The 72,089-nt window shown below is 37.1% G+C and overlaps 2 protein-coding genes and 1 long non-coding RNA gene across 5 annotated transcripts; all 3 read right to left on the minus strand.

The window, feature by feature from the left end:
* Positions 1–9,794: 9,794 nt before the first annotated feature.
* LOC125499056 (uncharacterized) lies at positions 9,795–13,961 on the minus strand. 3 transcript variants are annotated; one of them, XR_008970012.1, is made up of 4 exons: positions 12,987–13,942; positions 12,526–12,637; positions 10,678–10,737; positions 9,795–10,128 (listed from the first exon to the last, which is right to left on the minus strand). It is a non-coding gene; the product is annotated as an uncharacterized LOC125499056 (long non-coding RNA). The 3 variants fall into 3 exon arrangements; XR_008970014.1 differs by having other exon boundaries at positions 9,795–10,169; positions 12,526–13,961; XR_008970013.1 differs by having other exon boundaries at positions 12,526–13,946.
* An 18,133-nt stretch (positions 13,962–32,094) lies between these two features.
* LOC104896624 (pentatricopeptide repeat-containing protein At1g71060, mitochondrial) lies at positions 32,095–34,092 on the minus strand. Its single transcript, XM_010683389.4, has one exon. The coding sequence runs from the start codon at positions 34,044–34,046 to the stop codon at positions 32,418–32,420; it is 1,629 nt and encodes a 542-aa protein (XP_010681691.2). The 5' UTR covers positions 34,047–34,092; the 3' UTR covers positions 32,095–32,417.
* Positions 34,093–49,077: 14,985 nt separating this feature from the next.
* Positions 49,078–50,333, minus strand: LOC104896623 (xyloglucan endotransglucosylase/hydrolase 2). Its single transcript, XM_010683388.3, has 3 exons — positions 49,945–50,333; positions 49,580–49,779; positions 49,078–49,489 (listed from the first exon to the last, which is right to left on the minus strand). Exons 1-3 carry the CDS (start codon positions 50,245–50,247, stop codon positions 49,135–49,137), a joined length of 858 nt encoding a protein of 285 aa, XP_010681690.2. The 5' UTR covers positions 50,248–50,333; the 3' UTR covers positions 49,078–49,134.
* Positions 50,334–72,089: the final 21,756 nt, after the last annotated feature.

Below are 72,089 nucleotides of genomic sequence, written 5' to 3' on the forward strand. Positions count from 1 at the left end.
AAATTCCATTGCAGCAGACAAATTCATTCGGCCCGTGACAAATTCCATTGCAACCGACTTCGCAATTCGCAATTTCTACCTAGCAAACCATTTTGGGAGAACTCAACTACTACAATCGCCTTTGTTACCAACAATTTACAGGTAATTCTTAATTTTCAAGTCCTTGTTTATCCCTAATACATAAAGAAATTAATTTTGGTGGCTTTATTGTTCAAATTTTGTTAGTTGAATCAATTTTTCTTGTTTCTTGGATTGGTAATTTAAAATTAAATTATTTAATAAATATATTGATTTTTTGAACTTGCGAAATCTGTATATATAAAAAATGTCGCATACAGATTTCTAGACTTCTGAAAGAGCAGAGTGGGGAGCAAATTCAAATTTAGGTGCTAGTGATGTTCTACTGTATAATTGATTTTTTTATATGACGCTATATTTATTTGGTACTGGAGAAATCACCAGTGTAAACTTGTTTGTTATTTTTGGGAGAGATTTGGGCTGGATTTTACCATCTCTGTCATACAATTAAAGGGATTAGATGGCAGAAAGTTGTAGAGAGGAGTGATAATCTGAGAAGGAGGGGAGAGGAGAGAGAAATTAGATATCATTAAATTACAAATTTGTTTTGTGTGCTGTTATATCACTTGTATTGATGTTCTCTAAAACTTGGATTAGAACATAAATATATTTTTTGACATCTGCGGAAGCTTCAAGGTCCAATGTATGTCTGTAACAAACTATCTCTTGTCTCTTTTGCAGTTATTTTCAAGGTTTATGACTCAGATGGTAATGGAAAGGTGACTTTCAATGACATCTTAGAAGTGCTAGAGGACATGACTGGTTCATTTATGTCCAAGGAGCAAAGAGAGGTATTAACAGTTTTACCAAATACCACTTGATTCGATGTTTACATTTATATAGCGAGATCATTTGGCAACTAATTCAAAGACTCTTGTTTTAATTTTTCCATTATGGTTAAAATATGTAGATAATTGAAGGAACTCCTTTATGCTTAATTCTGTATTAGTTGCTTCTTTCATTTCAAAATGACCACTGTAGTCAAAAGACGCATCCTAAGAATAGTTAAATTAATAAAAGTCATTAATGATTGCCATTTGTTGAGCTGGATAATAAATGCACCTATGGTATTGGGTATTAAATTGGGTATTAAGGGAATTAAACCAGTACAACCCAGGACAAATAGTGCTTGTATCTTTGCATCTAATGATGGCAAAAATATCAATCAACTCTTTTTTGCACCATATAATGAGAAGTAAGTGTTGTGTTTAGTCTATATGAATTATTATTTGAGTACAAAAGTTATGGTGTTATTTAAATTTATAATGATTTTGTTTTCTTCATCTTAGCTTATTCAATTATATAGTAAACATTGGATGTTAGTTGTTATTAGTCCTTGGAACAGATGGGTGTATTGGTTAGATCCAGCAGGAGTAGAAAATGAAGTTCGACCATTTGCTAAAAAGATCATCAATGAGTAAGTCTTGAATGACTATTTAATATTTTATTATTAATATACTATTTTATTATTTGCCTAAACTTGTTATGAACACATAGGGGAATTATCAAATTTAGCACATACCATCGAAAAGATATCAAGAAGATCAAAAAGAATCCCAAAATTAGATGGAATCAAATAGAGGTATCTTACTTTCATTTCATTATTTTGATAACACAAAAATATTTTTCATTGTCTATATTACAGTATTTGTGATTTCTTGTGTATAGTGCCCTTGTCAACCGCTTGGTACTCTAGACTGTGGATATTATGTGTGTCGCTACATGCTTGAGACGGTACAGTTGAGACGACTAGTTATTCCTGATAAGGTACTTGAACATTAGTTATAGTTTGGTTTTTTTAATTTCTATATGATTACGAATCTTTTAGACTGTAGATTTGTATCTATATTATATTAGAGATATGAAGAGCAGTTTGTATAAATTGGTTGAAAATACTTGATTATGATTTTATATTATATTATTTTCTTATTGTAATGGGTTTACCCCTAATGTTTTAGTTTTTAGAAAATACCAAGAGAATTTTCTTATAAACTCTAATACATGTTGCTCAACCTTACATGAATCTTAATCTCTAGAAGAAGAGGATGAGAAAGTATGGGCTAAAAAGTGAGGATGTGAAACATGAAGTTCATGATCCACTAGAAGAAATAAAATTAGGGGATGATGAAAATCCACGTTATAGTTACATAAGTAAGCTTCTCAATAACCAAGAAAAACATGAAATGATAGAAGATCTAAAAGAATTTAAGGATTGTAGCTGATCTCTTAATAGATACAACATCAAGATATGAATACATATCTTCTATGCAAGATCCACCAGTCAAGGATTGCACAAGAAGAGTTTGATAAAACAACCTTTAGATGTCCAATATCATTAGGCTTGTTTGAATACGTGGCCATGCCATTTGGTTTAAAAAACGCTGGCGCTACATACCAACGAGTAATGGATGCAATCTTTAAAGATATTATTGGTAAGATCACGGAAATCTATGTGGATGACATACTCATAGAATCAAATGACTTTTTAAGACATAAAGGCATTTGGTTAAGTAATTTACTAGAATGAGAGAATATCACCTAACTTAGGATTTCTCAGCCATAAAAATTGAATGGAGATTGACCAAAACAAGGCAAAAGCAGTATTGGAAGCTAAGCCACCTTCTAATAAGAAGGAAATACAAAGACTCTTTAGACATGTCAAAGAAAATCATTCTCAATCTGGATATCCACGTCATATACTCTTGCGAAGCTATCAAGCCCCAAGTATTTGAGGTGGTTTTTGTATTTAGGGAGGAGGTTAGAAACGAATATTCGTACCAAGTCTTTTTCTGCAGGGCTTGATATAATATGGGCTGATTTCTCTTTCCACCTATTCAGATAAGTGGTAAAACCTTCATTTTCACCTTGTTTAACAACCTCGAGTTCTCTAAGGAAGGTTTGCATTTATGTGTTCGATATTTTTTCATGAAAGCAATATAGTGATGCTTTCCCAAGTTTCGGTTTGCTTGGGGTATAGGGAATACAACCAATTTTGGCATATTGGGTTAAACGGCATCGGGAATACCATTAGATAAAGTTCAGGGTCAACTGATTTGATGATCATGGTTGCACGGAAGTTCCTTAAATGATACTTTGGATTATCAGTTGGTTTAAATTTAGGGATGCCAGTCGTAGAGAACTCTTTAGGAAGACTCCCTTTTAGTTTGGTGTTATCAATGGGATCAAAATACGAATTTGCATTGGTTACCCTATGAATAACACTTTCCATTTTCTTGTTGAATCCAGGAGATTCACCAGACTCGACCTTCTCCAGCCTTATAGCTATTTCTTCCATCATAATAGATAGCTTGGCTAAAGCTCAAGCCATTTCAGCGAATTATTGCTCGTCATTCGATGGGCTGCCCATTTTAATGTCGCATGATTTCTACATAGATCATCAAAGGAGATTTAGAGATAGAATGATGATGGAGAGAGAGAAATGGAATGAAATAATGTATGTTTGTTTAAAAGTTGAGCTCCTAGAAACAAATCTGAATATCCTACACGCATGATGATTTTTTTTTGTCTTTTGGATGCGCCTAGACCTGTTATATGTATGCATGCCTCAATCTATGTGTTCGAACCTGTTAAGGCTGCCTACATATCCCAAAAGAGGGAATCAAATCGCTTGTAGTTTAGGACTACTAAATGCGGAATGCATGAGATGAAATGGAGAACATGGATGCAATGAGACTCCTAAATGTCCAATAACTCTAGTTATGCATGAAGTATATGAACGATGGACTATGTAATGTAGAGGGACTCCTGTATGAATGCAATCCTAATTGAGATGAAACTCTAATGACTTCAGAATCCTAGACTTGATAGATTTCTAATGATGTTAGAACTCTAGATTTGATGGACTTTCAAGAACGCTAGATTCCTAAGGTGCATGAAACTCTAGTGGAGCTAGACTCCTAAAGTGAATGAAACTCTAGTCGACCTAGACTACTAAAATGGATAGAATTCTAATAGATTTAGACTCCTAAGATTGACATATTTTTAATGATTTTAGGCTGCTTTTATGCATGATTTGTAAAGGATTTAGACTCCTAGGATGGATAAAATCCTAATGGTTTTAGATTCCTATTATGCATGGACTTTCTACGGACTATAGGCTTTTAAGATGGCAATAATTCTAACGACCCTAGACTTCTTAGATGGGTGAACCTAGACAAGATTTAGACTCCTCACATGGATAGAGTTAGATGAGGTGAATATCTCTAAATGGAGTGAAATTGGATGAACCTAGACATATGGGTCATATAAACTTCCAATATAGTTAGAATTCCTAAATGGACGAGACATTTACAGCAAGATGAACACTAAAAGGATTCTTAAATGATGTGCATATAATTGATGGGTAATATACATGAAAAGATATGATATAGGATGATAGAAGAATTTTTGAAAAAAAAGATGTGTGATAGGAAGAAAGATGGGATGACCTTTTGAGAAAGGACAGGAGAATAATTTTCGAAAAGTGACACGGATGAATTTTTATAAAAGATGGATATGAGATATAGTTTGGTAAAAAGAAAAATGTGCGTGAGGACCAAGGAAACTACAAAAAGTTAGTGACGAAGTAAACAGGACGTTTGTGTCTGACGTAGACACAATGCGCTTTACGCAATGCTTCATGCTACATGCAATGCTTCGTGCTACACGCAGTATCCACGCCAAGCGCAGATTAAGGGAAGACACGATGTTTTTTTTATCTCGTCACGGTAATTAGTTCGATAGGTTGCCTCGAAACATTGATAATATTGAACAATTAAGGGAACACACACGCAAATATGCACAAGTAAGATAATAGTATGCACAGTTCTGAACTTAAAAGTTCATTTCTATGTTTCAACAATTGGTAGGATTTAGGTTAAGGCTGAAAAGGGTCCATGACAAAGAGATTGGTCCCACGTTTCGTACCCCTACTTAAAGAGGTGGCCACGTGTAAGATGCACTCCAGTCTCAAGTCAGGACCAAGAGAACAATGCAATGGTTGGATAGATTTTCTGATGACTAAGATCCAACACTATCTTTCAGCAAGCTTTTTGGAAGGACAAAGCACAAACGCCCCAGGGTGACCTCACACATAGAACATGTGCTAATGAGGCAAGCTAGATTGTCCTTATGGTGGCTTTACAATTGACATGCATATGCAACCAATATATTATTCAAAGGCGTAAATGAAGAATGAATCATATTTTTCAAGTTTCACCCACTCATTTTAAAAAAAATTATTTTTTTAAAAAAATCCTTCACAGTAGAGTCGCCAAATTATAGGCGTGGATTTTTCAATTCATTTAATGCCTACACGCGGTGTGAGCGCATTTATTTGACCACCTTATTGTTAAGGTTTTATGAAAGATATGTTTTTCAAAGAAGTCGCCAACAATTCTTTATAGGAATAATCATAAACCTAAATGGCTATTGGATATTGGGAAACCGTAGGAAAAATTAGGGACTTATCCAATATAGATTTTCCCGTTATGATTCCATAGATGGTCAGGAACCAAAAATGGACTGCCCATTTTAATGTCGCTTGATTTTTACATAGATCATCAAAGCATATTGGAAGATAGAAAGATGATGGAGAGAGAGAAATGGAATGAAAGAATGTATATTTGTTTAAAAGTTTAGCTCTTAGGAACAAATCTGAATAACCTACATGCATGCTGATTTTTTTTGGATGCGCGTAGACCTAATGTATGTATGCATGAATTTCTGGATGCAACCGAACCTAAAGCATGTATGCATGACTCAATCTATGCATTTGAACATTAAGGAGCCTACATATCTCATAAGAGAGAGTCTGGTCGCTTGTAGTTCAGGACTATTAAATGTGGAATGCATGATATGAAATGGAGAGCATGGATGCAATGAGACTCCTTAATGTTCAATTACTCTAGTTATGCATGAAGTGTATGAACCATGGACTATGCAATGCAGAGGGACTCTTGTATGAATGCAATCTTAATTCAGATGAAACTCTAATGACTTAAGAATCCTAGACTTGATAGTCTTCTAGTGACGTTAGAACTTTAGATTTGACGGACTTTCAAGGATGCTAGATTTCTAATGTGCATGAAACTCTAGTGGTGACCTAGACTCGTAAATTAAATGCTAATGGATGGAATTCTAATCGATTCAGACTCCTAAGATTGAAAGAATTATAATGGTTTTAGACTCCTATTATGCATGAATTCTAAAGGATTTTAGACTCATAGGATGGAAAAATCCTGATGATTTTAGACTCCTATTATGTATGGACTTTCTATTGACTATAAACTTTTAAGATGGCAAGAATTCTAATGACTCTCAACTTCTTAGATGGGTGAACCTAGACAGAATTAAGACTCCTAACATGGATAGAGTTAGATGAGGTGAATATCTCTAAATGGAGTGAAATAGGATGAACCTAGACATATAGGTCAGATAAACTTCTAATAAAGTTAGAATTCCTAAATGGATGACACTTTTAAAGCAAGATGAACACTAAAGGAATCCTAAATTATGTGCACCATAAAGGATGGATAATACACATAAAAAGGTATCATATAGGATGATGGATGAATTTTTGAAAAAAAAAAGAAAGATGTGTGATAGGAAAAAAGATGGAATGAAATTTTGAGAAAGGATAGGAGAATAATTTTCGAAAAGGGATAAGGATGAATTTTCAAAAATGATGGAAGATCATTTATTTTTTAAAAAAGATGGATAGGATATATAGTTTCGTAAAGGGACATATGTGCATGAGGATTTAGGAATCTACAAGAAGTTAGTGAAGCAGCAAACACGACGCTTGCGTTTGACGCAGACACAACACGCTTCACGCAATGATTCGCGCTACACATAGTGTCCGCGCCAAGCGTCGATTATGCGAAGACACGATTTTTTAGTTATCTCCAATTCACGAAGGCCAATGGATAACTGAGTATTGTATATGTATTATTTGTGGAACTCTTCTCTAAGATAGTCCCAGTCATTCAGCTTGCTCTTATTTATTGAGCTGAACCACTTGGATGGATGTGCATCCAAGGTCAAGGAAAATACATAAGCAAATAGGTCCTTGCTCGTGCCCTTAAGACTCATAGAAATTGAGAAAGCTCTCAAATGATCATATGGTCTTCCACCACCTTGAATTTAGGGAGGTCACCCAATGCAACCTTTTTAGGGAGCTTTTCCCTCAGTTCAGAATCAATGATGTCATGGCCATAGCCTGGCTCTCGAGTGCAGGAATTAACTTGATGAATTGCTCTAGCTTTTCAAACCTCAGATCCGTCTCAGACTTAATAGGAGGTGGTGGTGGAGTGTCGCACTGTTCTTCTTCTTCAGTGAGTTTTTCTCTCATTGCCTTGATCTATTTCTCTTATTCCATAAGACGAGAGTTCATCAATTGAAGTTGAGCCAGAATGGCACTGAGATGTTCATTAGTGCCCCCCGTTTTCAGATGATGATTTAGAAGAGTAGAAGGATTCATCAGAAAAAGTTAGGATGCACTTTACGAGTCCGAGAGTAGGTCAAACTTGTTACCTCTCGGTTGGATATTCCCAAGTTATAATCTCACGACCTATTTTGAACAGAAATCGGATGGACCTCGTAAATTTCAAGAAACATTGTTTTCCAAATGAGAAATGGAGGTGAGAAATGGGAATAAGAAATAGAAATGGAAATTGAAATGGAAATGATTAGAGATGTGTATGATTTTGGACTAGTATATTCTTGACTATGATGAAGATATGAGCCTAACTAAATGCACATGCAAACATGGACTGGATTGGACTATGCAAGTAAACTGAGTGATTGGACTTTGCTGAGTATTATAATTTGCACTTACAATAAGCAGAGTAGACTCAAAACATGGTAGACTTTAAAGGTGTTTAGACATAGGGGATGAATTTTATAATCCAAAGACTGGCTAGGGTTTACATATGATGCAAACTCGGCCTAGAGAAATTTTATAGTCCTAATATTGACTTTTACAGTCCGAAGACTAACAATGGTTTACATATAATGCAAACTAGACCTGGGGAAATTTCATAGTCCTAAGACTGACTTTTGTAATTCGAAAATTGACGAGGGTTTAAATATAATGCAAACTAGACCGAGGGAAATTTTAGAGTCCTAAGACTGACTTTTATAGTCTGAAAACTGATTAGAGTTTAAATATAATGCAAACTGGACCTATGAAAATTTTATAGTCCTAAAATTGACTTTTATAGTCTTAAGACTGAGTTTTATAGTCCGAATACGGACTAGGTTTTACATATAATGCAAACTACACCTAGGGAGATTTTATAGTCCTAAGTCTGATTTTTATAGTACGAAGACTGACTAGGGTTTAAATAAAATGCCAACTAAACATAGGGAAAATGTATAGTCCTAAAACTGACTTTTATAGTTCAAAGATTGACTAGACTAGGGTTTACATATAATGCAAACTAGACCTGGGAATTAATTGCGCCTAAATGGACCTAAGATTTAAATTGGACTATACTTAGATTCGAATAGACTTGGACTAGACTTCACATAAAGATGCAAATGGATCTAGATTTTGATATGAACTAGACTTATATGGCATAAGATCGCCTCTAATGCTAGTGAAATGTATGGATTCAATAGACGGGCCTATGATGAATGAAAAATGGACTCTAATGCTTATGGGGGTAGAATGAATGCAAATGGATTGGATTGATTTGTTTGGATTGTATGAAGGCGTTTGGACTAGGCTTAGAATTTTCAAAATTCATTTTTTTTTCAAAAGAACCCCTTATTTTTATCTTGTGTTAGGAGATGATGGATTATAAATATTTTCGTAAATGTCTGATATGATGATCTTTAGTAAATGCTTTTGAAAGAGAGTAGAATAGAAGAGGTGTAGGATTGATTTTAAAATATGGATGGTTTTGGAATTGGTTGAATATCATTGGGTAGAATTGATATATGTAAGATTAGATGGACAGCGGGGAAAAGGTAGACATATATGCAGGACTATTCTTACTATACAATGCAGTTTTTAGGACAAACTCGACCTTGTACGAAAAGACTGATATTTGTTTTTGGAATTAAGTGAGACCCCTAAAATGACCATGTTTTTCGCGAATACAGGGGACCAAACATAGGATTGACCACCACGACGACCAAATTAAAGAAAAGCATGTGATGCATCGACTGCGTGCCGCACAACATTGTTGCACACAGAGTATCGTCGTGCGTCTGGCGCGAGAGTGGTGCGCTAGGCGCAACTTAATGCGCTTGGCGCACTACTCCCTCGACCTATTAGGCTATGTTTTGTCCAACTGCCGAACTTTTGTTTGTTTCTAGACGCGATTTTTAGGTACGGTGCATATTAATGACAAGATAGGCAAAAATTGTAATCACAGGAAAATGTCATATATTATCAATGCAAAGTTCCAACAAAGTCCAGTTTTATATTTAAAATTGTTGTCAGGTTTAGGTTCAGTCTGAAAATTTTCGTAGAAAAAAACCTCAAATGCTCCGATTTTTTAGGCTACAAATGCTCCGTATTTGACGCGTAGCAGACGTCGTCCGAGCATTTGAGACTTCTACAAATGCTCCGATTTTATCTTAAAAACCGGAGCATTTATGTTGCAAATGCTCTGTTTTTAAGATAAAACCGGAGCATTTGAGCCCCTAAAAATTTTTTTTTAATTTTTTTTTTGGCTTTTTTTTTATCCTAAATTGATGGACAATCATTTACATGTAGATAAAAGTTTCATTTCTAATATTTTTGTTCATAAATACAAGATATAGTACAAATAAATAACAATTAAAATTAAGGTAAACTAATATATCCATATGAACATATTCCTTAAATGTTATAAGGACATCAGATTTTCTGGAATCCCATGCACCAAAACTTAATTTACGCCCTACCATTGGCTCTTCAAATGACCCCTCCTCTCCAAACCATTTATTAGACGAATATCCGAGAGATCAACCAAGGTTGCTTGTGTCTATTTGCTGATGCAAGACATTTTTCAAGGAACTTGTATTGCTCACTACCTGCCCTCCAGTCATGCTCTGTATCTGCAATACAGAAATGGAACATTCCATAATCTATTGAGTACCTGAACATTAAATCTTATGAGTTTTCTCAAGTTTAAATTTGTTATTAAGAGCTGTACAGAACTTTAAGCATTATAACGCAATTTTGCCTACCAAAACTTAGCTCGATTTTTGGCAGGAACATAAAATGTTGTTTCAGCAGGGACACCGCATTCACCACCAGAATCATTATTTGCATAAAAAGATCCAGAATCTGGTACGTCACGCTCATGATTACCACTGAACGTACGATTTGGTCATCAAGGTGAGTAGAACATACACCTTAGATATACGATTAAAGTCTTCTAAATTAAGGTTCCGTTTCGAAAATTTCATGTCAGAGCGCTCAAAAGAGAGGAAAATCAAGCTATTATCAATAACAAAACTTGGGTAGAACTGTAACTTGGACAACTCAACACAAGAAACCGAAGTTTAAGAAGCCTGGACGCAAACCAAGCAACTAAGAACGCATGCAAACCAAGCAACTAAAGACCACATCCATACCAAAAGAAAATAAAGGAGGATACACACCTTCTTACTCGTTTCCTAAAGCTCTCTAGCAAGGATGCATTTATCAAGTATCAGATAAACCTATACAACAATTTAAAGATAGAAATAAGAAAGTCGAAAAACGCAAGAAAAAACCATAACGCTAAAAAAAATAGGTAAACACACAACACTGGCTGCATCAGACTAAAGATCTGGGTCATTAAAATACAACATCAATGATGGTTTTGGTCTCCTTGTCAACAGAATTGTGTCAATTTATTAGGAAGAGCTTATGCAAGTTGCAAAACCATATATTTTCAAGAAAGAAGGAAATGTTACTTCAATTGGACATAAAGAAGGCAACAATATTCTGGCAGACGAAAGTGGCAAAGTGAGACAGTTGTTTTAGTGGAACAAGCACTGTAACTTCCTCGTTCTAGTACATTTAATGTGCATTCTCAACAGTTAAAACAGATTCATGAAAATTCTTCACTAGAAAGATCACCTGAAATCCATAATTCCAATATATATATTCCTTTTCCACATTAACCTTGCATCATATAAATACGACAGAATGCCGCCTGTAGCAAACTGATTAGAAACTTCCAAATGGACACCTTCACATACACACCTTTTAAGATAGCTGATTATTCTCAACAGTACATTACACTAATTTACCAAAAATGAAGCCTATATTTTAGTTCTCATTAACAAAGGAGCTTAAAATATATTGATAAGTTGCATGATTTGTTCTGAGTAGTGGTGGCAAAAAGGCTTTTAAATTTTCCTCAGGGTAGTGCACAGAGTAGTAACCAGAAGTAACTCTCAAAGCAATACTGCCAAAATTCAAATAAACACAGGTTTTTCTAAACCTTGTGGTAAAAAAAGTCCACTCATCAATATGCTTATCAACCCTAACAATTCTCAATAACATAGTTTTGAGTGAATTTACAAATAAAAATAATCTCTTTGCAGATAAGCAAGCAAGATACTAACAGAAAAAAATTGCCCTTGTAGCATTGATGGAATGCAGCTGGTAGATACAGAAAACGCCAGACTTTTTTTTTTCTTTTGATGTTTAGCCCATCATCACATCACCAATGTATAAATAATCTTAAGGTGCACTAAGGCATAGTGGTCCTAGTGCACCTGGGCGCACCTTGGTGCGCTTCACTGAACTAAGGAATTTTTTTTATTAAAATTGATGAAAAATTTGTGCAACTCTTTCAAATTGCATCACCTAGCACAAAAAAGCGCTTGCCCCAGTCTCCATGCGCCTCACCTAATAATGTTTTTATAGCCACAAATGTGATAGACTTTCATAAAAGCCAATCTTATTGTCACTAGTTCACTTCCTTGCACTAAGCCAATCAAGAACCCCAGCCAAAACCATACACAAGGCACGAGACACAAGTATGGAGCATGAATAAGAGAAATACTCATTATGTTATATCTAAATAATCTTAATATTACAAATACCAGCCACCACTATGAATGGCTGAAAGCCTAGTTATAGGCAATTATTTGTCACATAACAGGCTAAGGGCCATAACCAGTTGTTTACTCAGATCAAAAGATGTCTACAAAAGCTTAATATAGACTATGTCTCACATGTGGTGCACTCGAAGTAAACTTTCTGCAAATACTGAGATAATATTTTTGGTATAAATAAAACCATCCAGAATGATGATTCACAATGCATAAAATTCATCATAATAACAATTTAGATATCCCTTATTCGAGCAATATCTATAGTTATGGAAGTACAACACCAAACGGTGTCATAAGAAAATACACATAGATGTGACGGCCACTCTCTTGAGACATAAAAAAATTCTCCATTGACAAAAAAGAGAACCACAAAGAAAGATATGATGTAGAAATACTAACCCACAATGACAGTCTCTACCACAGGAAGAACTAGATCCTGGAGATTGACCGCATGAGCAAAAGATGCCATCATCCTCATGGCGCCTCGTTGGCTTCTTAGTGACATATATGTCTAGTTTTTTCAAGATAAACAAAAGGAAAATAAAGGATGCAATGCTTGCAAAACAAAAAGAAGATATGTGGATTGCAAAGAAAAACAGCGGCTGAATAGAAGTAAAATTGGACAAACATAAATTATTTATAGTCATTCTTCAAATCTAGACAACTACGGCCCAGCAAACTATAATTATCTTTTGCAAAGATTGCTTAGAAACATATATAAAAGTCTAAAAAGGTAGACGATAACTGCAGTACATATCCCTTCTAGAAGTATAAGAATCGGATTACAAGATCTTCTACATATTTTCACTTATGCACAATCATGGATAAAAAAATGCATGAATAAATCATTTGATGGATACTGCGTTTTATAAAAATATATGGAGCAGACTGCCATTTATTTGACCAATCTGGAAGTTCAAACTCTACAGGATTTCCCAACTGCTTTGCCAACTTGTTGAACACATCCCCAATCCCAATTTGCTCTGCAGACTGGTAGAATAAAGGCAGCAGAAGTAAAAATGACAAACAATAAGGAGTAGAGCTATAGGGAAAAAGAGTAGATCAGTAACAACTAAAGTTTGTAGCTAATTAGTTTTGAAACCAAACAAAAAAATATCAAGCTAACTATGGCTCCAGCTAAAAAAAACTTCATAAAAACAAAAGGAAGAATTAGATTAGTACAGAAAGAGAGGACAAGTTTAACACCATATACTTGTATGTTTATATGGACATTTCTCAGGATACTTGATCCACTTTGCTATGTGGAAAATGCCCTACTATCCCTAAGTCATCAAACTCCACTTACGCCACTAATCCTAAAGAATACATCAATACAATGATGCTCCCGGCTCAAAATGAGCTACTCGGAATTCACTAGAATAACATTAAGTCATCGAGATTGCAAATGAACCAACTTGAGATGCAATGACAAGAGTCAGAAGCTCATCAAAAATAAGCCCGGAGATTCTTAGAAATCAAAATATGGAAATAAATTAATAGAACATTTTTGTGGGGACACGAAATGGAATAGGTTTCTAATTCCTTCAGAATATAGTGTCACATATGAGGACTTGTCTTCTCATAATGACTTTGAATCAGAAGATGAAAGACTGAGTTTAAATTATCTTAAAAGTGTGACATAGGAGACAGAGAAGGATTTTCTTGTATGCCATCACAATTGATTACAAGTTTAGCTTCTCCTGAACACGATGCATGTGTGGGAGAACACATAAGTGGAACCTAGGTCATAACTGGGCCATCTATTCCATGCAGACGGGTGCCCAACATAGAGGTAAGAGTATCCAGTTCTCTTTCCACATAAGTAAAAAGATATCAAGTAGGAAGAGAGCACTTACTCCTATATACTTCAAAAGCAAATAGGATATTTTAAGAGCTGAAAAAGGGCATCAAGAATGAAAAGACAAGACTCGAAAAGGTTCCTAAATAGGCATAGATATCCCCCCCCCCCACCCTGGTTCTCTTTTACTGTGAAATTTTTTTATTTATTTTTCTTTTCATTTCTGTTACGTAGTATGAAACTAGTAATTTAATGCAACAACTCTCAACTTCAGGTTCTTAATTTGGAGACTCGTGCAACAATGATTGGACTCGAATCCCGATACTGAGCTCCGATTAGCCACCTGCCAAAAAGGGACCACCCTGGAGGTTTGGGTGGTATTCCCCCTCCGATGCTTAAGTCAGATATCAGGGATATGAAGGAACTTTTAGAGAGAGAAAGTAGAGAGAGAGAGAGAATTTATGGCAGAATAACAATACTATGCTCTGAAAAACATACCTTTCCCCTGATTTCAAGGACTATTTATACTGTTTGAAATGACTGATGTACCTTGATGTCACCCTAATTTGAGAGCATTTGATTGGCTAAGCAATAACATGGTGACACGTGGCAGGTATTGATTGGTCATCACACCTCACCTTTATGCAGGAGTATAAGATGCTTTAGCTGGGCGTAAGTATAGGTTTGGGCCATAAGTGTGGTTTTCGTACATCTTTTTCCTCAGAAAAGTGTACTTTAGCCCACATAATTTCCTGACCCATGTACTTTACCTTCATAAGCTTGCGCCACATGTAAGGCTAGGATGAAGCCACGTGTCATCTTGGTAGCCCTTAATTTTTAGGCTACAACATTTGCCCCTTAAAAGAGGAAGTTACCATTTAGGCGCCACATTTTACTGAGCTTTTTTAGGGAGAGAAATTTCTCCTGTCCAAGATCTTGTATACTGCTACTCTGTTCGTCCGAAGTTTTGATTCGTCCTTGACATTTGTCTGAACTTTCTCTACAGGTATTTCCGCATTTATTTCCTTTGTATTTTCACGCATATTTTCAGAAAATGGATTCGTCCTCTTCATCGAACAATCCCGGCCGCTCAGGGGTTGGTACTAACCCTAGAATAGAGGGCTTGTCTTCCTCGACATCTTCTAGAGTTGGACCTATCTCGGCCGGACATGCATTCTTTTTCTTTAGTCATGGACGACAAAGTCAGATGACCCAGTCTTTACCTATGCAGGGTAATCTGGCACGCGTCAAGCAAACAGATCGTATCAGATGAGGAGTTAACCTGTCGGCCTCCAGCTCAGAAATGGAGGAATCTACTAGACGGATTCCCGCTGATGGAGAGCGAGAAGTCCAAAGCGCTCGTCCTGCCAACCCAAATCCTTCTCCTGAACTCGTCCACGAGGAATCCGATGTTCGGGGCTCTCCAGACCCCAGCCCGTCCAAGCCAAGGACGGCCTCAGATGAGTCGAACGAAGCTGAAACCTCTTCTAACCCGGCTAGCGACTCAGACGAGCCGTCCAAAACCTTCCTCCGAAATAAGGCGTCGTCTTAGCCCCTTATCTGACCCTAGATACATCCTAGCCGAAAGAGGCTGGCTAGGCTAAGTAGGTCCTCACCTTGAACATCTTTCTTCTACCATACCCATGTCGGGGTATCGGTTTGCTCTTCCTGGCCGGGAGGACACTATACTTAGTGCTCCTGTTGGCCATTTCGCTGTTTATCGGCTGGCTTTAGATGCCGGGCTGGGATTTCCATTGCACCCCTTCATCAGCCGCCTCCTTTATTACTGTAACATAGGACTTAACCAACTTGCCCCAAATTCATGGCAAAACATTTTAACCTTCATAGCCGTCTGCGAATTTAAGGGCGTTGATCCGTCCATGGCTGCCTTTTTCCAAATACATTATGTTTCCAAGGTTCCCAAAACTGTAGATGGGGCCTGGTTTAGTGTTTGTAATCGTCAAGGCTTCATGACGTCTTGGGACAAGACGTCCAAGATGCATGCCTGGAAAGCTAAGTTCCTGTTCGTCCAAGCACCTAACGAGGTGGTGGCCAGACGGTACCGCTATACTAGCCAGGCTGCTACCAATTATGGACGAACATCGTCCTTCCTGGAGCTGGAAAACAGCTCAGCTGAGCAGTTGGTGGAATACTTCAGAATCTCGGAGTATTCCATCAACGACGTCTCCTTCAAGGGTTCGTCCAATTGGATCCCTTTCAAGGAGACGTTTTACAATGACGATTTCCTGGTCGCAGCCGGCTTGCGGCGGGCCGAGGATAGAGGTATACCTTGTAATAATTTTTAAGTAAATGCCCTCGTCCTATATTCATGTTTTTAACCATGTCTCTTTTTTTTATGCAGACTCGGCCAAGGCGAAACTCAGAAGATCTTGGAAAGGAGATATGAGTTCGTCCAGATTCACAGACTCCCTCTAGAAGGAGTTCAGCAAGACTGGTGCTGAAAAAGGACAGACACTCTAGTATAAACTTTTTTTTTTTTGCCGGACGAGTCTCTTCTTTGAGGAGCAAAACGTCCTGGATTGACCCTGGATGAGTTCCCTCTCTATGAGGCATAACGTCCAAGGTTGATTTCGGACGGCTTTAGCCTTTAATGGACAGAACGTCCTGAATGAAACTTCTGGACGAGCTCCTTCTTCGAAGGACAGAACGTCCAGAATTTACTTCTGGACGAGCTCCTTCTTGGAATGACAGAACGTCCAGAATTTTTTGCCGGACTCCTTCTTTGAAGGACATAACGTCCTGATTTTTCTTCTGGACGAGCTTCCTCTTTGCGGAGCAAAACGTCCAGGGCCAGTCTTGGATGTCTTCCTTTCTCTTCTGATTTTTTATTTTCGTCTTATATTTTTTCTAACATTTTCAGAAAATTCCCCAACGTCCAAGGCGTTGGCGGAGAAGGCGGCCTCCAAGAAAAGACCGGCCACAACTGGTGAGGCACCACCACCCAAAAAATTCAAAGGCTTCACGACCAAGAAGAAGAAGCCCTCCCGGCCGGCACCTAAGGTGGTGATTTTTATCCCAGCTGAGGATGAGTCTCCGGCTACAGAGGAGAGGGCCATGATTCCTTATGCCGGCCCTTTTGACCAGACTGCTCCTCTTCAATCTGAGCAACCAGAGGCAGTTGCTCAACTGGACGGGTCTGAAGCTAAGTCTGCTCAGCCGGAAGCGGCCTTAGACGGATCGGCATATACTGGGACAGTCGCCAAGCTGGTAGGCCAGATGCTGGAGGCATATAGGACGACCTCCCGTTCTTCTGGTGAGTCTTATTACTCAAACGCAGTTAGAACCTGACGGTTGGCGGGCGGGCAATGAGTCCCTCCAACCGTCAGACTGTCGTTATACCCGTCCGAAATACTGACGAGTCACCTCTTTCAGATAAGGGAAAGGGAGTTGCTGAGGAAGCTCCAGCCGGCTCTCCCACTCTTTCGGACGATGAGTCATCGGCTGCTTTTTCGAGGATGACATCGGTCGACCGTGAGAAGCTCAAGCAGGAGCTTTTCAAATGATTCCCTGAACCTTACATCAAGGGTTTGATGGGAGCCTAATCAGGACATGTTGGCTACAAGTCTCAACTGGCTGTAGAGGTAAATTTTTCTTTTTCTTGGACGTTTAAATTCTATACTTAGATATATTTTTTCAATTTTGCAACCGTCCTAACACTTTTCGTCTTCCCTTTGACAGCTCTTTGCTCGCAGCTTTATTACTGAAGACTGGGCAAGGCAGCTGAGGAAAGAGAACAAAAAACTCGTCACTGACGTTACCAAATCTGCCAACCATGCCCAGTATTCCATAGCCGAGCAGGAGCTACTGCATCAGCAGTCGAAGGTGGCCTGGGAAAAGCGGTCAGGCGAGATGGAATCCCAAATCAAAAATTATCTCCTCCGGCTGACCAGTTTCTTGGACGAGAAGGAGGCTCTCTAGGATGAGAGGAATCTAGCCTTGCTGGCAGCAGCGGAACTCAAAAGAGAGAACCGCTATCTCCGAGGGAAGAACCATGTGCTAAAGATGGAGCTTTCGGCTACCGATGAGGTGGCCAAGGAGGCTATGACCGAAGTGATTGAAGCTTCGAAAACCTGGGTCGTGCAGGCCTTTGAAATGCTGGCCAAAGAGGACGACATCCCTAGGTACGTTCGCCGGCTAGAATTTCAAGAGAGCCTGCACAAGGCTAACATTAAAGGGGAGGAACCCCCCGTCTTCCAGGAGTCTTCAGAAGATGAGAGGAAGACGAAGTTGAAGCCCAAGACGAAGAGAACAACACTCCTCCAGACGCTTAACTTTCCCATTCTCCATCTTGGCCGCATGCCTCTTGTACTTGTAGTTTTTTTTTCAATTTCTTACTTTTGTAATTTTTAGATTAGTTTGTAATATTTTCTTTTATCTATAAAAGAGTTATCTTTTTCCATATCCAATGCTTTGTACTTATAAGCAATGGACGTCTTGTTTTTGGTCAAACATTTATGCCTAAGTACGAAAGCAACTCGTCTTAACACATTTAATCTGATCCAATGTCTCTCATTGGCCGAATAGTTCAAAACATATTTCAAGACGTTTATCTGATCAATGGCTCTTATTGCCGAAATTTCAGACGTTTATCGACGCCTAGTTTAATACTTAAGTTTTAAAATGTTAAGTTAATAACTGGTTCGGCCTGAATTTTGGCTATCCTTCGTTTTGACAAAGACTTAGTTATTTGTAATAAATTAGGTCCCTATATTCCCCCCCCCCCTTCTTGGACGAAGAGATCTTAGCGACCTTTCTTTGTTTCAAGAAGGAAAAAGACCATAATTTGCTCGATAACTTGGACGTTTTATGAAGGTTCTTGTAACCCGTCCATCTTCGTTAAATTGTGAAATAACTTGTTCCTTTACTAAGGTTGTCATTTCTAAGTATGGCTTTTGGACGAAAAGTAGGATACCTTTACTAAGGCGTCCTAATTCCAGCCGAACTTGTTTAGAAGATGTTTAACTCTTTAAGTAAACAAACCACTGGCCGATTCATGTACTTATCCTTAAGGATGATAACATGTTGGCCGACTCCTAATAGAAGGTGTTTTTACTTGCTGCTCTGTTTTATTAGTCAGCTTTGGACGATGGTATGTATTTTTAACTTAAACAAATAAATCAAACAGAGAGACAACCATAGGAGGGAAATAGAACTGTATTATATGAATTTTGCTTGACGGATAGTCAAGGTACATGTATACATTTCTGCTTTTTTCATTGCAAGCACTAAGAAAAGATTACACTTTCAAGATATCTTAAACAAAGTATTTTTTTTCAAAGTATCAGAATTCCACGTCCTAGGAATGGAACGACCGTCCATGTCTTCCAGACGAAAGGTGCCATTCTGAACTACTTCGACAATTTTGTAGGGTCCCTCCAGTTAGGAGTGAGCTTTCCTAGCTCCTTAGCTCGGCCTACTGCTTGCATCTTCCTCAGGACGAGATCCCCCTGCTTCAGTGGCCGCCTTGCTACTCTTTTGTTAAATTCTCTAGCCATTCTTAACTTATAGAGTTGCATCCGTAGCAGCATTGCCCCTGATTTCAGGAACTAGATCCAAGGCCGTCCGAAGAGCAGCCCAATTGGCGTCTTCTGAGTACATCATCACTCGCAGAGTTGGTTCCTCAACCTCAATGGGAGAACGACCTCTGATCCATAGACGAGCATGAATGGAGTTTCCCCCGTTAAGTTTTTGGCCGTTGTTCTTATGGACCACAAGACCAATTGTAACTCTTCAACCCATAATCCCCTTTCATTATCTAGCTTCTTTTTGATTCCGGCCGACAAGATCTTATTAAAAGCTTCGACCTGCCCATTAGCCTATGGATGAGCTACTGCAGCAAAGTGAGCCTTGATTCCTTGATCGGCCAGCCATTGACGAAGCTTGGGTGTTTCAAATTGCGGTCCGTATCAAAGACAATGGACTGGGGCATACCAAACCTTGTGATGAGATTCTTCCAGATGAACCCTTTGACGTCGTTGGGGGTAATGCCTCTCAGTGGTTCTCAGCCTCCACCCATTTGGTGAAGTAGTCAACGGCTACTATTACAAACTTTTTATGGCCGGCGGCTATAGGAAGGGACCAGTATATCCATTCCCCATTTGCAAAGGGAAGAGGAAATAGGACAGGAGTTAAGTAATTGGACGGCTTCTGATAGACGTTGCCATGCCTTTGACAACTATCACATTTCTTTGCGTAAAGCAAGGCATCCTCCTTTAAAGTCGGCAAAAGTAACCAGTCCTTAAGCGCTTTTTCTCCTAACGCCCTCCCTCCAATGTGGGACACATGCGCCTCATACAGCTCTTTCAGAAACCTCCAACCCGTTCTTCCTACTGATCACTTGAGAAGTGGCCGGTTGAAGGATTTTTGTACAGAGTTTCATTCATTACTCGAACCATTTGTCCTAGCCTTCATACTTAGCTTCTAGGGGATCAAGGGGCAACCGGCCTGTCTTCTTATATTCAATAATAGGGCTCATCCATTCATCTTCTCGGCTAAGAAACAAGACTTCCTTGGCATCAATGCTCTTGGCCGCCTTGACCTCCCAGAACACGGTTCTAGGCACATCTCCCTCAGTTGAACTGGCTAGCTTGGAGAGGGCATCAGCTTGATGGTTTTCAGATCTTGGCACTTGATCTAGGACGAATCGTTTCAAAGACTTAACCTCCTCTTTTATCAGGGTCATATACTTACTCATAGACGCCTCCTTGCATTCAAAGTCTCCGTTTACTTGGCTGACCACCAGCAGGGAATCAGTTTTTACTTCAATTCCAGAGCTCCTCGCTTGCACATTCTGATGCCGGCTAAGAGGCTTCATACTCTGCTTCATTGTTTGAAGCCTGGAATTGGAACTTCATAGCATACTCAAACTTGTCCCCTTCTGGTGACTGAAAGATGATCCCGGCTCCACATCCATTAGTAGTGGATGATCCGTCTACCATTAGGGTCCAATGCCTCTTTCTCTCTGTAGGGTCCTGGACGTTCTCTACTGTAGGCCGGGTGAGCTCCACAATAAAGTCCGCCAAAGCTAGCCCCTTAATTTCTTTTCTGGGCTCGAACGTCAGATGAAACATATTGAGCTCTATGGCCCACTTCAACTTTCGTCCGGATGCGTCCATCTTATGCAACACTTGCCTTAACGGCTGATCAGTATAGACTAGAATACTGTGAGCAAGGAAATAGGGTCTCAACTTTCGGCTGACCATTAGCAGCGTCAGGCCGAACTTCTCTATTGATGAATACCTGCCTTCTGCGTCCTTTAGCACATGGCTAACAAAATAAACGGGTATTTGTACTAAGTCTCTCTTAGCTAGGAGAACAACACTTACCACGAATAGGGACACGACCAGGTTATAAACATACAACTTTTCCCCTTTGGCTGGGCTGATAAGCCTAGGTAACTGCCGAAGATGGTCTTTAACCTGCTGAAGTGCTTTCTCAGCTTCCTCTGTCCATTCAAACTTTGCATTCTTTTTTATGGTCGCAAAGAAGTGACGACACTTGTCGCCTGATTTTGATAAAAACCGTCCAAGAGCGGCCAGACATCCCGTCAAACGCTGGACCTCTTTGATCTTGGATGGAGAGGTCATATTCAGAATTGCTTGAATTTTGTCAGGGTTGGCCTCAATCCCTTGTTGATCGACCAAAAACCCTAGAAACTTCCCGGCCACCACGCCGAACACGCATTTCTGCGGATTAAGTTTTAACTTGTACTTTCTCAAGGTGATGAAGGTTTCTCTTAAATCTTCCAAGTGATCCTTTTCCTCTCGGCTTTTGACGATCATATCGTCAATATAAGCCTCCATATTTTTCCCTAGCTGTGGCTGAAAGACAGTATTGATGAGCCTCTGAAATGTGGCCGGCGCATTCCTCCGGCCGAAGGGCATCCGAAGCCAGCCATATAGCCCTTTTTCAGTAATGAAAGAGGTTTTATCCTGATCATCCGGCCACATAGGAATTTGGTTAAAGCCTGAGTAGGTGTCCATGAAATTAAGCAGTGCATGCCCTGCTGTGGAGTCAACCAGCCGATCAATCTTGGGCAGCGGGAAGCTGTCCTTGGGACAAGCCTTGTTCAAATCTGTGTAATCAACACACATCCTCCAAGTACCATTCGGCTTGGGAACCATACATATTGGCCACCCAATCCGGGTAATAGGTTTCGCGGATGAATTTGGATTGGAGCAGCTTCCGAACCTCCTTATCAACTGCTTGGTTTCTGGCCGGCCCCATATGCCTTTTCTTTTGCCGGACTGGCTTTTGCCCCGGCTCAATGTTCAACTTATGCATTGCCACTTTGGGATCTATTCCCGGCATTTCTTCCATATAAGCAAAAACATCTTCAAACTCTCGCAGCAACGCAACCAAGGCGTCCTTGGTTTCAGAACCTAGGACGAACCCAATCTTCAATGTCCTCTCCGGACGTTCTGGATTTAAGCAGATTTCCACTGGGCTCTCTACTGGCTCTGGACGCTCTAGTCCCAAGCTCATGATAGCCATAACTTCATCGATGGATATCTTCTCTTCTTATAGCTAAGCATTCCTTTTCTTGCTAGGTAAGAGCATGGACGGCTTGCCCTCTTGGAGGGGCTTTGCCTGTGCCTTCTCTACCTCATGCTTCAACTCACTTATATGGCTTTTCAGTTTCTCGGCCAGCTCATCTTCCATGGCCTTTGGCCGTTCTGATCTCTCCTTCCATGATGATTTTTAAAGTAGTAAGATAGCATTCTCTTCGCTGCTGGTCTCATACAACGACCCAATTTTTCCACTATCACACTCAAATTTATGAGCATCAGATGAGTCACAATGCAGCTTTGATATGATTTAAGGTAGGTCGTCCGAGGATGACATTGTATGCTGTCAGATCTCGTACTACCAGGAACTTCATGAAGAGTGTTCTTGCAGCTTCTTTGTCTCCAACTCTGACTGGTAGGGTAAGAGTCCCCATAGGATGAATTACCCCTCCGCCGAAACCAATGATAGGATGACTAACAGGAACCAAATCATTTTCATCAAACTTTAATCTTGAAAGACAATAATCTGCGTTGATGATGTCGGTAGAACTTCCAGTATCAATCAGGATCCGTCTTACCCTGAGATTAGCAATCTTCATCTCCACCACCAGCGGGTCGTCATGAGGTGCTCTTATTTTTCCTGGATCCTGCTAACTGACCACTATCTTGGGGAAAGGATCAGCCTCAGCCTGATTGGTGAGCATGACCTGGCTGAGTTCCCTCAGATAATTTTTATGGCCGCGAGTTGTAGGATCTCCGGCTGCGAATCCCCCTGAAATTACCATTACCACGTCTTCATCAGTACTTTCGTCATCTTTCCTTCTTCCCTGACGATTATCTTTTTTCTGGAATTTCCTTCTTGACGGGAGTAGATAAGAGTTCATTTTCCCTTTCGGGCCAAATCCTCCAATGCTCTCTTGAGATGCTTGCACTCATTCGTCTCACGACCACAGTCTTTGTGGAAATGACAGTACTTACTTTTTGTCCTATTTCTGTAGGGCGTTTTCATCTCTGCCGGCGCTTTCAATTCATGTTGATCTTTGATTTCCATGAGAATGGAATACTGATCTTTGTTGAAATCTATGGGCCCAACTGAGGCTGCCGGCTCAGATCTCTTGCTCCTCTTGGACGAGGTGGTCATTGTAGTCATCGCCCAAGTTTCAGCTTTCTTGGGGAGACTCTTTTTTGGCTGGATTGCCTCTTAAGTTTTCTTCGCCTCTGGCTGTTTGGCTTCTGCACAGACTTTCGTGGCATGGATGAATGCTTCGGCTTCCTTCAGAGCCTCTGTTAAAGTTGTTATCTTCTTCTTCACTAAATCAAACTTAAAGCTGCCAGGTCTTAGACCTCGGATGAAGGCGTCAAACGCCACTCCAGCATTCAGATCCTAGATCTGCAATGCTTCCAAATTGAACCGCTTCACACAACTCCTTAAGGCTTCTTTAGGCCCTTGAACCACCTTTCTTAAATGCATACTTGTCTTCTGCTCTTGATGGTTGCCACAAAATGGTTGGTGAACAAGATACTAAGCTCAGTGAAATTATTCACCGATTTAGGAGGTAAATTGTTGAACCACTTCTGCGCCACTCCCTTCAATGTGGCCGGAAAGTTCTTACACCATGTAGCGTCATCAACACCCTGGACGTACATCTAGTGTTTGTAGGCTGACAAATGATCGTCTGGATCTGTGGTACCATCAAAAGGCTTGATCGTCGGGAGCATAACCTTTGGGAAAGGAGGAGACTCCATGATTCTGACCGAAAAGGGAGTCGGCCAATTAATCTGGAGTGCCCCCGCATGTCCCTCAGTGGGTATGTGCTCCCGGCGGTACTCCTTCAATACTGGGTTTGAAGAGGTATTGGCGACGGCCTGATGCCTGTACAACATAGGTTGCACCACTGTTTTTTCTTACCTTGGCTGAATAGCCGAAGGTCCATGACCTCTTCCTGCTGTCTTAGATGGAACTCTCAAAGAAGGATCCTTCATGTAAGGAGTAGAACCTGAGGCTGAACGCTGAAACGCAGCAGCCTTCTTGGCCTCCAGATACTCCTTAGCATCTGTCTCCATTATGTGACCAGTGGGGGGGAATGTTGTCCCCTGGACAGACTACCAGCTTCCAGTCCATCTTCCTCCTTGGCTCGCTGACAGCTGGCTGCTTTCCCTTAGAAGGTGGCCTAGAGAACTCTGGTCGTGGTGGCCGGCTGGTCCTTGGACGACCTTCTTGAGACTTTCCCTTGAGCGACTCAGCAGCCTCTCTTACTGGGCTTATCTGAAAGAACAGCATGTTGTTCTTAATTTATACTGTTTGAAATGACTGATGTACCTTGATGTCACCAGCATCTGATTGGCTAAGCAATTACATGGTGACACGTGGCAGGTATTGATTGGTCATCACACCTCACCTTTATGAAGGAGTATAAGATGCTTTAGCTGGGCCTAAGTACAGGTTTGGGCCATAAGAGTGGTTTTAGTACATTTTTTTCCTCAGAAAAGTGTACTTTAGCCCACATAATTTCCTGACCCATGTACTTTACCTTCATAAGCTTGCGCCACATGTAATGCTAAGATGAAGCCACATGTCATCTTGGTAGCCCTTGATTTTTAGGCTACAACAATTTCTATTTTAATCGCTAAAAGATTATGTCCGGCAATACTAGGTTATCATTGTCATATTTGAATCTCTAAGAGACCCTTAATTGGATTCTAACATGATGCAAATTCATCTGATCTGCATAGACAATGAACTCTGTCCAATGAAAATATATACCTAAAAGCACCTATAATGTTCAATAAGTACTCATACAATAACTAAACAAACATAATATGCCCGTTCAAAGCGGGAAAAAAAATAATATTTCTGGTTTTCTTTCTTTTTGGTGGATAATCCGTTTACTAATAGTCAATTGCACAAAAAAAAGAGATAGAGAGAGACAAAATGAAATAAATTCAGCCCTAGATTTGTTCAACACTTCTGTATATTAAAATTCTGATTTTTCGCACATTACAATAAATCAAGGCATTCAAACCTTGTTGATTGATGTAGATTTAGCTGAAACAATATAAAAAAGACCACAACAATTTCATATTTTTTTGCTTCAATTTCAGAAGCAAATAAAAAACCTAAAGTTGGATTAGAAGACAACCTTAATTCCAAATCAAGCCCTAAAACAGCAAATGGAAGAGGGGTGAAACTAGAGGACTTGAGAGTACAGTGGATAGGAACAAAAAAAACTCTAAAAGTTCAGGAAAATAGAAGGAAAACAAATTAATTAATTTAATCTTGGAAGAACTTTGCTGTTTATTATCCATCAACATAAAAAAAATACAAGCAATCAAGAAATTCGTGCAGAAAGAAGCAAAAATCGAAAAGCCCTAATTCGATTTCTAGGGTTCGAGTTTTCGAACCAAATTAACCAGAAATCGGAAAAAAAAAATTCGAGCCACTTACTTGTTTTAGTGAAGAATGGGGAAAAATCTGATTGCAAGAATAATTTATTCAAAGCTCTTGCAGCAAAAGAACAAGACCACTAAAATCAGAAAAAAGAAAGATAGCAAGACTTGCATAAAACAACATCAGCTCCATATTTAAAGCAAAAATAATGAAGTAATTAAAAGGAGAAAAAAATTCAAAACTTCAGCAAATGAAATGAACTAGAGAGTGAGAAAACGCGGCGACAGAACTGAAAACCTTAACTCGCAAACAAATAAAATGTTAGCTTTGGTGATGCGTTTTATTGGCGATGGTGTTGGTGGCCGGTGGCCGTTGGCGTTGGTGGCCGGTGGCCGTTGGCGTTGGTGGCTGGTGCCCGTTGGCGTTGGTGTGCAAAGAGAAGGCAAGAGGGAGAGAGAGAGAAACCCTAATTTATTTTCCTAGGCTTGTTCTTCGTGAGAGGAGAGAGAGAGGGGGAATGTGAGGCTGAGAAAATATGAGAGATAGGGGTTGGGCAGGTTATGTGCAAAAGCGATTTGACAAAAGACACTTCACAAATGCTCGGGTTGACTAACCGGAGCACTAATTCACAAATGCTCGGGTTGATTAGTCAACCAGAGCATTTGCCATTAAATGCTATGGTTGACTAATTAACCCGTAAAAAAATTCACAAATGCTCGGGTTGATTAGTCAACCAGAGCATTTGATAAGTAGCAAAAGTAGTTTTTTCCACTAGTACGTAGCACAAGGAGATGAAACTGACAACTTTGGTGAAGAAAATGTCACTAACATTACAGAAGCAGAGTTTTCCAACCTATTGAAGCTTATTTCTGCTCAGCAAACAGAAGCTCCTCCCATTGATGCAAATATGGCAGGTGTGCGCCTTATCACCTGTGCTACATCCAAATGGATAATTGACAATGGGGCAATTGATCACATTTGTACATATCTGGCTTTGTTTAGTTCATATAAGAAGTTTACAAAGCTGCCTAATACTATTAACATAATAGATGGGAAGCAAGTAGTTGTTGACCACATTGGCACCGTTGATTTTCGCAATGGTATTACATTAGAAAATGTATTACAGGTACCAGTATTGAAGTTTAATTGAGTTGCTAGATGAGCATCCTACTGACCATCAATGTCAACTTGACAACTCAGCTGATTCAGCTCTACTTGCTGAGTCTACAGATGCCATGTTGTGGCACCTCAGGTTAGGGCATCTTCCCTTTAATAAATTGCACCTTATCAATCCTAGTATCATCAATCATGTCGTCTATGACACTACATGTCAAATTTTCCCTAAAGCTAAAAAAACAAGGTTGTCTTTCCATGCTAGTTCTACTGTCACAACTAGTTGTTTTAAGTTAGTCCATGTAGATATTTGGGGTCCTTATAAAACTAAGACTCATGATGGATATACTTGGTTTCTTACTATTGTTGATGGTTTCTTAAGAAACACATGGACTTTATTGATGAAGAATAAAAGTAATGCAGATGGCATTCTTAAAATCATTTCTAAAATGGTGCAAACACAATATAACACTTGTGTTGAATGTTTTAGAACACATAATGCCAAGGAATTTTGTAAAGGAGATATATTGGATTTGTTTCATTCAAATGGTATTAAACATTAAAAGACATGTGCAGATAGCCCTCAACAGAATGCAGTAGTAGAAAGAAAACACTGGCACTTATTGGAAACAACTAGAGCATTGCGTTTCCAAAATAGAGTGCCATTGAGATTTCGGGGTGAGTGTTTGATGTTTGCTACACACCTTATCAATAAGATGCCTTTGAATTTTATAGGTTTTCACTCTCCGTATGAAAAGTTAAATGGGAATAAATCTAATCTTGGACACTTAAAGAGTTTTGGCTGCTTATGTTCCATTTCTACTCTAAAGGCATATAGAACCAAATTTGATTCAAGAGCACAATTTTGTGTACTTCTTTGCTATTCCCCTGGTCAGAAAACATACAAGGTTCTCTGTCAATACTGGTAAAATTATTATCACAAGAGATATCATCTTTCATGAACATCATCTTCCTTTCCCCTATTCTACTTCTTTACCTAAACCATCTTCTCCCATGCATGTATCTACTTGTCAATACACCATTTAACATGGAATGTGATTTTCACATTCCAGAGCCACTTAGTTTTCCTAGTGACTCTTCCACTACTCCTACTCCCTCTTCACCTTCTTTGTCTTCACCTCCTAGTCTCACAAACACATCTTCTAGCTCCACAAACACATCCTATCCTGGCAGATGCACCATCAGCTTCTTCTATAACCCACATCTTAAATGCTCCTATACCTCCTTTTGTTACCAGACAATCCACCAGAGTTAAGACCAAACGAGCTTACTTGGATTCATATGTGTGTCTTGCTGACAATGTATCTGATCATTAGTATAATGGTGTTCAATTTCACCAATTGCCCTCTCCCTTACAAGCCTTTATTAACGACACTACTGAGATAACTGAACCATTCAACTACTAGGAAGCATCACATCATTCAGGATGGTTTGAGGCTACGAAAAAGGAGTTGGATGCTTTAGATGTTAATCATACACGGGACATGGTGGCTTTGTCGAAAGATAAAAAGGTTATAGGGTGCAAAAAATAGGTTTATAAGGTGAAGTTGAAGGTAGATGGCTTAATAGAGAGACTCAAAGCTAGGCTAGTGGCCAAAGGGTATACACATATATATGGTTTAGACTACAAAGAAACCTTCTTTGCAGTGGTGAAGATGAAAACTATAAGGTGCATGTTGTCTATTGATGCTTGTCAACATTAACCCTTTCATCATCTAGACATAAATAATGTCTTTTTACAAGGCAACCTTCTTGAAGAAGTGCGTATGAAAGAACCAGAGGGCATTCATAACCTAGGCAAGCTTGTTTGCAAACTCAACAAGTCTTTTATATGGGCTTAAGCAAGCCTCAAGGCAGTAGTTTGCTAGGCTTCATGGAAGTTCGATCAACAAGGCTACCAACAATCAAGAAATGATTATTTATTGCTTTTTAAAAAGACGGATTCATACATCATTGTGGCAACAATTTATGTGGATGACATAATACTCACAGGCTCGGATGAAAATGAAATTTTGAGGCTTAAACAACATTTACATGATACTTTTATTATCAAGGACCTGGGAATGTTTAACTACTTTCTAGCCATTGAAATTACTCACACATCTGCTGGTATTATTATCTCTCAGAAGAAATTTAGCAAAGAATTACTTGCTGAGTGTGGCTTTGATGTGTCAAAGATTGCTAAAACATCTCTCATGTCTTCTCTGAAGCTTACCTCAAATTCAGGTGCTTTGTATTCTAATATTGAACACTCTAGAATTCTAGTTGGGAAACTCAATATTAGATTTGAACCCCCTATGAATAATCAAATACCTTGAGCCAACCACATGGGTTTTATTTATGGCTCATTTTGCTAATTATCATTTTAATGAATAGTTTTTCCATTTTTGGGGGGAGAAAAAAATATGATGGGAAAAAAAATTAGTTGGTATGAATTATCACTATGTCATCTTGATCCTCGTACTAAGCCATATGAAATAGAATTTCAAAAGATAATTCATTTATATGTTTTAGCAAATCAATTCCCAGACGCTACTACTGACCAAAAAGAGTGACTAAGTCATATATACCAGGTGTAAATGCTCCAGTAAAAATTGAGAACCCTGAAGGACAAACCAAAGTTGCTAATGAGTCCAAAGCATGCCAATAACGTGGTAGACCAATCAGTTCCAAATACAAGAATCCTCGAAAAAGGAAACGATCAATACTTAAGGCATGCCTGAATAAGAAATTCAAGTACCTGATAATGAAAGATTTCAACAAATTATATTATTTGGGATTACATGGAACCAAAATACAATCGATGTCGATGATGTTATTGCATGCAATGTAGCATTAGTTGTTATAAATGAGAATAAGGATCATGAACTAAAGTCTATTCAAGAATGTAGAAAAAGTTATGATTTGAGGATGTTGTTCGTGTTTGTTCGATTTGTCCGGAGAGTACTATACGTGGATGTGAATACATTGAAGAATGCAATGAATTACATTCATTGTGCTTTGACTCGATCCGTCCTTGATGGTGCTAGTATCATCTTCGCGCTAATCTTCCAAGAGTAATATTCTATCTTATAGTTGTACAAATGTTGATTGTTGCATGGTATGTTGATTTAATAGTAACTTTTGTTATTAAATCTTGCCATAGTCGTCATTGGATGCTCCTTGTCATATGTCCTACGCTCGGGATAATTTATGTCTTTGATTCCCCTAGCATACACAAGGAGCGGATGTGAAAGATTAAATCGGCTATGATATCGTAGTTTGATAGATTTGATATAATCTAAATGGATTGAAATTGTAATATAAAGCAAATAAAGTGTAAATCATTCGATGTTCTGTTATGTAGCGCTTTTAGGAGGTTTCGGATGAGCGACAACAAAGTTCGTCGGGACAAGCTTCTTTGGAAGCGTGCTGAGGTATAATAGACTTATTTTATTCAAATAAAAGCCTATGTTACTCTCATTATACGATAAATTTTCTCATTTTCTTAATACTATTGATAAAGTGTCGCTCTTGCCGCTGCACAAGTAACTGCTCTTGTCTCCGTGTCCGCCGTTCTCTTATCCGCTTGAATAAGCTCACTCTTGGTTAGCTATGAACAAGGAGTGAAGAATGGCTAAGGCCAATCATTTCTTTAGTTCCATACTCTATCAAGTTTGAAAGTAAACTACCCACAACAACAAGGGGGCGAGAAGTGCGGTTTTTTTGTCATGCGTAACTTTTTTACGTACTCACTTTATATTCTGGTTCGAAGGATTTCGATGACGTATGTTTTTGTTCACTTACAATTCATTTCATATATTATTTAACTATTTCAGGCTAGCTAACTTTGGTCAATTCTTTTCAGGTTTATCGTTCCTTTACCTACTATCCTTATACAGAAGATCAAATAATGAGGTGAAAATAAGTGGGCAAGATACTTTATTGATAATTGCATTGCGTAGGTTAGTTTATGTTAATTTCCTTTGTTTCTCTATCTTTACAACAAATATAATTTAGTGCAACTTGTACCAACCAACATTATCATACTTGGCAACGGTAGCCAAATTTACATTTATAAATATAGAACTAAGAGTATAGTAAAGACACATCGAGTAATTGTATTACATTTAGCATTGCTCTTACTATTCTCTACATTACAAAAACACCTAGACCAAGCTGTAACATCTTGACATTGATAGTGGATTGGTGGACTCATAGCCACCCGTGGTTTTTTACCCTTATTCCTTGGGGTTTCCGCATCACCATCTTCGGTGTCTTGTCTCCATTGTTTTATTTCTTCCGCGGCTAGTTACTTCTCTTTGTGCTAGTTGTGCGCTGTCCATAGCTATAGATCCTCAGCTCAGTTTTGTCTGTGCAGAATTTGGCATAAACACCTATTATATCAGCATCACAGTAAGAGGTATAAATACTAGTATATAAACTGCAATACAGACTAGGTATAATGCTTTTTCTTCAATTCTTCGTTTTTATGCTTGGGAATATTGATTTTTATCAGCATTAATCATCTCATCATGCAGGAATACGGTGAATCCCTTGAAGTACATGGTTGACATTCCAAAAATCAATCCAAACCGGCTCGATATCTTGTTGAAAAGCAGGTTGTTCAGCTACTGCAGAGTTGCTGCTGGAGTGCTGGAGTGCTGGAGTGCTGGAGGTCTAGTTTTTGCAGGTTTTACCAAACTGGCATCCTGTGATGGCAACAGGCCAACAGCTATGGCATGTTTACAGTTAGAGAATGGTTCAGAGGCATTCACGGAAAAGCATCAGAATCAGAAGATAGTATCTATAACTGTTCTTATAATAGTCCTAAAACAGATAGTGTTAGCTTTTGATTCTAGATTTTGATGATTACTACTGGTGATTAATTATTGTTTATGACAGAGTCGTTGAAGGTGATAATTAATTAGTTAGTAATACTTCATAAGCTGGGTAATAAATTTGAACTTTGTGTAAGGTATTGCGACTATCATTTAACCAGAAGTTCTATAATTATATGAAGATTTATACTACTGGGTTTTTAGGTCATACCTAGTGCATGATTGGTTCCTACTGATCAAATATATGCAATTTCACATTTTACTTTACAGCATCTCGCATAAAATAAAGTAGTCCATTCATCCTCAAATAATAAGCCACAATTGTATATTACCAACGTTCCTAAGCGATAATCTAAGCGCCAATATCCAAAGTTCGCAAGTTAGACTTCAAATTCTCCCATATCAGCTAACTCAATAAATTTACCAAAAATTTCAAAGAGATGGTATATCGACATGCTATCCAATAGATAGTGAGGGATGGTTGTGGTTATCAACCCTTAACAAATAACTTCTAGTTGAATGTGGCTTATTGTGTGATAATCTTCTGATTCATGCAATTCCTTGATAGAAAATAATTGTATCATATCTCGAGCTATAAGGCAGATCAAGGCGTATATATACAATCATTTAATCGGAGTGAGTCGTATTGCATCAAGCTTCCGAACCAAAACTAGAGCAGCATCTTTCTTGCCATCATTAAGCAGAGCCTGTTTAAGATTGCTGAAAACAGGAGCAGGAGGCCTAATCCCAAAATCCAGCATTTCTTCAAAAAACTTGCACGCATCTTCTAACTTATTTGCATGCCTGAAACTGTTAATCAACGTAGCAAACATATGCATTCCCGGAAGTATCCCCTTCCCCTTCATCTGATTCCAAACCTTAACAGCCATATCTAGTTCGCCTTTCCCACAAAACATTCTTATTATAATTGTGTATGTGCTCTCTATAGGATCACAGCCTTGATCATTGTTCATCCTCATGAACACCGAGTAAGCTTCTTCATATTTTCCCGCCTTTATCAGATGATGAAGAATTATGTCATAGGTTCTCGAATTTGGACCAACCTTACATTTCTTCATTTCATCCAGTATTTGAAATGCATCATCAAATCTCATTAACCAACAATATGACCCAACCACTGCATTATAAGTGGGTGCTTCAGGTTTAACACCATTGGCCTTCGACATCTCAAAAAACTTCAAAGCTTCACCGAGTCTCTTATCCGAGCCTAACCCATTGATCAAAATGCAAAAGATATGTGGACTAGGCTCAACACCCTTCGCTTCCATCTCCCGAAACTTCTCCACTGCTTGAGTGACTTTTCCAGCTTTGCAATACGCATTCATGATAATTCCATAAGCCACAACATCAGGCTCGAACCCTTCGTCTTTCATTTCCCTGTAAACTTCCTCAAGTTTCAGTAAATTCTGCTGTTGACCCCAACCTTCCAACAATATAGTGTAAGATTTCTGATCCGGCACAAACTTTCTCTTCTTCATTTCATCGAACACCTGGTGTGCAGACTTAACTTGCCTAGATTTGCACATTGTATCAAGAAATCGGTTGAAATCCGACAAATCACGCGTCATTCCAAATTGTTCCATCTTCTCAAAGGTCTTGACTGCATCCACAACCTTCCTCGCCCTCGCATATCGTCTAATAACCAATGTAAATGTGTATTTGGTCAAAATCCCTTTTATTTTCATAGAATCAATTAAAACCCAAATCATTTTAAATTGCTTGATTTTTCCCAATGAATCAATCAATGCATTATAGCTATCAGTCGTGTATTTAAATCCCTTTTGATTTTCCGCCCACCTGAAAAAACCAAGAGCAAGAACACCTGCATTACTTAGCTTCTTCAAAACCTCTAAAACCAAAATGGAAGTAATTTCTTCGATTCCACTTCTTTCTAGAGTTGATTCAATGCTAGAATTTTTGGGTAATGCTAACAACAATTTACATATTTTCTCAGAATCTTTGTTTATTTGATTTGTTATTTTTGGTAAACTGGATTCCTCTGTTATGGTTATAAGTTGGGTGTTCATAGATGACCCGTGAATTAAGCAGTAAAATGGTTTTTGGATTCGAATTTCTTGATGAAGACATGTGTATGTTGCCGTTGGTGAAAATATAGACGATAAATCAGAAATTTTTAGGGGAGTTGTGAGATTCTGAGAGTGAGAAAAGGAAGAAGAATTGAGTTTTGACAATTTCATAAATTGGCGGGTGACGATGCGAGAGAAACCCATAGTAGTAAATTTTGATGAATATGAGTAAAGCACTTTCTTAATAAATGACTAAAGTAAAAGAACCCCTTAAAAAAATAGGGATATTCCATTTGATACCATTGTATTTTTGACTTTTCGATTTAGTACCACTATTTTTCAGATATTCTACATGGTACTACTATAATTTGATTTTATTCTCTATTGTAGCATTCAATTAAGTAAAGTGTTGATTTAAGTTAGAATAGACTAGAGTTTTAATTCGATTTACATGTTTTAATTTGTGTTAAGGTTTTAGTAATCATTTTAGTCGTAAAGGTCAAAGTTGAGGTCATATTTGACAATAAAAAGGTATAGAATATTATGATCATTTTTATAAAAATTTTGACTGAAAAATAGAGCTTTCAGGGTTAAAACGACACCCTAAAATCTTAATTTATTAAATTTTTGCAACTGCAAATAGAAACGTGCAAACCCAAACAAAATCATATTCTTGTTCAACCATTAACTAACATTTTACTTAAAAAATGGTATGATAAAGATTTATATTGAATTAGAGTGGTATCATGTGGAATTTTAAAATAACAGTGGTATCATGTGGAATTTTAAAATAACAGTGGTATCAAATGGAAAAGCCAAAAATTTAATGGTACAAAATAGAATATTCCAAAGAAAAAAAAAGAAAGAAAAGACAAAAAAGAGAGAAAACTTATTAAAGTAGGAAAGAAAAAGTCCCCTCAAAAAAAAAGTAGGAAAGGAAAAACGTCATCTTCAATTCATCATGTCGCATCAATAGTTCAGTTCAGTACTATTGACAGTTGTATAATATAACTGTGGTCCTAGTTCACACTTTCCTATTTCTTCTTCCCCTTAGCCTTTTTAATACACAGTAACTCAGTAAGTAGTGTTTACTTTGCCATATGTTCAGCAAATTTGGACTTTTTTCTTAGTGGGCTCAGCAAAATAGTAATGTTGTAATTTTTTTCCCAAAATCTTTTAGGGGTCAGGTCCAGTTCTGCCCCTTAAAAGATCTGCCCCTGTCGCCTAGGGCCTAGGGCCTACGGCCTTGGGGCCCAATCTTTCCAAAAAGAATCTATAAAGTTTGCTGTTAAAAAAAGAAAAATCATTTTCTTTGATAAAGATGTGGGTGATAGAAACGTGTAGGGGTGTGCACCAGTCTAGAATCGGACCGGAACTGGAATTCCAGAATTTTCTTGATCGGGGACCAGACCGGAATAATTCCGGTCCAGACCGGTTTTTGACCGGAATGGACCTGTTTTTTTTTTAAACAATGCTTTTTTATTTTTGACAAAATAAACCTATCATTTGAGGGTTTGAGCTGTTTGTGCGCGCCAAGCCACCAACCTTTGTTCAAAACTTAATAACAAGCTCAAATGTTCAATACACCAATTTGTAACATTAAGTCCTCAACAATCCAACTTAATACATAATAATTAATTTTAAAAGTCATCACTTCGACAAAAAAATTAACTTTAAAAGTCCAAGTTCTTAAGTTAAGACAATACTAACATAAACTACATAATATCTTGAAAATAACTTGGCAATCACAAATCTTCAAGATTTTCTTCTTCCTCCAATTTCGTTCACACAAAGGAGTCCACAAAAACGACATCATCATCCAAATCATCACATCGCATATCTAGATTTAGTTATGAAAAAAAATTGATTAATAGTTAAATTAAAAACTAAGAGATACGAAAAAATGGAAGTAAGAAAAAAAATAACATTAGCTTTCTCAATTTCCTCCAACTCCTTTTATATTTTCCTCCACACCAACTCCCGACATTCCCTTTGCTTCCCTAACATCAAGAGCAATAGCAGTACGAGATGGAATGTGAAATCTAGGACAAGCAACTTGCACAAAATGCTTAAAACCCGCTTTTTCCACATGTTTAAATGGAAGCTCATCAGCAATGATCATATGAATTAATGCTTCCCTAACATTTTTTAGGTTCTTGTGTAGGTAAAGACTTACGCAATTCTTCCATATCCGTATTGGTAGCTGCATCTGATAATGTTTGTGCAGTTTGATCTGAAGAATAGACGGGTTACCTTTTGGATTGGGAGCTCTCCATCTACAATATAACATAAGCAATAAGTAAGGATGAAAATAACTTACATATATTAACTATAAGATAATCCAAGTATTCGTTATCACTTTGTATGTGTTAGATTGAAGTTGGACAAATATATATATTTGATGAATAAATACTCAGTTAGCCCACAACACAAGATAAGAATGAATAAATATACATATTTCATACAATGAATTTAAATTAACATGTACAAATATAAATATTTCATAAATATAATACTAGCATATCTTATCACCTCTAAAAATATGTGTAGTCATAGAGTGTAGTTATACATGGTGAATCATAAGAATCAAACCCCACAACATTAATGCTCAACTATGAACTAACAAGTTCTTATGGAATACAATACAGCAAATTCGAATTAGTTTATATTTAGAGATGACAATATCCAGTGGATCACCCGACCATCCGCTCCACCCGGTTTATTAAATGGGTGAAAATTCCGGTTTAAACGGATGATAGCCGGGTAACGCATAATCGGGTGATGGATGCGGGTCGGGTTCGGGTGATATTTAATCCATCATCCGTTTACCACCCGATCCGTCACCCGTTTAAAGTAAAAATATATATAATTTTTTTTTTAGTTTTTGGCCTTTTCATTTTTATAGCTATATTAATCTATAGCCCTAAAGTTACAAGATGATAATATAATTGTATATAAATGTTAAGAATGTGGATTAGGGTTAGTTTGGAGACGATTTTACATAGTAAGTAGAATTATATAAATGGATTAGTGGTTCTTGTTAGTAATTTTTCTTTCTTCTCCTAATATTTTTTGATTTCACCCGTTAATCACCCGATCCATCCGTTTATTTAACCCGGTTACAAATTGATGGATGGATTCGGGTGGAGATGGATGCGGGTGATGGATGGAACGGGTGGAGTGGGTGGATGCGGGTGACGCTCCACCCGCCCCGAACCCGATCCATTTACAACTCTATTCATATTGTCAAAGAGACAACAAATACAAATATACAATAAGAGGCTGCATTTTTTCAAGCTATCTTATATTCTTATGGAACTATAGTTCCCACTTCTCATAAATACAATAATGCAACATGAATAAGTATAATACTAACAAAATCAAAATTATTTATTTTATCTATTTTGTGTTGCTGACTCAAATAATTAATGACAATTTGCATTGTTTACTATTCTTTTGTATGATCACCCACTGATTACTTAAAGACCAGTATGTAGTTGGGGGATGGGGCAAGTTTGTTCTTCTAAATTGTCTATTATCTTAATTCGAAATTAACATAAACAAAATAACATCATAATGATTCGACATATAATACTAACATCAATAAATTCGAAATTAACATAATTAAAATAACGTAATAATAATTCGACATATAATACTAACATCAATACATATAATATTTCATAGTATAAATTCGAAATTATCATGAATTGCAAGATAATGTTCGAAATTAATGAAAACATGCATTCGAAAAATTGAAATTAATGAACAAACAAGGATTGAAAAAAATATAATAAAATTACAAATCACAGAATTCATAAATTAAAATTTGAAAAGGATCCGAAAATACAAAAGAGAATGAAGGAATTTATCTTAAATTCGCCTCGCCGGTGGTCGAAACTCGGAATGGACTCTCGAGTCGCCGGTGGTGCGGACGTGCGGTGGCCGGTGCGTCAGCCGTCGACTCGTTAGTGCGTTAGAGAGATTGAAGGAATGAAAGGGGTTTAGGAGAGAGAAGAGGAAAGTGGGCACAGAGATTGTAGGAATGAAAGGTTTTTTTTTCAATCCTTAGGGTTTTTAAAAATCTTGGGGTTTTTTTCAATTCTTTGGGATGGATCTGGACCTGATGTAGTTGCACTCTTTTTATTTGTTTCAGAACTATGGAGAATTCTACACTATACAACCTACAAGGGTGCGACTTTTTTTTTAAATGGAATCTGAGTTTTCGGTCTGGACCGGAAAATTCATGTTTCTGCCTTAACCGGACCGAAAACCTGGAATCCATAGTTTCTATGGACCCGAGACCGGACCGGAATACATCGGTCAGGTCTGGTCCCGATCCAGATTCCGATCTCGGGCCCTTTCTGCACATACACCCCTATATACGTGAATCACAAGTACAAAGAAGGAATGAATTAAATATATCTTCATTAAATGATTGCAGGCAAGCTGTCAAACAATTAACCTCTCTTAATGTTGACATTTGTTAGTCATGAGTTCTTATAAAGGATGAAGAATTACAACTCTCTAACTTTCTTTCTTTCCTCCATTTCATTCCAGTTTTGTTAATGTGTTTTCTTGCCTTTTTACAAAGGCGGCACCTCCTTAAATATAGGAGTCCTAGGTAGCAATCCCTAGGTCATAATATCTAGGACTCAATCATTGAAGGACACCTGCCCCCATGAGTTGTACAACATATCCTTTTACAATATGCCAACCTAGTATAATAGAAATAGTCTACTTAGTTTAATGACCTATAGTGGGCCTTAGGAATGACCAACATATATGGCCTTAGGGCGGATCCAGGATTTTGAATTTGGGGGGTACTAATTAAACCAAGCAAATATACAATGATTATAAAGAAATCTTGGTCATACTTAATGTAACAATAGTGTATAATGTTAAATTTTTGAATTTACTTGAAAAAAGAAGGAGAACAATCCGTATAAAAAAATTAGTGAAAAATAGAGCTATATTTAAAAAACCAAAAACAAGGAATCAAGCAAAGAAGTAAGAAAAAGAAAAAAAAAACTGGAATCAAGCAAAGAAAGAAAAAGGAAAAAAATTGAAATCAACAATCAAACAAAGAAGTAAGAAAAAGGAAAAAATTATATAATTTGGTATGCAAGGGAATTCGAACCGCGTCCACCTAGCATGCAGTAATGATGAGTTAGAAGTTTACCACTAGAGCAAGGGTGCTGTATATAAATTTATACCGCTTATATTAGTTTTAAACGTGATACTTGCCAGACATTGAAAAGAAAAGGAAAACTATTTTTTTTTTTTTGGTGGGGCCTGTGCCACCCAGGACCCTTAATAGGTCCGGCCCTGAGACAAGACTAACAGCTAATAGCGTCATATCTCAACACTCCCCCTTAAGCTGAGAGGGAAGGGAATTCTGAACTCCTAGCTTGAAGAGAAGAGATTGATGCTGCTTGGTAGGAAGTTGCTTAGTAAACACATCGGCAAGTTGATGAGCAGATGGCACATAGGTTGGACTAATCACGTTGTCTTGAGTCTTATCTCTAATGAAGTGGCAGTCTATATCCACATGCATGCTTGGTTTTTTCAAAATGAACATGGGTTGCTACTATGGCTAAAGCAGCCTGGTTGTCACAGTAGATAGGGGTCTTCCCAATGTCCTTCAGCCCCAAATCCTTTAGTAATTGTTTGAGCCACATCACCTCACACACAGCCAAGGTCATGGATCTATATTCTGCTTCTGCACTATTTCTTGACACCACATTTTGCCTCTTAAACTTGCAGGAGATAGGAGAGTCTCCTAGTAAAATACAAAACCCTGAAGTGGACCTCCTTGTTCAAGGACACCAGCCCATTCATTCACAACAAGAATGTCACTTTTTTCTGTCCGCCAAAATCGGACGCTAAAAACGCGGGATCGGACCCTAAAGAGATTAGCGTCCGTCAACGGACACTATAAGGCGGATGCAAAACCCCTGGTCGCTAATTGTCCACTTACCGTCCGCTAGCGGACGCTACAAATTTAGCGTCCGTATTTTCAGAATTGGCGTCCGATTAACGTCGGACTCTAATTAGCGTCCGATTGAAAGTCGGACGCTAATTAGCGTCCGATTGAAAGTCGGACGCTAATTAGCGTCTGATTAAAGACGGAAGCTAATTAGCATCCGATTGAAAGTCGGACGCAGGTTGTAAAAATCAGACGCTAAACCACTAACTCAGAGTCTCAGATGCTTTTATTATGATCTTTCTTTTTCTTTTTTTTTTACAGGTATTATGAGCTTTCACTTTGCCCAAGGTTTTACTTTTATTATTTTTATTTAATTCGATTTATTAACTTTCAATAATTAATATTACAAAATGAACAATGTTAGAATAACAAAAATTGAGAATTAAACAAATGAGAATTTTATTTAAAATAAATATATATAATTACAATCTAATACTGCCAATGTACTGCACCACCGTGACAGCCACCGCACCACCAGAAACCTCACCAGCGCACCACCGCGTCAGCCACCGCTCCGCCGCGCCAGCCACCTATAAATACCAAAAAATAAAAAAATCAACCAAAAAAAGAAATAAAACTAATCGATTATAAAATTGATTAATGTTATACGGTAGATTCAAGCATTCATACTGCCATAGAGACTAGATTTGATATTTTCCAAAAACAGCCCAGCCCTAAAAAACGAAAAACGAAAAAAAAAACACGAAAAACTGATTTCTAAAAAAAACGAAAATTGATTTCCAAAACAACGAAAAACGCAAAATCGAAAACAAAAATCAAAATTCATAAGGTAAATTTAAACGAAAAAACTCAACCATAATTTCCAAAATTTAAACAAATAAATCAGAAATTCAACAAAAGAAAATCAGAAATTCAACTAAATAAAGCCAGAAATTCAACCATAAAACTCAAGGTACTTAAACTCATGTAAAATTTCAGAAATCCAACCAAAATCTAGAAAAATACAGAAAAATGAATGAAGAAAATAAGCCTCGCTAAAAAATTCATGACCAATTTTAACTATTAATTCCAAAAACTCCTCAGATTTCGAACCTTAAATACCAAAAAATCTCTAAATTTCGAACCCAAAATCCAAAAAATCAAAAGATGAAAACCGAAAAACCAAAGACAAAAAAGCCAAAATCGCGAAATTGAAACATTGAATAACCAAATCGAAAATAAAAACACACAAAATCAAAATCTCATAAAACCGAAAACTCAAAAAAATAAAGAAAAATCAAAAAAGAAAAAAAAATCTTAGGGAATTCAGATCTAGGAAAAACCGAAAAAAAACTCCATAATCAACAAAAAAACTAAAAAAAAAAACATATTTACTCACTAAATTTCACTGAAAGAAACGTGAGGTCTCTTTCGGACGTGGAGAGAACCGTGGGCTTCGTGAGATCTAAAAGAAAGAGAGAGAAACGTAAGATCTGAGAGAGACGAGAGAGAAACGTGAGAGTGAGGAAGAGAGAGAGGCGTGGAAAGAGTGAGGAAGAGAGAGAAGCGTGGGCATAGGGTAAATGATTTGGTCGACTTAAGGTAGTAAAGTGCGTATCTATATCTCTTATTTTCCGTCCGTCTTTCGGACGGTAATTTCACTCAACGGATGCTAATTAGCGTTCGTTTAAAAAAAACGGACGCTAAATTTTAGAAAGCAGACGCTAATTTGCGTCTGTCATATATCGGACGCTAATTGTGAATTTACCGTCCCCTTATACTGTCGGAGGCTAAATTCAGACGCTAAATAGGCGGATTCTTGTTGTGATTGTCACAGTACGCTTGGAATTGGGCCTTAGAATAATTTGCAAGCAGTATGCCTTGTCGAGGGGAGCCAACAAGGTATCTCAATGCTCTTTTTGCACTTTGTAGATGAACATCAGTTGGTCCATGCATGAACTTGCTTAGAACATGGACACTGAAAGCTGGTCAAGGTCAGATAAATGAGCTTTCCAACAAGTCTTTGGTAGACTTGTGGAGAGGGGAGAGGTATCCCCTGATAGGGGAATGAGCTTCATATGGCTGTGCATGGGCAGTTTGAGAGGTCTACACCTGGACATGTCATATTAAGTGAGAAGATCATGAATGTACTTCTTCTGAGAGAGGAATACTACTTCTGTATGTTGATCCATGTCTTTCATGTGAAAATGCTCAGATAAGAGTTTCTTGGTGTACTTGATGGCAACTTCGTCATTCCCTGCAATTATCAAGTCATCAACATACACTAACATAACTGTGAGGCTTTCTCCCTCCCTCCTCCCCCCCCCCCACTTTTTTGTGAGTAAATAGTAGTCTGATTTGGATTGCACAAATTCATCCTCCTTGAGGGCACTGCTTAACTTAGCAAACCATTGTCTGGGTGCTTGCTTGAGCCCATACAATGATTTGGTAAGATTACATACTTGAATTCCTTCATAATTACTGCATTTCTCCCCCCTTAGGGTCAACCTCAAGCCTGTGACCATATCCCTTGTAGCCAGGCGGGAACTTCATGTAAACATGTTCCTGCAATTCACCATGCAAGAATGCATTTTTAACATCCATTTGGTGCAAATGCCAGCCTTCAATAGAAGCAACAACTAGTAGAGATCTCACAGTAGCCATTCTAGCTATAGGGGAAAAGGTTTGGTCATGGTCAACCCCAAATCTTTGTCTATTACCCATAATTACTAGCCTTAATTTATATCTTCTCACACTTTCATCAGGGTTGTGTTTAATTTTGTGTAGCCACTTGCTTCCTATGGCTTGTTTTCCTGGTAGCAGTTCTGTAATCTCCCATGTTTAGTTTTGTTCAAGGGCATCTAATTCTTCATTCATGGCTTGCACCCACTCATGATCCTTAATGACATCTTTAAAGGAGTTGGGTTCTTCTTGTTTTTTTTTTAGTTTGTGAGATAAAGCCAGATAAATTGGCTATTGGATTTGTAGTGATAACCCTACTGATCTGTGTGGGTGAGTTAGGACTAGTTTGAGGTAGGTTAGGGTTTGTACAGGGTGTATGTGCTGGAGTGATTGTGTTAGTCACATAATCTTTGTGCCATACAGGTTGTTTGTGATGTCTAGAGGATCTTCTAATCTCAGGCTGACTCATAGCAAGGTCAGGTTGCATAGGAGCCAATTCAGCATTACTCTCATCATTCTCTCCCTCACTCTCACCTACCTTCACCAGGGATAACAGGTTCAACATGTTTAGTTCTAGCAACATTTTTGTGAAAAATTTTGTAGGGAAGAATTTCTTCATGAAATCTCACATCCCTGCTCACAAATATTTGTTTTGTTTTCAAATTCAGCAGTTTCTACCCTTTCTAAGTATGAGGATACCCTAAAAACACACAAGGCACTCCTCTTTCTTCAAATTTATCTTTCACTCTACTAGGATTACTGGCCATAGCTAAACATACAATTTGAAGGATTTTGGAGGTTCATTGATCAGGGCTTAACCGAAGAACTGTATAAGTTTCCAAAAATTGAAGATATAGACCAAGAAATTGAATTTCAATTACAAAGATTTTCAGTTTTTTTTATAGCAAGGAGGAGTTTTTTGGAGTACCTCATAAGGTGATTTGTTCTCCAGAATCACACTTGGCAATCTGTAGTGATGTACACAACACACATCATACAGTCACCCCAATATTGCAATGGTAGACCACCCTGAAATCTGAGGGCCCTTGCCATCTCCAAGATGTTCCTATGCTTTCTTTCCGCTCTTCCATTCTCCTCAGGTCTATCAACACATGTTGTTTAAGTATAGTACCTAACTTTGCAAAGAAAGGTTTGCATTTCTTATCATCAAATTCTAGGGCATTATCTGATCTGATCACTTGCACCTTTTTGTTGAACTGAGTCCTTTCCATACACACAAATGATTCAATTGCTTCATATGCATCTGATTTGTGTCTTAAAAACCGCACCCATGTCACTCTATTGTGGTCATCCACCATAGTGAGGAAAAATCTGTGATTGTGTCTTGTAGCCACCTTATAAGGGCCCTAAATGTCTATATGCAGCAGGCTGAATACATCTTTTGCCTTTGCTTTATTCTCACTGAATGGTAATTTGGTGAACTTTGTCATTGGACAGGTAATACACACATCACTTTGGGTTCCTTCCTTCACCTTCTTCAATTCATTTATCTTCTGAATCTTCTATAATGGACCATGACCAAGCCTCCTGTGCCACAAGCTTGCCTCAGAAGACTTTGTCACATTCCTCACTATGACCGCTATCTCCATCATATTTTCTGCATGCATTGCACACGTTTCTCCTTTCCTAGCTGCTTTAAATGTGACACTATTTATTTCCTTAGTGTTTACACATTTCTCCAGTTCACTCAAAGGTAGGTCAATTAGGAAATACAATCCATGAGCACCTTCGCCTAAACCTTTCACTTTTCCAGTCTTTCCATATTGTATTACACAAAATCCTGGGTGAAAACCAACCTTCAATCCTCCGTCCTCAGTGAGTTTTTGGACTGATAACAAATTTTTCTTAAATGATGGAATATAGAGCACATTGTTCAATCTTAGGCCATTTTTTAACTCAACATGACCTATATGAGATATCACTAAGGTTTCTCCTGTAGGAAGATTTATCTTCAACTCTTTCACATTGTGCGTGAGATGCATTCTTCAAAGCTTCAAAACTTCCAGTCATGTGATCAGAGGCTTCTGAGTCAATGATCCACTCATTTTGACTGAGTTTGCAAGGTTACAACTCACCATTCCTGCATAGCTACAATCCATTTCATCCTCCGTGTCTGACCCAACAACTTTTGATGGAGTTGGGAGAAACTTCATTAGTTGTTCCAACTGTTGGGCTGTGAGAGCAGTACCACTGCTAGTGCTTCCTTCAACACTACTCCTTACATTTGCAACATTTCTTCCTCCCCTATTATTTCTTCCTCCCCTATTCAATCTGCCTCCTCTACTACTCCTTACTTTTGTAGTTGCACGTTCATTTTGCTCATCCATATTACATGTGCATGCACCACTAACTAACTCCACTAACATTATGTAATTTAAGTTTGTTAGAATTAATATTCCACAACATTAGAATTAATCAAAATAATATAATCATGTAAATATTCGAATATACAAACAATTACTTTAAATAACTTAATTTTGGTTAAACTCATAACCAATTCTCCACAAGTCATCAATAAGCTAATTGTTTCAAAATAAAATAAATTTAATCTATACTATAATAATACGAAGTCATAAAATTAAACCTAAGTGACTTAGATAATAATTCACTAGAATAAAAATACATTATTTGTCATCATCAAAATAGTGAATACAAAAAATATAAAGAAAAAAAATAATTAATTGAAGTTTAACTAACTAAAAATGGGACATGAAATAGGTACTACATAAGTTGGCGGTTATAATAATGTCCTCGTTATACTTGTAAGACTAAAATGAAACTAACTAGAAGTAATTAAAATATGTCAGATAGCCTCACTTTTGATAGTCCTCAGTTCTATAATCGATGTAACATGAGAGTTCATCTTATCACGAGTGCAATTGAGAAAGATAAAAAGAGAAATCTGATTTGAGAGAGATAAACATAAACTTTTAACCATATGAAGGATTGCATTTACTACTTCACTTATAATGCTTTTTTTCTCTCTAATTAATATTGAAGCAATTGTAAATTATCGATGGGGTCAATAAGAAATACATGGACATCTTTTATTTATTTTAAAGTGGAGGAAAATATATTTGAAAATACATGAAAAGGGAGCAAAAACAAGTCGTACGATGATAATTACACGAATATTTTGTTGAAGAACACCTATTAAAATAGTTATTTTGTTGGAAAAGATCTAGTAAAAAGTTTTTTTTTGAAAATGATCTAATAATACTTTACTTTGTTACTTAAGACCAGCACCTCAACTTTTTTCGGCTAAAAAGTTCATTTTTTGGGCATTGACTTTTCTTTCCCTCCATTTCTCACTAAATGGGACCAACCTATTTTTTTCGATTCTATTCCATTAGCCGGCCACACCCTTTCCTCTTGATTCCCATTTTAAGGGATTAGGGTAGAAAAAATCGATTAGTCGCTTTAAATGAAAAAGGAAGAGGAAAAAGTCAACGCTGAAAAATTGACTTTTTGCCTGCAAACATTGAGATGGTGTTAACTACCAAAGGGAAGTATTATAATGAGTCTTTTTCAACAATATTTATTATTATTATGTTTTTCCCAACAAAATAGGTATTTTAGTAGTTATTTTCCAACAAAAAAATTGTAATTACACATCTCATGTTTGTGTTCTGAGATCGATGAGTCTGCTTACTCTTGCACTGATAATAAGATAAGATTTATAAGTCAAGCAAAATTTGTTTTCAGATCGATGGCGATGCTTATTCTGGTGCTATGATTTATGATGATAATGTAAAATTTTAAGTCAAGCAAAATGATTAAATGTTCTGCATGTTCACTGCAGAACCTAGGCAACTTCACTTACACAACCTAATCATTAATCAACGTTTGACATTAGGTCAATTATCTCTAAGTATTTTGTCACCCTTACACAGAAGTGTTGAAATAGGTAGTGGTATGAAAATGGAGGGATTTCTATTTAATTAGTTTGTAATTTAAGTAATATATATAGAAGTTACATCATATGAAAAAATATTTGATATGAGAAATGAGAAGGATTTATTTAGAGACATCACATAAACACCTACTCCTTTCAAAAGATTTATTTATCTTTTATGTTTTTCTAAAATTATAGTCACAACACTTCTTTATGAGTTGGATAAGCACAAATTTTATCATACATGCAGGTGTACCGTGAGCATGGTACACCATCTAAGGCTATTTTTCAACTCATTGTTCATTTTAAATTATCCAAATGAACTTAATGTCTTAAAACGAAGAGTTCCAAATAAGCAAAAATTAGACTCGAGTGTACCATGCATATGATAGATCCTGGTGTATGACGAATCAATTTTTACACAAGTTTTCACTTAAAGTCACAAGAACTTATATTGAAAAATGAATCAGAGTCACATCAATTATTCGTTAGAGCACCTCCAATGGCAAAAAAAACCCTCCCCATATGGACTCTCTCTCCTCAAATGGGGCTCCCCATGAGTGGGGTTGGTTCCCCATTTAATGAGGATGCTCAAGTTTTAGGGGAGGTGCCCAAATGAAGAAAAGGTGGTGGGGTATATAATAAATAGATAAAATATTGGTGGGGTATGGGAAAGTAGGAGAGAGAAAAGGTGGTGGAGTATAGGAAATAAGAGAGAGAAGATAAATGGGGAGGTAGATGAGTGGAGGTATGTGTTTCAAATTTGAGTAAGGTAAAATGGGGAGGTAGTGGAAAATGAGGTGGACAAATAAGGTTAGGAGAGAGAAAAAATGGGGTGCCCCATGAATGGAGGTGCTCTTAGAGTCACAACTTTTTAAATTTTTCATGTAAAAATACATTCTCACATAAACTTATTAGTGCATTTATATATATAAATATAAATTATTAATTGGATATGCGGTCATTTCAACTATACATCATGATATAAAGCTGCCACATAATTTGCGAAATTTGTTTATTCCCACTTCCCAGATTGATCTCTCAAATATTTCTCAATGTTGAAGGAAATTATCATATGCTGCCTAGTTTCATGTGGTAGTGACTATAAAATAAATAGATGATAGATGTGTAATTAATTTCATTGTGAAAGTTATAGTTGGCCATATGTCTCGTTGACTTTTTCCCTCCTAGTCTCGTGCAAGGGAACAGAAGAACAGTAGTATATCAGCAATCTCAATTTGCTTTCATGTGGTGGTTTATAAAATGAGAGCACATGCATTTATAGAAATTGTGCGAGGCAGTCCCTAAGAAATTTTTGTTACCATGAAATCCCAAAAGGAAACCCAAGAAAAAATACGACTAAGTACAAGTATTAGTTATTTAATTTTGGTCTTTGTAGTTGCATGCACTCATCTCATCTTGTCATCTATCCAAATACAGGTTAAGTGTTTTGGTTAGTTTGGTGTAAGGTACGATGAGGCATGGGTGCCTTTTTTTTCTCTCTTTTGTTTGGTATAAGATTTGGACATGCTGTAAGATTTTTATTGATTTGGACAAGATGTAAGATTTTTTATTTATTTGGACTCTTTATATTTATTTTAATTTTTTTTACTCTTAAAATACAAAATTAATGTCGCGAAAGAAAGAATGGTGTCTTCAGGCCTTGCTTTGGGCACAAGGTCAAGGTTATCAAAAAATCTCCCTGTACACAAATTCCGAAATTATCGTCCGAAGCTTATTAAAACCACTGACATCTCCCATTTCGATAACTTGGACACTCGGTGATATTCGCTTGATCGGCCAGCAATTTGTATGGTGTAGAATTACCAAGGTCGCTCGTTCACAGGTTCAAAAGGCTCACGATCTAACAACACGTGTCAGACAGGGACATATACCGTTACTTCGTCTTTAATTGCTTTTTGTTAAATTGCTTTTTAATGTACGTTTTACCGATGTCAAAAAAAAAAAAAGAAAAAAAGAAAGAAAGAATGGTTAGATAGCAAACCAAATTATATCACACCGTTTCCCGCGATTCGGTTTGGGTTTGTTTGGACAAAAGTACGGTACAGTTTGTGTTGGGAAAATATCAAACCATATATTTGCAGTTTGGATTCGGTTACATCCCAAACCGCACCAGTCCAACCCGAGAACACCCCTATATATAACCCTCATCTTTTTATGCGTCTTCATACTACCCCTTGTATAGTGTGTCAACAATTAGGTTGCATATATGTATTGTATATATCTCTAAGTTTGTAAACTCTATTAGTGATATGCTTTATTTCTTATATAAACTCTTTTTGGGTTTTGATGAAAGAAGAAAACAATATAATTAAAACTAAATTTCTTTTGTATATGAGAAAAAAATAGCTCAAACACAACTTTTCTAACTTTTACTCTTTCAGTGGAAAAAACTAAAGTTCATTGATTCAACTTTTTAAACTTCATAATAAGAAATTTAATTATTTAATTTACATCAAACCCTAAAATGAGATTAAAAAGCATAAAACATTTTTCTCATGAGATTTACAAACAATAAAATCATTATCGAGATATTTAAAAATCACATACATATCGCACAGACAAAAGGGGTTACGATAAAAAATGTAACTAGTTAGATCATGAACAAACACAGCGCACAACAGATAAAATATAACAATATATATTATTATTAATATGATAATCAGAATTTGTTTTATTTAACACAATCAGATAACAATAGAATGAATAGAATGATGACACTGGAGGAACGATTTTGGGTTTTCCTAGAACCTATAGTGCTTGCACTCTGTAGGATAACCTTGTGGAAATCGGTTGGCATCTTTACAATAATTATAAATCATATAGTACCTTTGTACCCATCTCAATCTCCTCCTACCAGTTGCATCAAGATCATGGTTCCACCAATGGCCATTACGTTCAGTATCAATATTGTAGTTACGGTAGTAGGCAGTGAAGGGGGCTTTGGACCAGTCCGTCTTCACTAATCCGCCTTGGGTGGCCCAATCATCGGCTTCCCACAAACTCGAGTAGAGCTTCATTGGTTGCTTCTTTAGGAATGGAACACCATGTTTCTCATGGTTTACAAATACCCTTATAGGAATTTCATCCACCAAGAACCTAAAAGTAGAAAATGTTAGTTAAGATTCTTAATTTCATCTAGAGCTTTTGGAAGAAATATTAGACAAAAAGGGGTAACATATTACATACATGATGAGTCTTGAGTTCCAAACAATGGAATAGGTATGGTAGTTCTTGGTTGGGTCGAACCAGAGGCGGAATTGCTGCTCCCTGCTCCCTTTCCCTTCGCCAAACACGTTGGTGTGGAGGGTGTAAGGCTGTCCACTCACATTTCCTAAGAACTCAAAGTCGATCTCGTCGTGTCTACCAGTGCTAGGGTCAGATTGCAACTGCAAATGATTTACATGTCATAACTAATTAGCATAATGACTTGACATAATAACTTTGCAGGATTTATTTAATAGTTTTATTGAAGGTCGAAGGCCCACAAGTATAATGTATAAGAAGGTTAATTAGTTCCTCGAACTAATAGTTGCAATTAAGAAAGGACTTACATATAGAGTAGTGACAGTGCCAGCAGAGTTACCAGCAACGAGCTTCATTTGCATATCAAATCTCCCAAATAAGTAGTCCTTCTTGGAGGCAAACCCGGACCCAGAATACTGGTCTAATGAGAGCGAGAGATGATCACCTCTTGAACCATACGTCTTCACCCTCTCACCACCAAACGTTTGTTGGAACGAATTGTCGAAATGATGTGCGCCGTGGACAGTAGTGCTCAACATAAGAACAAGCACCATAACAATCTGAGGTGCAAACGAGTGTTTCTCGTGATCCCCATTTGATGAATTTCCCATGTTTTCTTTTGGGGAAAAGGGGCAGGGAAGGATTGATGAGATATATGAGGAAGAGGAGTCACTTGATTGTTATGTGTGGAAGATGAGTTGCAACAGCAAGTTTATATAGACGCCTCTTAACGGTCATGTAGGAAGGTCACATGCATAGTATTAATGGACCAACTCGTTTACTTTGGAGCATAAGCTGGCGAATTTTATAACTCAACTCATTTGAGAAATTAAATAGTTGGATTCATGTTTAATCTATCAAGTAATTTGCTGAAGCCCTTTGACTTTACGATCAATTGAATTTCACTAAACAACACTACTTTAATTTCTCAGATTCAAGTCTCTATATCTTAAAAAACAAACAAACATTAGGTTATCCATCTTAAACTAATTGGCAACAAAAACAGTAACCTATCATGCTTGTGAAAGAATTTTGTCCTCGGCTTGATGTAATTCCTAAATACAATATGTATCATATTCTGGAGATAATAAATTCATTAAATGAGGTCTTCTATACTTCTTGCTAGAGAATGATATAAAATTTTGTGTTAGTAAATTATAAACCCGAAACCCAATTAAATGGATCAATTAGGTCATACATAATTATTTGGATCAACAAAAGTAAAAACTTGGAGCCCAAAGGGTGGTCGGCCAAGAGGAGAGAGGGAATGGGATTTCTAACCTACATATACTTGTATATTTAGTTAGGCAATCACAAGAAAAGATACAAGATCTCTCTCAATATTCTTCTTTCTCTTATTCTTCCCAAAAAGTCACGGTTAGTCCATTAAAGAAGAAGAAAAATTTGTTCCTTCCAACTAGAATTGGTGGAGTGTTGATCTAGATTGGTGGACTAAGTAGATGAATCACAGTTGCGGTTCTATCTCCAATTATAACAAGTTTCGTGAAAATCACGCTTCAAAGGTTAATGCTAAACTATTATGTGATCTTTGATTGTATATATGCATGTGATTATGTTTAAAGTGCTTTTAAATATGATTCAAGAAATTCCGCTTATAGTACTCAAATCCCTATAAAGGTATCAGTTTTAGCCTCTTGCATATAGGTTTTTGGTCATAAAGTTTAGTTTTATTTTGACTTGTATGACTAATTTTAATTTGATTAAGGGGAGGAATTGAATTATGGATTTTATTTAATTGGATTAATTAAATGGAGATTTAATTTGCTTAATTTTTTTATATTGGCCGAAAATTTAATTAATTCGACCTACAAATTTTTTTGAAAATTCAATTCTAGGGTGGCCAAATTTTATAAAAATATATACCCTAATTTTTAAAATCAATTGTGATTTTAGATCTCAAATTTTTCAAAAATTTGGAGACTTTTATTCATATTATTAATCTAATTTTCATGTTTATAATTATTTATGTATGAAAATCAATTCATGTAAAAGAAAGTTTTATGTCAATTAGAGATTAATTTATGTGAATAATGCTAAATTTTTTTTAAAAAAAATTATGAAAATTTTCAAAAATTTTGGTCATATAATTAATCTGAATTTTCAAAACTTAAATTATTCATATATGACAAATTAATTCTTATAAAAGGAATTTTATATCATTTTAGGTTAATTGATACGAATAGCCCCAAAAATTAATTAAACTGAAGTTTTAAATTAATTTTTCGTAATTTGGCATAAAGGAGTTTATGTTTAATTTATTTCTAATCACTAAATTTTTTTACAAGAAGTTGTAATTTAATTTAATTCCATTAAAAAAACAAAAAAAGGGGAAGGAAGAGCAGCCACGACAGGGTGGCACAACCACCGACTGGTGGGGCCATGATGGTTGCTCTAGGTGGTCTGAAAGGCAGTCAATGGGCTGCGATGGCAGCAACAGCGGTGTGGCTAGGTAGCCATGTTTTGCTGCTGCCCAACAACAGTTTTTTTTTTTTTTTTTTTAAAAAAAAAAAGAAATAGTTTTTTTTTAGGAAAAATCATTAAAACCGATTTTCAGAATATTAAGCAGATTTTCAGTCAAATATTTTCATAATTTTATTCTTTAATCTAATTAAAATTAGTAGGCTGGATTTTCAAGGATAGAATATTTAGGTTGTTAGGAATTACTTAAATACTTTATCCTATTGCTTTACTTAATTAAGAATATTTGATATTTTAATTATTGGAAAGTATAATATGTGATATTATTATGTAGCTTTTATATTTTGATATACATACATGCTATGTATGACTAGTATGGCCCAAGTTGAAGTTAGAAAATATGATTTGCGTATCGTGATGTATTCTTGTAATATAAATATGATTTGCGTATCATCAAGTATTTTTGTAATTTATTATTTAAATTAGATATTATATAAATTATTTTGATACTTATGTAATCCAAAGACGAGCCCATCAAGAGAAGGCCCATGGCTAAGGTGGATGGAGATCCATGAAGAGTCCAAGAAGGAGCCAATTATGCTTAGTTCTTAGGATTTGGGGCCATACTAGATCATTTTATTTTGCATTTTATCATTATTTAAAATGCTTCTAAGTTTATTATAGGTTGGTTATTAATGCGCTAGAGTTCACTAATTCATAACAACAAAATAAAAATTAGGTCTTGCGAATATTAAGGTTAGCTTTTGCAAACATAAAGTACTTGTTAAACCCTTAATTAATAGTCATAGGTTATGCCTCCGCAGGGTATTATCATTAATTTTGAGAAATAAGGTAAAATTGCGAATTTTACAACTTAGTTTGGTTATCCTTAACAATATCATCAAAAGCGTTTTAGATTCTGAAGCAAGACATAGTTAAGCATGCAATGTTTATCAATCTAAACAAGAATTATAAAATATTATAATTAGTAAAAGAGTTTACTTACCTTGAGAATGTAACGTTAAAATAAGGCCTCAATGTTTCAGAAATGCACCGTATACCCTTGAGTTTTCAAAAACATGCACCAGATACCCTTTTCCTAACTGTCGTTAACCCACCGTTAGCTTTATTAACGATTTTGCCATCCTTAAACCCTAACACTAATCTAACCTAACCCTAACTCTAATCTAACCCTAACCCTTACTTTAATCCTACCCCTAAACCCTTCCCCTTACCCTAACCCTAACTCTTTGGCAGCCCCCATGTAATCCCCCACATTTTTTAAAGGATTTTCATAAATACATTAAGTTATTTATGTAATTATATTTAAATCCAAATGAGTTTGGAAAATGATTTGACTTTTATAAAGGGTTGACTATTTAAAAGTCAACTAAAAATATTTTTCTTAGCTTAATAAAATTCGTAATATTTTAATTAAGCGTGTTTTAAATAAGAGTTTAATTATTAAAACCACATTTGAAAAGAAAACTTAATGGAATCGAAAGCCCAAAAGTAATAAAAAGGGAAAGGATAATTTGATGACTAAAGTCCTAATAAGCCCATCTTGTTAGTCATCAAAGTTTTAATTATTGAAACTCCTTTTCCTAAGCCCAATAGGATTAGCCTATTTAAATATCCTAAAAACCCAAATATTTTGCCCTACACTTTATTTTCTCTCTCCTCCCTTGCACGTGATTTTCGAGCCTTCTCCCTCTCACTCGACATTTTCTCTCTCCTCTTCCTCTTGAGCGTGAGTTTCATATTTCCTCTCAAAAATCGTTTCTTCTTCGCTAAGTAACGTTTCTTGTTGAACAAGAAACGTCACAAACATTTTCTTGAAGCCGAAAAACCTGCTGCCCGCCTGTCCTTACTGCTGTCTTCAGTCCGGCGCCCCTTCTTCCTCTTATTTTGGTTGTTTTTCTTTACTTCTCCTTTAAGATTCCATTAAAGTCCTAATTTTTATTGTTATTTTTTACTATTTACATGATTACGATTTGAGTTATTATTTATTATGAAGAAATTGTTTCGGTTCTCATATGTATAAAAGAAAAAAATTTCAGATTTATTATTTTTAGTTTTAATCATGAAAGATGTGATTTTTAGGGTTTTAAATCACTAGAAATCGTATATTTAAAGTATGAATATGAATTTTGATTGGAATACATTTTATATGCATTTAAAATATTTTCAGAAAGTTTAGAAAATTTTATAGATGCTGGAAATTCAGAAAGTTAATATTTTAAGGTTTTTAATGGTTTTTAATCACTAGAATAGTTGATCTATACTAGGGATTAAAAATAACGAGAGTTTAAATTATAAAAACGATTTTTAAAGAAGTTTAAAAGGGTTTGGGACGTTTTAAAGTTGCTGTATTTTTTTTTAGTTCAAGTATTTACTTGATTATTTATTGTTCTAGGCGGAGATTTCATTGTAGGGGACTTTTAGAGCTTAAAAGTGGCCTACCGTTGCGTTTATACAAGGTACGTACATAGTCTACGTGCTATATGGTTAGAAACATGCCTTAGGGATGTTTTTATTTACTAGTATCATGTATAGGACCTTGTTGTTCGTATACATGAGTTATTGAATTTGTTTACATGTTTTTGCCTATGTGCTACATGTAAACTAGAAGCAATTATGAATATGTATGTTTGTATGGAAGTTTGATGCAAACAAATGAGTTCAGTTCATGTATTAATTCGTGAGAGAATTAATGTAAGTAAGTTGAATCATGTGTTACATAGATTCATGAGTTTCATTTATTTATCTTATAAGAACCGAGGATCTTATTTGGTAATTTGAGTTATACCTATATAAAGGTACAGTTTACTGTTGGCTAGGTTCAACAGGCAAGTTAGTAAAGAATAAAGAAGTGAAAAGAGTCTTGGATGCTAAGTTGTGAACACTTATTGATTCTAAGATTAAAAAGGAGTTTTGTGATGTTATGTGATTATTAGTTGTGAGTATTATGTGCTTGGTTGGTGTCAACACAAGTATAAAATGAATGCAACGTAAAGTGAAACGAGAATAGGTTATAGACTTTAGACTGGTGCACGTCTAGAGTTGGACACTAAGGGTTGGAGTACATGGGGTAGCCCATGCTTTCCTGGGATTGGATTGATCACCTTTCCTCTTTAGTTCAAAGGTTCCTCGATATCGCAGGTCAATTTGGTTTACGGAGTCATGACCGTATTTCCTATTTCAGTATAGACAACTCGTCCCATAACTATTCCATTTAAAGAAGAAATAAAAGTTAGAGTCTAGTTCAGTAAGAGTTATCTGCAGTTGTTATGTTATTATTATTTATTCTACAAGTTGTGTTGTAGTATCATGTTTAGGATTATTTTGTCTGATATGTAGTACTCAGCTTTCTGATTACGTGCTTGTCTGTGTTTGTGATCATGGCTTTGCCTATTGATCCTGTGGTGATCCTTCGGGGAGCAGAGTCAAGAAAGCATTGACATTACAGGTTCGAAGATGCATACCATTGGGAAATCTGGAATGGAGAGGCTTTTTGACATTAGTCGTATTTAAGTTGTTTCTAGGAAGTTATATTTCAAACATTAGGTTTAAGTTGGTGTGTTTCAGTTCAAACATTGTTTGACTCTTATTTCATAAGTTTAATAAAGTTGGTTTTGTTTGTAAGTTTTCCGCTGCAAAATTCTGAGTAAGCCGAAAGTTATCACACGGGCGATAATGCCTGGGTAATTCTCTAGATTTGTTATAAAAGTATTTTCTAGAAAGAGAGAATATCGGGGTGTTACAAAGTGGTATCTGGGAGCTTTAGGTTAGTTTAAGACTTATAGGCGCCTATAACTAGCTTATTAAGTACTTTAGCTTCTTAAGTTACCTAGATTATGGGTTATTTGAAGGAAACCTTAGTAGTGCTCCTACGTTTCATTTCGAAAAGTTAGACAAAATATTTTGAGGATTAATTTTTTTTAGAAACCGAAATTTTCGGAAATGCGAGCTTCGAAATTCTTTCCGGAAATTTTACAAGTTCGAAATTTTTTTTTTTTTTCGAAAAAACGTGCGAAGTCCGAGAAAAAAAAAAAAAAATTTCGAGTGAAAATTTTTTTTTCGAGTAACCTAGGAGTCCAAATTTCTTTTCGAAAATTATTGTAGGCACAAAGTAATGTTATTCATAAAAAGTGTCTGCATTAGTTCATGCCTTTAAGGTACAGTATTGCATTGTGAGAATGGGTAGTATAGGAAGGCATATAGGATAGAAATATTATATGCCTGCATTGAAAAATTAGTTCAGCATCATCATAAATTTTCTTCCCTGCAAATAAGTGCATTATTATTTTCTTCCCTACTAATGATGCATGAATGTTTTCTTTCCTGCTAATTGTTATATCCTTCTTGCCTTATTAAGTGTTATATTTTACATGCCTTTGTTTTCTTACCCTTTGATTCTTGGTGGGAAACGTTAAGGAAGAGTGCTAAACCTTTTGGGTTATTGTGATGTAGCTCTACTATTATGGCTGCAAATTTAGGAAACTACTTTAACCCTATCGTCCTGACTGACGATGAAGACGACGACCATCATCCACCCATTGACCATAGGGAATATGAAGAACTGCATTGGATAATGCGTCGCATCTTGAGAAGACACTATGCTAGGGATGATGAAGTCATCATAGAAATGGATCATGCTAGAGGAACTACCAGGGAAGACATATATGATGCATGTATGAGGGTGGAATCTGAACCTGAGGAAGACTTGGACACCATACCTACTAGGCAGTCTAAGATCAAGAGAAAATTCGTTGACTACTATGAGACTGACGAAGAGGACGAAGTTAGTGATGAAGACTTTGTACCTCAACAATATAAGGAAGATAAGGATAAGGATGGCAGTGTAGTGCCATAAGTATATAACTATAGATATTTTTTATATAATATAGACGTACATAAGGTTTTAGTTAAAAGAATAAGTTGGGTATATGCCAACAAACAAAGGTGTTTTTATAGGATTACATTTTAGGAAATATATATATATACTAGTGTGTTATTTCACATTTTTTTTTCCTTTTTCCCTTCTAAGGAAGAATAAAATTTAGTTTGTTTATTCAAGGAGTAAGAATTTATTTTGGACACGTAATGGGGAATATTTTTTTTTATTTATTTTCATTATGTGATTTCAATTTTCTTGCTTAAATTCATATGACTAGAATTTATTACGTGAATAACTGTATGAATATTAGTGAACATTCCATGTTGAAACTTAGTAAAATTGTATGTTGATGCGATCTTTAGTGATCAAATCAAGTATTGTCTTGCTTAGATGACTATACGAGTTTTCTGGAACCTGAGTAGAGTTATATTACTTTCAGGTCCCGAAGTAGAATGGCTAACAACACTGAACTAGCTGATGCTATTCGCCTCTTGGCGGAGAAACTGAACCAGGACAAGGTTGAACGTCCAGAGACTGCTGGAGAAATGTTTGAAAGACTGTCCAAAGTGAAACCACCTTACTTTAAGGGACAAGCTGACCCTACTTTCCTAGAAAACTGGATTAGGGAATTTGAAAAGTTGTTTGAGGTAGGGATTGCCCTGCTGACATGAGAGTAGGACAAGCTGTTTTATACCTAAAGGATGAGGCTGACTTGTGGTGGAGAGAAAATGGGGCTAGATTGAGTGCTGCTGAGGGATTCAATTGGGAAGCCTTTGTGATTGTGCTGAGAGGAAAGTTTTACCCTGCCTTCATGAGAAGCAGAAAGCCCAAGAGTTCATCAACCTTAGAATGGGTAGTATGACATTTCTGAATACTATAGTAAGTTTATAACCTTGTCTAGGTTTGCACCTGAGGTGGTAGCTACTGAGAGCTTAAGGCTCAGAGGTTCGAACAGGGGTTGACTGATGAAATCCAGCTGGGATTAGGGGGTGAGACCTTTACATCCTTAGATGTAGTGTATGGGAGAGCTTCTCATATTTATGGTTGCAATCGAGAAGAGATAAGAAGGCTGGAATAGTTGGTGAAAAGAGAAAGAGGTTAGTACTGGGGGAAACCAAGGTAACTTTAAGAAAAACCGGAATGGGAATGGGAACTTTCAAGGAAGGAACACCAGGATAATCGTAGTCAGGGTAGACCTGAGAGGGTTCACAATTGAAGTTCTGTGACAAAAACCATCCTGGGAAGACTGTAAGGAGAGCTAGTGATTGCATTATTGCAGAAGAAGGGCACAGAGAGTATGAGTGCTAGCTAACACGGAAAAGGTTTGAGATTCAGGGAAACGGTAATCAGGCTAGACCAGGGTCTAATCAAATAGGGAACCAGGGTCCTAAGCCTGGAGGTCAGAATAACCAAGGGAACCATAGTAGGCCTCTGCTAATGATAATCCTACCCAGAACAAACCTGCAGGAAAAGTGTTCGTGATGAGTCATAACGAGGCAGAGAGATCTGCGGATGTGGTAACTGGTAATTTCTCTATCAACTCAGTTTTCGTTAAAACGTTATTCGATTCGGGGGCTACTTATTCTTTTATTTCGCCTTCTGTTTTAAAGAGTCTGGGATTGGTGGAGTATGAGTCAATTGACTTGTCTGTTAGTATTCCTACTGGGGAAGTCGTTAAGTGTACTAAGTTATTTAAGAACTTACCTTTGAAGATAGGAGGGAGTGTCTTTCCATCCGATTTGATCGAGTTTAACTTAGGAGATTTAGATGTGATTCTTGGGATGAACTGGTTGAGTCATTACAAGGCCAGGATCGATTGTGAAGTCCAGAAAGTAGTGTTGAGAAACCCTTCGGGAAAATTTACCTCATATAGACGATTTGGGAAACCTAAAAACTTTGGAGTGATCTCTGCTCTGCAAGTGCAGAAGTTGATGAGAAAGGGGTGTGAGCTGTTTTTCTGTAGCGTGCAAGATGTGAGTAAAGAAGCTGAGTTAAAACTTGAGGATGTTCCAATAGTGAATGAGTTTATGGACGTATTTCCGAGTGAAATTTCAGGTATGCCGCCTGCAAGAGCTGTTGAGTTTACCATAGACTTAGTTCCTGGAACTGCACCTATATCTAAGGCACCTTATAGAATGGCACCTCCTGAGATGAGTGAGTTAAAGACGCAATTCAAGAACTTTTGGATAAGGGTTATATCAGACCTAGTGCATCGCCTTGGGGAGCTCCTGTTTTGTTCGTGAAGAAAAAGGATGGGAGTATGAGATTATGTATAGACTATAGGGAGTTGAATAATGTTACCATCAAAAACAAGTACCCTTTGCCTAGAATAGATGACCTATTCGATCAACTAATGGAGCGAGTGTGTTCTCGAAGATTGACTTACGTTCAGGATATCATCAATTGAGGGTAGCTGATAAGGATGTACCTAAGACTGCCTTTAGAACGCGTTATGGTCACTACGAGTTCACTGTAATGCCATTTGGGTTAACCAATGCTCCTGCTATATTTATGGATTGATGAATAGAATCTTTCATGAGTTTTTAGATAAGTTCGTAGTGATTTTTATTGATGACATTTTGATTATTCGAGGAATGAAACCGACATGATGAACATTTGAGGATTATCTTGGAAACCTTGAGGAAGAACCAATTATATGCCAAGTTCTCTAAGTGTGAGTTTCGTTTGGAGAAAGTAGCATTCTTGGGTCATTTTGTGTCTAAGGAAGGAGTTCTGTAGATCCTGCTAAGATTCAAGCTGTGAGTGAGTGGCCAACTCCAAAGAGTGTGACGACATTAGAAGTTTCTTGGGTTTAGCTGGCTATTATAGGAGATTTGTGAGGATTTCTCGAAGATAGCGAGACCTATGACAATTTAATGAAAAAGGAGTCCAAGTTTGAGTGGAATGAGAAGTGTGAGGAAGCTTTCCAGATCTTGAAATCGTTTAACCACTGCACCTGTCTTAACCCTACCTGATGGGAAGAGGATTTGAGGTCTATAGTGATGCTTCGAAGAATGGTTTGGGTTTGTGTTGCAACAGAATGGTAAGGTAATAGCTTATGCATCGCGTCAACTGAAACCTTATGAGGCTAATTACCCTACCCATGATCTAGAGTTAGCTGCCATAGTTTTGCATTGAAGATTTGGAGACATTATCTTTATGGGCAACTTGCAAGATATTCACAGACCATAAGAGCTTGAAGTACATATTTACCCAAAAAGACTTGAATATGAGACAAAGAGATGGCTAGAGTTGATTAAGGATTACGATCTAGACATCCAGTATCATGAGGGGAAAGCAAATGTGGTTGCTGACGCCTTGAGTCGGAAATCGAGTCATAGCTTGAGTGCTTTGATAGTCCCTGAGGAGTTTGTAGAGATATGCAAAGGTTGAACCTAGAAATTTTAAATCCTGGGGAAAGTGAGGCTAGACTAGTAATCTTTCTTTGGGAGTGTCAGTTTTCGATGAGATCATTGAGGGTCAAGTTGGGGATGAGCATCTAGATAAGATAAAGAGAAAATGAAGCAAGGTAAGGAATAGACTTCAAGATTCATGATGATGGGAGTCTAAGGTTTAAAGGAGGTGGTGTGTACCACAGAAGTGAACGACCTAAAGAGACGTCTTATGGATGAGGGCATAACACTCCATATTCTGTGCACCCTGGGGGTGACAAGCTGTATAAGGATCTTAAGGTGATATATTGGTGGCCGAACATGAACGAGAGTAGCTGAGTATGTGTCTAAGTGTCTAACCTGTCAGAAAGTGAAGATAGACCATAAGAGGCCCATGGGGAAAGTCCAACCACTAGAGGTTCCTGGATGGAAGTGGGATTCGATTTCTATGGACTTTGTGACTGCCTTACCCAAGTCGAGGAGTGGAAATGATACCATTTGGGTTATAGTGGATAGACTGACCAAGTCCGCTGTTTTCATACCTATTAAGGAGACATGGAAGAAGAAGCAACTCGCTACAACCTATATCAAGCATGTAGTGAGATTGCACGGAGTCCAAAGGACATTATTTAGACCGTGACTCTAGATTTCTATCAAGTTTTGGAAAAAGGTCCAATCAAACCTTGGGACAACATTAAAGATGAGTACCGCCTTTCACCCTGCGACCGATGGTCAGACTGAGAGGACTAACCAAACTATGGAGAATGTTGCGAGCTTGTGCTATAGATTTTCAAGGAAGTTGGGAGGACCAATTAGATTTAATTGAGTTCTCTTACAATAATAGTTACCATGCGAGTATAAAGATGGCACCTTTTGAGGCGTTATATGGACGGAAGTGTAGAAGTCCCATTTGCTGGAATGACTATAGTGAGAATGTAGTTTTGGGGACGAATTCATTGAGGAGACCGTCAAGAACGTTAGATTGATTCAGGCTCGAATTCAAGCTGCGCAAGATAGGCAGAAGAGTTATGCAGACTTAAAACGGCGCGAAGATGAGTTCGCTGTAGGTGATAAAGTATTCCTGAAAGTATCACCCACCAAAGGCGTTATGAGATTTGGGAAAAAGGGCAAGCTGAGTGCTAAATATGTAGGCCCATATGAGATTTTGGAGCGCATTGGGAAAGTAGCTTATAGATTGGCATTGCCAATGGATTTGAAAGATGCATGATGTGTTTCATATATCCCAATTGAAGCGCTATATCCCTGATGAGCGCCATGTGTTAGAGCCTGAACGAGTCAGATAGATAGTAGCCTCACTTATGAGGAAAGACCTGTCAAGATTCTCGACAGGAAAGTGCGTAGTACGCGTAACAAGGATGTTCATATTGTCAAAGTTCTTTGGTCTAACCACGAGTCAGAAGAGGCAACGTGGGAAGCCGAAGAGGATATGAAGAAAAAGTATCCAGACCTATTCCTTGAGGTGAGTTACGAGGGCGTAACTCGTTTTCTTTAAGGGGGTAGAATGCGATAAATTTCGCGCTTTTTGTCTATTTTTATGAGATTTTCATGTATATGTATGCCTATGTTGGGCAATTTGCACATGTTAGTGCAAAAGAAGTAGAGTCTCCGCATAAGAAAAGTGTTCATAAGTAACACAAGTGTTTTAAAAATGGGAAAGTGCACGAGAGGCACTACCCTTCACAAAGTTTTGAAAGTGAGTTCAAACTTTCGAAAGACGAGGGTTTTGTGTTAAGTTTCGGGACGAAACTTCTTTTAAGGGGGTAGACTGTAATCCCCACATTTTTAAAGGATTTTCATAAATATATTAAGTATTTATGTATTATATTTAAATCCAAATGAGTTTGGAAAATGATTTGACTTTTAAAAAGGGTTGACTATTTTAAAAGTCAACTAAAAAATTTTTCTAGCTTAATAAAATTGTAATATTTTAATTAAGCGTGTTTTAATAAGAGTTTAATTATTAAAAGCATATTTGAAAAGAAACTTAATGGAATCGAAAGCCCAAAAGTAATAAAAAGGGAAAGGATAATTTGATGACTAAAGTCCTAATAAGCCCATCTTGTTAGTCATCAAAGTTTTAATTATTGAAATTCTTTTCCTAAGCCCAAAGGATTAGCCTATTTAAATATCCTAAAAACCCAAATATTTTGCCCTACACTTTATTTTCTCTCTCCTCCCTTGCACGTGATTTTCGACCTCTCTCTCACTCGACATTTTCTCTCTCCTCTTCTCTTGAGCGTGAGTTTCATATTTCTCTCAAAAATCGTTTCTTCTTCGCTAAGTAACGTTTCTTGTTGAACAAGAAACGTCACAAACATTTTCTTGAAGCCAAAACTGCTGCCGCCGTCCTTGCTGCTGTCTCAGTCCGCGCCCCTTCTCCTCTTATTTTGGTTGTTTTCTTTACTTCTCCTTTAAGATTCCATTAAAGTCTAATTTTTATTGTTATTTTATTACTATTTGCATGATTAGATTTGAGTTATTATTTATTATGAAGAATATATTTTCGGTTCTCATATGTATAAAAGAAAAAATTTCAGATTTATTATTTTTAGTTTTAATCAGAAAGATTGATTTTTAGGGTTTTAAATCACTAGAAATCGTATATTTAAAGTATGAATATGAATTTTATTGGAATACGATTTTTATGCATTTAAAATATTTTCAGAAGTTTAGAAATTTTATAGATGCTGGAAATTCAGAAAGTTAATATTTTAAGGTTTTTAATGTTTTTAATCACTAGAATAGTTGATCTATACTAGGGATTAAAAATAACAGAGTTTAAATTATAAAAACGATTTTTAAAGAGTTTAAAAGGGTTTGGGACGTTTTTAAAGTTGCTGTATTTTTTTTAGTTCAAGTATTTACTTGATTATTTATTGTTCTAGGCGGAGAATTTCATGTAGGGGACTTTTAGAGCTAAAAGTGGCCTACCGTTGCGTTTATCAAGGTACGTACATAGTCTACGTGCTATATGGTTAGAAACATGCCTTAGGGATGTTTTATTTATTAGTATCATGTATAGGACCTTGTTGTTCGTATATATGATTACTTGAATTGTTTACATGTATTTGCCTATGTGCTACATGTAAACTAGAAGAATTATGAATAGTATGTTTGTATGGAAGTTTGATGCAAGCAAATAAGTTCAGTTATGTATTAATTCGTGAGAGAATTAATGTAAGTAAGTTGAATCATGTGTTACATAGATTCTGAGTTTTATTTATCTTATAAGAACCGTGGATCTTATTTGGTAATATGAGTTATACCTATATAAAGGTACAGTTTACTGTTGGCTAGGTTCAACAGGCAAGTTAGTAAAGAATAAAAGAAGTTAAAAGTCTTGGATTAAGTTGTGAACACTTGTTATTCTAAGATAAAAAGGAGTTTTGTGATGTTATGTGATTATTAGTTGTGAGTATTATGTGCTTGGTTGGTGTCAACACAAGTATAAAATGAATGCAACGTAAAGTGAAACGAGAATAGGTTATAGACTTTAGACTGGTGCACGTCTAGAGTTGGACACTAAGGGTTGGAGTACATGGTGGTAGCCATGCTTTCTGGATTGGATTGATCACCTTCCTCTTTAGTTCAAAGGTTCCTCGATATCGCAGGTCATTTGGTTTACGGAGTCATGACCGTATTTCCTATTTCAGTATAGACAACTCGTCCATAACTATTCCATTTAAAGAAGAAATAAAAGTTAGAGTCTAGTTTAGTAAGGTTATCTGCAGTTGTTATGTTATTATTATTTTATTCTAAGTTTGTTGTAGTATCATGTTTAGGATTATTTTGTCTGATATGTAGTACTCAGCTTTGCTGATTACGTGCTTGTCTGTGTTTGTGATCATGGCTTTGCCTATTGATCCTGTGGTGATCCTTCGGGGGAGCAGAGTCAAGAAAGCATTGACATTACAGGTTCGAAGATGCATACCATTGGGAAATCTGGAATGGAGAGGCTTTTGTGACATTAGTCGTATTTAAGTTGTTTCTAGGAAGTTATATTTCAAACATTAGCTTTAAGTTGTGTGTTTCAGTTCAAACATTGTTTGACTCTTATTTCATAAGTTTAATAAAGTTGGTTTTGTTTTAGTAAGTTTTCCGCTGCAAAATTCTGAGTAAGCCGAAACGTTATCACACTGGCGATAATGCCTGGGTAATTCTCTAGATTTGTTATAAAAGTATTTTCTAGAAAGAAAGAATTATCGGGGTGTTACACCCCACCCCCTCCCCTCCACCCTAACCAAGTCCTTACCCATCCCCCTCCCCCAGCGCCGGCCTCTCCTCACCCGTTCCCCGCTGGTTTCCCCAGCAATCTCCCAGCCCCTACCCCTATCCGTCGATTTCCAGCCGCCGATTCCCCAGCCCCGATTTCACAACCCTTCGAACACCAAATCCGCACCCCTCCCCCTCGAACGCCAAACCCATACCCCTCCCCTTCGAATGTCGGCCACTATAGCAACGTGATTTCTGTTCATATTCGAAGGGATGGCGACGGCGGAGCGATTGGGAAATCGACGGGGAGGGGGTGGGGGAGTGAAGGGAAATCGACGGGGACGGGTGGTTGGAGCAGCGGTCGAGGGGAGGGGGTGGGGGAGTGACTGGGAAATCGACGGGGAAGGCAGGGGGAGCAGCGGTGGAGGGGAGGGGAGCAGCAGTGGGGAAAGGGAATGGGGGCTGCTTGGCTGGGGTGGAGGGGAAGGGGAAGGGTTGGGGGTGGGGGCTGGCAGGGGGTTAGGGGAGGGTTAGGGTTATGGGTTAGGGTAATGGTTTACGTTTAAGATTCGAGTTAGAGTTAGAGTTAGAGTTAGAGTTAGGGTTAGATTAGAATGAGGATTTATGGTTAATAATGGCAAAATGGTAAATAAAGCTAACCGTGAGCTAACGGTGAGTTAACGGAAGTTAGGAAAGGGTAGGTGCACGTTTTCGAAAAGTCAAGGGTATACGGTGCATTTTTGAAACATTGAGGGTCTAGGGTGAATTTCTTAATTTGTCGGGGGTATTTGGTGAAAAACTGTTAATTTGGGAACTAAGGTAAAATTGCAAATTTTACAACTTAGTTCGACTATCCTTAACAATATCATCAAAAGCGTTTTAGATTTTGAAGTAAGAGATAGTTAAGCATGCAATGTTTATCAATCTAAACAAGAATTATGAAATGTTATAATTAGTAAAAGAGTTTACTTACCTTGAGAATGTAACGTTAAGATAAGGCCTCCGTCTTCTTAGTGTTTCACATTGATAGGATCTTGTAATTCACTTATTCAAATGAGACACTAAAATTGAATTGGTGATCAACCTAGAAAGTAGAAACCGTATACATGTTTTAGGTTGTTTTCACTAGTGGAAAAAACCTTATATGTCACTTAGTATCGGGTGCAGTTTTCGTAAAACGGCATCCGAAAATCAACAAATAAAAAAATGAGAGGGAAATTTGACAAACAAAATCTGATGTGGTCCTTAAAAAACCGCATCAGATTTTAAATCTGATGCGGTTTTTGAAAATCTGGTGCGGTTGTTAGGACCGCATCAAATTTTTTATATTTTCTAAAATGAAAAATGAAACTCCAGCCCAATTCACCCAAGCCTAGTCCGCTTCTCTTATAACCCCAAACCCTAAAAATGCCTCCACTCTCTCTCTCATCAGCGCCTACCCCCCTAACCCTAAAACGCCTCTCCACTCACATCTCCACTTTCTAACCCTAATAGCCCCCCTCTCTCTCTCTCCCGTGCACTCAGCGCCTCTCCACACTCTAACCCTAAAACGTCTCCTTCTCTCTCTCATTAGCGCCTACCCCCCTCTCCTTTCCCCTTCTCATCAACTCCCTCATAAAAAATTCGTCAACTTCTTTGAATCAAACTTTGAATGAAATCGATTCTTTTTTAGTTATCAAAATCGAAATCGACCGTCCTTTTCATCATCAAATGCATCAAAAATTCATCAATTCGATCTACGTCGCTCGTCTCTGTCGCTCGTCCCTCGTCACCACCGTCGCTCGTCAAAAAATCGTCACCACCGTCGCGCGTCAACAACGTCGTTTTCATCATCAACAACTCATCAAAAATTCGACATCAACAATTTCTAGATCTGAGTTTAATTTTTTTCGTTTTGTTATTTTCAGCTTTAGTTTAATTTTATAATTTTCAGTTTTAGTTTTATTTTCGGTTTTTTTAGTTTTATTATATAATTTTTTTTTTGTATTTTATTATTGTATTATGTTCTTTTTGTTGATAGTTTATTTGGTAAATAACTTGTATAATGTATTTGTTTATATTATTGTATAAAGAATTTCTGGGTTGGATAATATTTTGGTTACTTGCTGGATTTTGTGTTAGAAATATGAAGTATTTTTTTTTAATAGTCAAAGGTTACTTTCTGATGCTGTCATGTTAGGAACCGCATCGAATTCTTACATTCTGATGCGGTCAAAGGTGACTTTCTGATGCGGTCATGTTAGCCGCTGCGGGTCCATCTGAAGCGGGCCAAAACCGCATCTGTAAGTCCGGTTTTGACCGCATCAGATGGACTTTTTACCACTAGTGTTTATAAACATAAGATTGAACTTTGTTTTTATTTTATGTTTCACCAGTGGAAAGAAGCCCATCTGATGGGGTCGAAATCGGGCTTACTGATGCGGTTTTGGTTTGCATCAGGTGGGCTCGCGGCAGCTATGAGAACTAATCTGATGCGGTCCAAAACCGCATCAGATTCGTTAGATACTGATGCGGTATTGAACAGGACCGCATCAGAAAGTATGGGAAGGTTTTCAAAAAAAAAAATACCGAGTAACAACAACTGACATATGAACAACAAAAAAAAGGTATCAATAGCGAAAAAAAAAGATTTACGAAATCAATCAATAAAAAAGGACGAATATACAACAATTAAACATTAACAAAATAAATTAAAATTTTAAAAAAACCAGATCTGCAAACTAAATTAAAGAACAAATATATTATACAAACAAAAAATAAATTAGATTATACAAATTAAAAACGAATTTCATTATACTATATACGAATTACAATGAGGAACAAACAAAATAAAAAATCGCTAAATTGATGCCTTTAATTTGTGATAAAAAATCGAAAAATTGGAAATGAAAATATCTGGTGAAGATGATGTCTTCGATTCGACGATGAACGACGATAAATTGGACGAGAAGACGAAGAATTTGACGCGTTGTTGCGGTGTTCGTGGGTTTGAGAAGGAGGAGGGAAGAGTAGATCGGAAGAGGATAGAGAGGAGGGATTATAGTTGAGTGTTGCGTGAGGAGAGAGAGAGGAGGGTGACATAGGTTTGAAAGGGAGGAGAGATTAGGGTTGAGAGAGGAGAGGAGAGGAGAGGAGAGGAGAGGAGAGAGAGAGGGATTAGGGTTTGAGAGGGCGTCTAAGGAAATGGGTTGGGGTTATAAGGTAAAGAAATGGACCACGAGCATACTAGGCCACGAGCTCCGGTTTTTTTTAAAGAAAAATGAGAAAATCAGATGCGGTCCTAGGAACTGCATCAGATTTCAATAAAACTGCCAGCTTTCCTTGTCATATTTTTTTTTTAATTTTCTAATGCGGTTTTGTAAAAATCGCATGTGTTACTAAATTACATATAAGGTTTTTCCCACCAGTGCTTGTAGATACTATGTCTAATAATAATAACAACAACAACAACAACAACTCTATTTTCAACATTTGTTCTTTTGTCGAAATGGGCAGGTTGAATGGTGAAAACTTCATAAATGGGGAAAGGACCTTAAGACTCGTTCTGAGGTTTGAGGGTCGAGAGGATGTCTAAGAAACCCCACTTCTTATCGTTATTGATGAATCGACTGAAGCAGAAAAACGTCGTGCTAAACACGCCAATAATAGGTCTATACCAATAACGTGCATGATGATAGCATCCATGGAGCCATACCGCCAAAAGAGATTCGAAACTAAGGATGACTATACGATCATGAAAGAGCTGCGGGCCTTGTTCAAGACTCAAGTCCGAGTTGAGCTGTATGAGACTAATAGGGAGATACTAGAATGTCACATGAAGCCGGGTCACGCTGTTGGCCCCCATATTTTTGCAATGATGGGTCTTTTCGAAAACATGGAACGACGGATTCCCTTATAGGGTGGAGTCGGCTACTGACATCATTCTCCATTCATTGCTTTACAGTTTCAATCAGTTTAGGATGACCTTCAATATGAATGAGTTTGAAAAGACTTTGCAAGAGCTGCATGGGTTGTTGGTCCATGCTGAGAGGAACATCCCTAATGAACCAAAGAAAGAGGTTTTGATGGTTCAAAAGGGAAAGGGTTTCAAGAAGAAATGGGCAGGGAAGAAGGACAAAGGCAAGCAAGTTGCCCTTGCTGCTAAAAACCTAAGCAAACCGCCAAGCCAAAGGTCACCACGTAAAGCAAGTGCTTCCACAATCACAAGATAGGACACTGGAAGAGGAAATGCCATGTATACTTAGAGAAAAATAAGTATGGGGCTTCCACTTCAAGTATATTTGTTATAGAAATCAATTTGACTTCTACTTCTTTATGGTTATTGGATACCAGTTGTGGTTGTCACATAATTGACGATGTGCAGGGACTAAAAGGAAGTAGGAATATGGCAAAGGGCGGGGTAGAACTGTGCATTGGAAATTGAGCATGGGTTGTTGCACTTGCCATAGGAAGCTATAGTCTACATTTGCCATCTAGCTTTGTCTTAGAACTAAATAATTGTTATTTTGTTCCTTCGATAACGAAGAACATAATTTTTGCTTCTGTTTTAGATTATGAAGGGTTTTGTTTTGAAATTAAGAGCAAATGTTGTTCTATTCCTAATATTAATTTGTTCAATGCTAGTGCTAAATGGATAAATGGCTTATATGTGCTTGATAGATCATTACAAGTCTATAACATAGATAGCAAGAAACAAAAATCAAATGATCCAAACCTAACCTACATTTGGCATTCTCGAATGGGTCATATAAACCAAAAGCGTATCCAAAAGTTAGAAAAAGGATGATATTGTTCCATCATTTGATTTCGAATCATTTTGATGTATGTGAATCATGCTTAATGGGTAAGATGACAAAATCACCGTTTATTGCAAAAGGGTGAAAGGGCCAGCAATCTCTTGGGCCTCATACATACAAATGTTTGTGGTCCTATGACCACAAAGGCAAAGGGAGGGTTGTGGAATTCTTTCACAATTAACTCCACCAGGAACACCACAGTTGAATGGTGTATCAGAAAGAAGAAATCGAACCTTACTAGATATGGTTCGATTAATGATGAGTCTTGTTGATCTTCTGATTTTTTTTTGGGGATATGCTCTCGAAGCAGCTGCACACACATTGAATACGTGCCCGTCAAAGGCTATAGAAAATACTTCATATGAGTTATGGAATGGAAAAACTCCAAACTAGTCATTTCTTAAGATCTGGGGATGTGAGATCTATGTAAAGCGGTTACTATCAGACAAAGTTGCACCCAAATCAGATAAATGTCTCTTTGTGGGATACCCAAAATAGACAAGGGGTTATTACTTCTATAATTGTAACGAGAACAAAGTGTTGTTACTCGTGATGGTGTCTTTCTTGAAAAGAAATTCGTTTCTAGAAAGACAAGTGGGAGTAAAATAATACTCGAAGAAATTCGAGATGAGCAAGAACTAGACTTGGCTCACACCATGTCAGAGACGGCCCGACAAGACGAAAGTCATGTTCAGGAGATGACGTATTCAACGCGTGAACCTCCTACTGTCCCACTTGAATCTAATTCAAGTAAAAATCTTCAAGATGTTGAAGAAAACATTTCTCTTGATGCTCCGTCCCCGCGTAGGTCAAGTAGACCAAGGATTCCAAACAAGAGTTTGGTTGATTTCCTATTAACTGAAAACTCTGAAATTATGATTTTGGAGAATTCAGAACCTACTACCTACAAACAAGCTTTAACGAGCCCAGACTTTGAGAAATGCCCTGAGGCCATGAAATCCGAGTTAGACTCCATGTCTGAGAATAAAGTTTGGACCCTGGTCAACTTGCCTTATGGGGTTAACCCTATTGGGTGCAAGTGGGTGTTCAAATTGAAAACAAAAAAAGATGGAAATGTCTATGTCTACAAAGCAAGACTGGTTGCAAAGGATTCAGGCTAATTCATAGTATAAATGCTTAAGTCAATTCAGATACTTTTAGCATTTGCTGCATTTTACGATTACGAAATTTGGCAGATGGATGTCAAAACTACATTCTTGAATGAGTTCTTGATTGAGGATGTGTACATGACACAACTTGGAGGTTTTGAGGATCCAGATAAAAAAGTCCCTCGTGCTTTCCACGTGTCAAGAAAAAATGGCATTAGTAAATAACATGTGGTTTTTAAGTGTAACTTTTGATAGTGTAATTAGATTATGATCTAAATTAAATGATGTTAATGGTTTTACACAAGATATCATCAAGCACAATAAGAACCATTCGATGTAGTTTAGTAAATGTTAAATAGCAATTGAATTTAACACAAAAATAGTAAGTCAAAATCATGGCAAAGTGAGCAGCGGGTGGCCTGATATCGTGCACAGGTGATGTAACCGTGCAAGACAGCTAGAGAGATAGGGGGAGCATGACTGTTGAAAGTGGGTGTATCCTTGAATGGGTGAATGTCGATGTTAGTGCGAATTATTATTTTATTTAAGCATTTGACGGAGGCAGTATGCAGAGCAAATACTTATTTAATCAACACTATGGTGGGTCACGTGGTATATCATGACATTGATCACATGAACCAATGAACATACGAATCATACGGCAATTTTAAAACAATGTTAACATACGATTATATATTTTTTTTAATCACAAGTTAATATTCACACTATTCTTTTAGGAGAAACTTCGTAATATCTTAAATATATAAAACGAAAATTTTCTTATGAAGTTTGCACGGGTCTAAAAGCTAGTGTTGATTTAATAGAAGATATATAGTTTTATATTTTGAAACGGGTATGTATGTAATGTTGTATGTTAGCGGATGGGGTAACTTAAATTTGAGTGAATTATGATTTTTGACAAAGGTATAGTACATAGATTTCTTTTATAAATATATTTTCTCCATTCCAAAAAAAAAAAAAGTGAAACAAAGAGGAGTCGTGTATGTTTCACTTATTTTAGAAGGGATGAATATGTATATGCATATGTATATGTATATGCATATGTATATGTATATACATATGTATATGTATATACATATACATATACGTATACCTATACCTATACCTATACCTATACCTATACCTATACCTATACCTATACCTATACCTATACCTATACCTATACCTATACCTATACCTATACCTATACCTATACCTATACCTATACTAACTATACATATACATATACCTATACCTACTATACCTATACCTATACCTATACCTATACCTATACCTATACCTATACCTATACCTATACCTATACCTATACCTATACCTATACCTATACATACCTATACCTATACCTATACCTATACCTATACCTATACCTATACCTATACCTATACCTATACCTATACCTATACCTATACCTATACCTATACCTATACCTATACCTATACCTATACCTATACCTATACCTATACCTATACATATACATATACATATACATATATATACATAAATACAAATATATTAGAACAAATGAACCAACAAATGTACGGGAATATAAGCTCATGTTATTGT

This window comes from Beta vulgaris, chromosome 6 (genome assembly GCF_026745355.1).
Source record: "Beta vulgaris subsp. vulgaris cultivar EL10 chromosome 6, EL10.2, whole genome shotgun sequence".
In the NCBI taxonomy this organism is placed as follows: domain Eukaryota; kingdom Viridiplantae; phylum Streptophyta; class Magnoliopsida; order Caryophyllales; family Amaranthaceae; genus Beta; species Beta vulgaris.

What these genes read in the sequence shown, in the direction of transcription:
- LOC104896624 (XM_010683389.4), bottom strand. Translation starts at nt 34,046, where the DNA reads ATGGGTTTCTCTCGCATCGTCACCCGCCAATTTATGAAATTGTCAAAA.
- LOC104896623 (XM_010683388.3), bottom strand. Translation starts at nt 50,247, where the DNA reads ATGGGAAATTCATCAAATGGGGATCACGAGAAACACTCGTTTGCACCT. An exon ending in GCACTGTCACTACTCTATAT is followed by an intron (nt 49,780 to 49,944) that starts GTAAGTCCTTTC and finishes AATCATTTGCAG; the next exon opens with TTGCAATCTGACCCTAGCAC. An exon ending in TGGAACTCAAGACTCATCAT is followed by an intron (nt 49,490 to 49,579) that starts GTATGTAATATG and finishes TTCTACTTTTAG; the next exon opens with GTTCTTGGTGGATGAAATTC.